Here is a 72089-nt window from a genome sequence, read left to right as displayed (position 1 = left end):
CCACATAGACTAGCTGTTATCGATCTGTGACTTTGCATGTGGATTTTTTTTCTTTTTTCTACCACTAATAAAATTTTGATCGACCAAGCATTTTCTGGTTGAATAACGATTAGTCAACTATTAGGGGCAGCCCCAATATTTACAGTATAATCAATTAAACAGTCTTAGCTATTAGCATTCAAACAATATAAAAATTGGACCTTCACTGAGATACACCAACCGAGGAGCCTCAGTTCCCATATTTGCCAGTTGCAGTGGTGGTGTGACAATCAAGTGACTGTACCGTTTGACATCCTCAAACATGTCTGAAAATGTTTTCTTCTGTTCAATCTGAAAGCTTTAAAAAGGCATTTTGTATTAAAATTTAATATTGTTTTATATATCCAATATGATATTTTTATTATTATATTAAAGTTTTAAGACTCTTAAACGTGACATACTTGCAACATTGTGGGGTGCTGTTATAAAAGATCCACAATGGAAACCTATCAAATGATGCCGGAAGACTAAGCGAAATTTTCTCGATATCTTTAGCTCTTTGAATCGATGACTCCAGCAGATTCACCTCATCACAGTTTGGAATTTTTACACCATCTAAAATAAAACCTCATATTATGGATGCGGTGATGAATTAAGATGATGGTATAACAAACATCTCAGTTCCAGCTTTTACCTGTGATTTTTTTCCAGTACGTATGACCTCAATACTTCTGGTGTCCCTGGTACTCTCACTGGCTCACACAGCCGCTGGCCAGTAGGATAAGCTTTCAAGGAAATTGTAGCAAAGGTCTCCAGATCAGTACTTTCATCCTGAATTGAAAAAAAAAGAAAGAAAAAAAAAAAGTTTTCAATCAGCAAATATTTAGTGACTGCTACAATCACTGCAAATCTAGTATCTGTGAACATAAAAGACCAAGACAGTATATTTTATTTATATTTTTATTTATTTGTATATATATATATATATATATATATATATATATATATTATATATATATATATATATATATATATATATATATATATATATTATACAATATTATTAAATATGAATTGTATTTACTTTTTCTTTAAAAGATGTCAAGTCTGGTAAATAACTTTTCTTCACAAAATTGTGAAATGTATAAAGTACATGTGGTCATTTAAGATGCACATTACAGTCTGGTTATTGGGGAAACAGGCTGCAGTACTTGTACTCCATGCTATTAGAATGAAAAATAATTTTGCATATTCAAAAACATTAAAAAAAAATAACACTGCAAACATACCTGTCCTTGAGCAATCAGGTAAGCCCAGCAAATATTTGCATATTCAAAAACATCACCATCTTCAATGACCTTTGGACCTGATGTTTCATTACGATCTGGTAACAACTCTCGGAAAAGAAAGTAAAGACCCTCAACAACAGCAATCTGAAATGAAAATAAAGGATTTATTTTACAATTTATGATTGAACTGAAATATTTAAAAGATAACATGTGACCCCGGACCACAAAACCAGTCTTAAGTGTAAATTTTTCAAAATTGAGATGGAAGCTGAATAAATAAGCTTTCCATTGATGTATGGTTTGTTAGGATAGGACCATATTTGGCTGAGATGCTGAAAACTATTTGAATATCTGGAATCTGAGGGTGCAAAAAAAAAAAAAAAAAAAAAATACTGAGAAAATCACCTTTGAAGTTGTCCAAATGAATTCTTAGCAATGCATATTATTAATCAAAAATTAAGTTGATATTTAAGGTAGGAAATTTACAAAATTTCATGGAACATGATCTTTACTTAATATCCTAATGATTTTATTAAAAGGCATAAAAGAAAAATCAATAATTTTGATCCATACAATGTTTTTTTGGCTATTGCTACAAATATACCCCAGCGACTTAAGACTGGTTTTGTGGTTCAGGGTCACATCTCTCAATGATAATTAACTTTATATCAGTGTAAAAAAAAAAAAGAAAAAAAAAAAAAAAAAAAAAAAAAACTCCATTCTGTGCATAATTTGCACTTTGTATTATACAATAACCTACCTTTTGGTTTCTAGTTACATGCAAGTTCCCACAGATCATTTGGAATAAACTTTGAGCCAAAGCATTGCATCCACTCAGTCTCCTAATATATGCAACCACTTTCTTAAATTCATCTCCACAGTGTTTTCGTTTCTAAAGAATAGGACAAAATACAAAAAAAATGTTACAAATAGTTGCACTGAAAGAAAAAAAAAAACAGGACGTTTTATCTGATGTTTGCAGCTGCTGGCCTCAAACCTGTTGTCAAGAAACAGTTACTGGTAATTACAAGTTGTGGATCATTTGGCTCCACTATTCTCATGGTTTGAGTACCGATGTGTCCATAGACACAGATGATCATCTTATCAGGGTGAATGTCTCTAACGACAAAAAAAAAAAAAAAAAAACACCAAGTAACTAAATAATGAAACAGCCTTGGGTGTGTGTGTTGCGATCTATTAGATCTGAACTGATTTTTTTTTCTGGACTGTGCTTTTGAACTTGTCTTGTTGTGATTTGGCTACTTTTTGAATAAACCTATGTGGATGAAGCTGTATTTTGAATTAGTCTGCCACTCATTCTAGGTGACCCAGGTTTTAGATCAGCAAGCATCAAACCTTGACAAAATAGAAATGAGTTTTTTTTTTTTGTTTTTTTTTACATACAATGGCATAGAGCGTTGACAGAAAAACACTTAGGCCTTTCTCTGTTTGCTTCACTGAGGGTCTGACATCTTTTTGGAACAAAAGACTTGGACTTGGTTTCTCATTATCAAATGATGACAGAGAGAACTGTAGAACTGAATCCTCTGTGACTCCAAGCTCACTTAGTTTGTCAACATGATTATACTCATCACCTCTGAAAAAAAAAAAAAAAAAGTGACAAGTTTAATCTTGGAAACACAATACTGAAAGATTTTTGATATTTTAAACAATATAGTAAATCAGAAGTAAAAAAAAATAATAATAATAATAATAATTAGCATGAACATATATAATTATGGTATCTCAATGATATGAGCATCAGTGACCTGATGTGAAGAACTGGTGCTGGTATACTACTTTCGAGAGAAAGCCGTAGTGTCACATCTCTCAGTGTATCACTTTCAAGGTTGACTTTGATTTCAAAGTCTCCCTATTGAACAAATATAAGAAAAACAAGATGACTGATTCGGATGTGTGACCCTGGCCCACAAAACCAGCCATAACAGTCAATTTCCTGAAATTGAGATTCATACATCATCTGAAAGCTGAATAAATAGACTTTCCATTGAAGTATGGTTTGTTAGGATTGGACAATATTTGGCCGAGGTACAACTATTTGAATATCTGGAATCTGAGGTTGCAAAAAAAAAAATAAAAAATTTAAATATTGAGAAAAACGCCTTTAAAGTTGTCCAAATGAAGTTCCTAGCAATGGATATTACCAATAAAAAATTAAGTTTGATATATTTATGGCAGGAAATTTACAAAATATCTTCATGGAACATGATCTTTACTTAATATCCTAATGATTTCTGGCATATAAGAAAAATCAATATTTTTGACCCATTCGATGTATTGTTGGCTATTGCTACAAATATACCTGTGAGACTTATGACTGGTTTTGTGCTCCAGGGTGACATATAGAGAAGATTTTGGATGGTTGTAACACAGGATGAGTAAGTTTAACTCATTTGAAAATCAGTCACAAGGATGAAATGACTTTCATGGATGAGCACCATCCTCCTAAGGTGATTGGAGAAGTGGTAAATATATTTGTACAAATACAAAGGATTAGACTTTTGGGTTAGAATTTGATTCGGTATCATGCAATATAATCTTCTGTTTACATTTGATGTATTACACTGTTAATAGAAAAAGCAAAAACAAAAAGTGTAACAACCATCCTGGGTCTTTTCTATACTTGACACTGACAACATTACATTCTGATTGTGAAATTTATGGGTTTGTTTTGGTGAATCAATAGATTTTCTATTTTTGATTAAGGTGATCATGCATCAGTAGCAGTACCTGTAACGCTATGTGACAGCGGATGACACTCGGTCCTTCAATTCTGATGTTGGCCTGTCTTTGCGTTGGTGGTAACTCTGTTAAATTTTCCCTTGGTGTAAATATGGCATACAGTTCACTCCCACTTGCAATATGTCTGTCATTCAAAGACCCTTTAATAATAAAGATATAATGCATGCAGGGAAATTAAATTAGTGAACAACATGCATAATTGATATTTGCAAGAAAGTCATAAAGTGTCAAGCAAAAGTTTTTGATCTGGATTTTTGTATTGATTATTATTTAAATGTTACCTGATCTTAAATTAATTCACAACTATAGACAATCTGACTAAATGGATAATAATTGTTTTTTCACATTTGTACTGAATACAATGAGTAATCATGACTTTTAACCAAGAAGATATCACATTTGGTGCTGGAAACAATTGTCTCTACATTTGAAATAAAACAATGTTTGAAAATGATCTTCAAAAATATTCGAACACCTACATGTGTTGAAAAAGGGGTCATCGGTCAAAGGCATACCATCAGCAGTGTAAAGGCATACAGACAAGTTTCGGTCAACCTTGTTTTCATGGCAGATTCGCAGCATCAGGTCCTCCACTGTATTTTGTGAGGGATCTATACCTGTACAATGGTAATGGGACAAAAAAATAATTGTAAAACTGATAGTTTAATTATAATTGGCTAGACTAGGTTTAAAGCTATAGTAAAATACTCTATAAAAACATACCCGTCATATTATAACAGTAAATTATGAAATTAACGTGATGAATGAACGTGAACTAAACACGCCAGTTCTATTGACAGACAGCAGTCTATGACATCATGAACAGAGCTTCTTTGTCTTCAGAAGCAGTAGCAAGAGTTTTCGGTTGTGTGTGCAGACATTTTATTACACCTGAGGACACACAAACTCTGCATGATGTGTCTTGGACTGGAGCACAAGTGTGCAGCTCTCAAGGGAGCAGGATGTGCACACTGTGATAAGTTCATGGCTCCATTCACATTTGTCAGCCCCTGGGAATGCAGAGGCAGAGTGCTGGCTACACTACAGGGTTCACAGGTTGGACTTGCTTAGGAGGTGGTGACCAGTTCCCGGTCTCCTTAAGCCAGTTCAAGCAATCCGCATAATCTGGAGGCATGCTCAGCAGGTTCCTCTGATCCAGCAGAAAGCATGTTACTGATGTCTTCCAGTTGTAAGGAGCTGGAAGCAGTTGAGGAAATGGATGACGCTTCGACTAAATTAACTCCCCATGTCAGCCCTGCATACAGGGAAATGCTTGATGTATTGGCCAGTGCCACGCACAGGTTGAACTTGACCTGTTCATGTGAGAAATCACTTGTGGTTGTTTGGACAAGTGCTTCATGGTGGAACATGAGCGTCAATCCCCTTTCAGCCTTCCATTTCTTCCTGACTGTCACTTATTAGTGTACATCACCAAATGGGAATTCGGCAGAAGCGAGCTGACCTTTCTATTGCATCTATTTTACCTAGATATCTTACCAAATTATTTACATTTTTTATTTTACAAAAAATATTTTGCTTCATTTCCCATCTCTCCCTGAATATATGAGTAAAGTGAAAGTGAAACTGATGCGGTGTAGCCAAGTATGGAGTCCCATATTTGGAAATTTAATTGTGCTCTGCATTTCACCCATCCAAGTGCACACACACAGCAGAGTATTGAACACACACCATGAATATGCACTCAGAGAAGCAGGCAGCCATCTTTACCTGCCCTGCAAGGGAGGGTGAAAGGTTGTAAAGGCCAGGGCTTCCCTTGCATTAGAGCATCAAATCTAAGATACCTTCTCTTGCAGTTAGAGAAATCGGGCTCTGGGAGCGGCTCCAATAAACAGTCAATGAGAGTCACATTTTAGCAGGCATTCTGAAGGCATTCCCTAAAGCATAACTCCAGATGCCACGTCTTCTCCCCTTCTCAGGAAACCACGGTTACAATCGTAACCTAGATGTTTCTGTTTATTTTATAATCCCTTGTAAGGTAACCATTTTATCAAAGCAGTAACATGAAAAGGTGGTTTACAGCAATTTTTTTTATCAGCTCTCTTTTTCATATTCCTTTTTACCCTTTGGTATTCGTACGTTTGTTCTAAAATGTACACAATTTCACTTACTCTTAAAAGTTGGCATTGTGATACTATGGAAATTATTGACTTTTAAATTATACATTTCTTGTGATGTTCCTCATTTTTAAGTTGCTTTTGATAAAAGTCTCTCTTAAATTGTGAACCATCTCAGAGCTCATGGTAGATCCCTTTTGATATTATTTGTAAAAAAAAAAAAACATAAAAGTTTTCTTCATTTTGAAGATGTTGAAGGAGACCATTACATTTGAAGACCTACTGTTCCTCAAGTTTTGAATCAAAACATTTTTGGACAGAGGTTGGATAGTAAGTAAAAGTCATAAAACCTAAATAAATCTAGATATATGTACTTAATATTAAGGATGATATGTGTACTTAAATTTAAGCACATGCATCTTGTTTTGACATCTCTCCGTGCCCTTATTACTGTAATTGTCTTTTAGAATAAGAAACAACATTAGTACAATTTATGAAGTGTGTATTATAAAGAGTTACCTGTGATTTCTTGTATCCCAGCACATTTTGGAAATCGGTAGGATATACGAAATGAATTAAGAGACTTCATTACATGCATTCCTTGCATCTCTGGAACTGGTGCATTGCCAATTCTTCGCAGATAAGCAACCATATTGTCATACCGGTTCCTCTCTGCTTGTGAAAAATCTTTTAACAAAACAAAAAGAAAATTACCTGTAATATTCAATATGGAGGTGATTAATTTCATGAAAACTTGTAGGGGAGAATGGGATAAGATGCCAGTCACTACTGTAAGTTGGACTTCCTCCCCTTTTGACCATTTAGAAACTGCCGATCATTAGGGGTGCGCAAAAAATCAAATGCGATTTCCATGCACATCACCTCAGTAAAGGCGCTCCTGTGATTAGTAGTATATCTCCAGCACGTGCGTTCAGATCAGGATTGCCAGGTTTTCAAAACAAAACCTGCCCAATTGCTTTTCCGGGCGATAAAAATACACGTTTTTGGCAGGGTTCCCCTGGTAATATTCACATTTTAGGGGCTAAATATCACGTTATTGGTATTGGGGTCGCTTCAACCCGCGAACATGAAAAACAACCACAGACTTGGAAACACTGGTTGGCATTTACTACACAGAGCCATAATTCACTGACAATCTACACAAAATCGATTTTTAAAAAAAGCAGGCGATTCTTTGTAGATTTTGAAAGCAATTTTGTGTAGCTTGTCGGTGGACTACGGCTCTGTGTAGTAAATGCTGCTCCACCTGAACCAGTGTTGCCAGGTCTGCGGTTGTTTTTCATGTCCGCGGGTTGAAGCGACCCCACTACCAATAACGTGATATTTCGCCCCTAAAATGCGAATTTTACCAAGGCAACCCTGCCAAAAAACATATTTTAACCCCGGGATGCAATTTGTATCGGGGAACCTCCTGGAAACGCGATTGGGCTAGTTTTGGACTAGTTTTGAGAAGCAACTGGGCAGGATTTGTTGTGAAAACCTGGCAACCCTGATCTTAACGCATGTGCTGGAGATATATGCTAATTACAGGAGATGCACATGAAAATCGCATTCGATTTTTTGCACAGCCCTACCGATCATCCTATCTGTGATTATCTTTGTGAGGAGACATGCATGTCCAATAATTTTAGATTTTCTTTTATTACAATCAAATATAGATGAAATATACATATATTTTTTACTTGACAAGGCATTTACCCAATATGGTTCAACACACTTTGACATGGTCCCAATATAGTGCACTATATTGCTAATAGAAAAAATGGTATTTGTTGAAACCACCTTGTATAATGTCATGCATTATGATGTATCAAAATAATAAATATTAACAGAACAGATTTAAATAAGCCAAACAACAACTAAGAATAGAACTCATACCCATGGTTTTTAAGGTCACATCATTGACGCTGTCAAAAAAATCCAGTTCTTCTTTAATCCCAAGATCAATGAATTTTTTGTAGTATTTATCCAGTCTGAACTTCTGAAGTAATATGAATATTTTATCCATCTGAAACACACATCAATAATATAAACACTACTTTTGTGCAAAGGTTAAAAAAGCAGTTTTCAGCATAGGGATGCACAATTTATTGAATTTCTCGATATATCTTAAGTTCCACAGAAGAAAGATATTCATACAGGTTTGGAATGACATGATGTTGAGTAAATGACGACAATTTAAATTTTTGGGTGAACTACCCCTTTAAGAACTTTAATATTTGTAAATAGTAAACAATTTATATAAGACAGACACTGATATTTATCTTTAATCAGGCTCTTATTGAATCAACATTTTACTTCAATTAAAATTAATCAGAACAAAACATTTAAAGAGAAAGAAGCTATGAAAGTTACGTTGCAGTTTGTTTAAATGCAGTTTACATTTTACCGTTAAATTTGTGCGGGCAAAAATTGGCTTGAGCAGGTGGACAAAATTTGGGCTGTTTGGGGTCAGATCGGCAGTTTTCAAACATTTAAAATAAACAGGCTAACAAACAAACAAAAAAGCCCAAATACTCAATCCAATCAAATCAGTCATCACAATGTTACTAAAAACACACGCACACTGCAGAGTTGCTGATGTGGTGCTGGAGGGATCAGCAGACAAATGTGATTCATGACTGAGGGTTTTTACCACGATAACGAATCTGTAAAAGTGATCATTATGTCTAATAAGTTACATGGTAAAGGGTCTTTTATCCTGTCTTTTATCTTCTAAATGTTCCAGATTGGTACAATCCTTGAAAGCTGCTGGACAAGTTTTGCCTGTGCAAAGTTCTGTAATGTTCTACAATATGAACTTCACGAAAGACTTCCTCTAGTTCTGTGTGAAAATATAGAGCAACATAACGGTAAACACATTAGTGTTGTTAATTTTTTATTGTCGGAATTTCATACATGCATCAGTGAATGACAAATTGGCTAGTGATTGACAGCGTTACCCCCACATGTGATTTGGCTTCATTTGTAGACGGTACGGATTCATTGCCAAGACTTTTGGGCAATTTGGGTCGGGATAATATATCATTTTTAAAGAGTAATTGATGTTAATATTTTCAAATTCAACACTAGTTTCAAACGCGCGGGTTTTGTCCTTAAACGTAACATTTTTTTACCTTGTCAGTAGACATCACAGTGCTGAGGTAAATGAAACCGTGTGGACTCTTTCCGAGGCAGAAGTTGTCATAGTTTGGTAAGCTTCTCTAGAGGGGTAGCCTACGTTCCTTTTGCTCAGCCACGAGGTAACGAACCATCCACCTTTTTCCCGGCGCCAAGAAGGATTCTAGCTTCCGTTAGGGTGCTCTTGTGTTCCGGTGTTTAGCGCGCATGCGGAGAAGCACTCGGCTGCAGCTGATTGGTTTGATCGTCTTTCATAGACATACATGATAGGAAATTTGAGTGTAGTTGGTGTAGGACAGAGTATGTTGATTAAAAAGCTAAAAATGCTGTGCAGTTTTATAAAGCCTTCATTATAATGCACAGAAGAAAAAAAAAAACATTAGTCTGTAACTCTTCATGTCTGTGAAATGATTTTATTAAATTAAGCTGACTTTTAGGCTAACAGACGAACAACCCACTACATTTAGTAAATTAATTGGGTTTATTATCCATAGTGGGAGGATCAGGCCTTTAGATAGAAAAATGAATTATGAATCAAATAATTTTTGAAAATTTTATTATTTCATATCATCAGAGTATGAGAAAGGAAATGAAAATGATGTATCAGTATTGTTTTAATTTATATAACATGACATATTGTTACATATAATAATCTGTAATGCAGTTGATAAATGACACTGCAATAATGTGTCTGTGTGCCATTTCAATTTTTATGAAACTTGAATTTTCTTTACTATATTGCAATTTTCCTCCCTTTTATTTCAGAAAATATGCTGCTCCTCATTATTTTAAAGTGAAGAAATCGAGAAACTTTTATTTCTACTTCATAAAGTATCATCTATTTATATTAAATTAATATATTAAACTGGTATCTTCTCCGATACCCATTTTACGACCATTATTGAGCAGATTCTTTTCAATCAGCTGGAATGATTTGGGACATTCTACAAACCCGATTCCAAAAAAGTTGGGACACTGTACAAATTGTGAATAAAAACAGAATGAAATGATGTGGAAGTTTCAAATTTCAATATTTTATTCAGAATACAACATAGATGACATTAAACGTTTAAACTGAGAAAGTGTATCATTTTAAGGGAAAAATAAGTTGATTTTAAATTTCATGGCATCAACACATCTCAAAAAAGTTGGGACAAGACCATGTTTACCATTGTGTGGCATCCCCTGTTCTTTTTATTACAGTCTGCAAATGTCTGGGGACTGAGGAGACAAGTTGCTCAAGTTTAGGAATAGGAATGTTCTCCCATTCATGTCTAATACAGGCTTCTAGCTGCTCGACTGTCTTAGGTCTTCTTTGTCGCATCTTCCTCTTTATGATGCGCTGAATGTTTTCTATGGGTGAAAGATCTGGACTGAAGGCTGGCCATTTCAGTACCCGGATCCTTCTTCTACGGAGCCATGATGTTGTAATTGATGCAGTGTGTGGTCTGGCATTGTCATGTTGGAAAATGCAAGGTCTTCCCTGAAAGAGACGACGTCCGGATGGGAGCATATGTTGTTCTAGAACTTGGATATACCTTTCAGCATTGATGGTGCCTTTCCAGATCTGTAAGCTGCCCATGCCACACGCACTCCTGCAACCCCACACCATCAGAGATGCAGGCTTCTGAACTGAGCGCTGATAACAACTTGGGTTGTCCTTGTCCTCTTTAGTCCGGATGACATGGCGTCCCAGTTTTCCAAAAAGAACTTCAAATTTTGATTCGTCAGACCACAGAACAGTTTTCCACTTTGCCACAGTCCATTTTAAATTGGACCAGAGAAAACGCCTGCGGTTCTGGATCATGTTTAGATATGGCTTCATTTTTGACCTATAGAGTTTTAGCCGGCGAGGGCGAATGGCACGGTGGATTGTGTTCACCGACAATGTTTTCTGGAAGTATTCCTGAGCCCATGTTGTGATTTCCATTACAGTAGCATTCCGGTATGTGATGCAGTGCCGCCTAAGGGCCCGAAGATCACAGGCATCCAGTATGATTTTCCGGCCTTGACCCTTACTCACAGAGATTGTTCCAGATTCTCTGAATCTTTGGATGATATTATGCACTGTAGATGATGATAACTTCAAGCTCTTTGCAATTTTTATCTGAGAAACTCCTTTCTGATATTGCTCCACTATTTTTCGCTGCAGCATTGGGGGAATTGGTGATTCTTTGCCCATCCTGACTTCTGAGAAACACTGCCACTCTGAGAGGCTCTTTTTATACCAAATCAAGTTGCCAATTGATCTAATAAGTTGCAAACTGGTCCTCCAGCTGTTCCTTATATGTACATTTAACTTTTCCAGCCTCTTATTGCTACCTGTCCCAACTTTTTTAGGAATGTGTAGCTCACATGAAATCCAAAATGAGCCAATATTTGGCTGGACATTTCAAAATGTCTCACTTTCAACATTTGATAAGTTATCTATATTCTATTGTGAATAAAATATAAGTTTATGAGATTTGTAAATTATTCCATTCCTTTTTTATTCACAATTCGTACAGTGTCCCAACTTTTTTGGAATCGGGTTTGTAAGTTTAACGTGGCATAATGCATTAAAACTGTGTTTTTAAAAGACTAAACTCAGTAAACACATTATTAATAAAGTATTATATTCACAGACAAGCAGATGAGTCCAGAATAAGAATGCAATGCGTTTAATCACGCGTTACGTGTTTTCCTCCCATAGAAAACCATTAGACTAAAAGGAAAATGCTTAAGGTGGCGTAATGCATTAAAACGTGTTTTAAAAAGCTGACCTAACTCAGTAAACATTTTTAACAAAGCATTCTATTTACAGACAAGCAGGTTATGGGAGGAAAATGCTTAACGCCTAATTAATCACGTTGCGTTCGTATTCTGGGCTCATATCTGCTTGTCTGTGAATATAATGCTTTGTTTACTGAGTTTGGTCTTTTTAAAACACCGTTTTAATGCATCAGTCCACGTACTTTCACGTTAAATGCTTTTGAAAGTCCCAATGATTAATTTGTGAATTTGACTGGTCCAGATTAAACTTGCAGTAAACATCTCTTGATTCAATTATAGTGAGTCAAATTAACAATAAACAACTGCATTATAGTAAAGGCTTTGTAAAACTGCACAGCATTTTTAGCTTTTTAATCAACATACTCTGTCCTACACCAACTACACACACATTTCCTATCATGTACAGGTCCTTCTCAAAAAATTAGCATATTGTGAAAAAGTTCATTATTTTCCATAATGTAATGATAAAAATTAAACTTTCATATATTTTAGATTCATTGCTCACCAACTGAAATATTTCAGGTCTTTTATTGTTTTAATACTGATGATTTTGGCATACAGCTCATGAAAACCCAAAATTCCTATCTCAAAAAATTAGCATATCATGAAAAGGTTCTCTAAACGAGCTATTAACCTAATCATCTGAATCAACTAATTAACTCTAAACACCTGCAAAAGATTCCTGAGGCTTTTAAAAACTCCCAGCCTGGTTCATTACTAAAAACCGCAATCATGGGTAAGACTGCCGACCTGACTGCTGTCCAGAAGGCCATCATTGACACCCTCAAGCGAGAGGGTAAGACACAGAAAGAAATTTCTGAACGAATAGGCTGTTCCCAGAGTGCTGTACCTCAGTGGGAAGTCTGTGGGAAGGAAAAAGTGTGGCAAAAAACGCTGCACAACGAGAAGAGGTGACCGGACCCTGAGGAAGATTGTGGAGAAGGACCGATTCCAGACCTTGGGGGACCTGCGGAAGCAGTGGACTGAGTCTGGAGTAGAAACATCCAGAGCCACCGTGCACAGGCGTGTGCTTTTGAACCAGAAACAGCGGCAGAAGCGCCTGACCTGGGCTACAGAGAAGCAGCACTGGACTGTTGCTCAGTGGTCCAAAGTACTTTTTTCGGATGAAAGCAAATTTTGCATGTCATTCGGAAATCAAGGTGCCAGAGTCTGGAGGAAGACTGGGGAGAAGGAAATGCCAAAATGCCTGAAGTCCAGTGTCAAGTACCCACAGTCAGTGATGGTCTGGGGTGCCATGTCAGCTGCTGGTGTTGGTCCACTGTGTTTTATCAAGGGCAGGGTCAATGCAGATAGCTATCAGGAGATTTTGGAGCACTTCATGCTTCCATCTGCTGAAAAGCTTTATGGAGATGAAGATTTCGTTTTTCAGCATGACCTGGCACCTGCTCACAGTGCCAAAACCACTGGTAAATGGTTTACTGACCATGGTATTACTGTGCTCAATTGGCCTGCCAACTCTCCTGACCTGAACCCCATAGAGAATCTGTGGGATATTGTGAAGAGAAAGTTGAGAGACGCAAGACCCAACACTCTGGATGAGCTTAAGGCCGCAATCGAAGCATCCTGGGCCTCCATAACACCTCAGCAGTGCCACGCCGCATTGATGCAGTCATTTCTGCAAAAGGATTCCCAACCAAGTATTGAGTGCATAACTGAACATAATTATTTGAAGGTTGACTTTTTTTTGTATTAAAAACACTTTTCTTTTATTGGTCGGATGAAATATGCTAATTTTTTGAGATAGGAATTTTGGGTTTTCATGAGCTGTATGCCAAAATCATCAGTATTAAAACAATAAAAGACCTGAAATATTTCAGTTGGTGTGCAATGAATCTAAAATATATGAAAGTTTAATTTTTATCATTACATTATGGAAAATAATGAACTTTTTCACAATATGCTAATTTTTTGAGAAGGACCTGTATGTCTATGAAAGACGATCAAACCAATCAGAGTAGGTATGGGGCGGTGCTGCACGTGCAACCCCGCCCCAGGTGCAGCCCTGCCTCGATCTGCAGGCTGCAGCTGGGTGTACTTGGGCATGCGCGCAGCAGCGCTCGTTTATTATTAAAGTGAAAGTGACATACAGCCAAGTGTGTTGACCCATACTCAGAATTCGTGCTCTGCATTTAACCCATACAAAGTGCACACACACAGCAGTGAACACACACACACCGTGAACACACCATAGACAGTAAAAGAAATGGACACAGCGACCCCGTTGGATTCAACGGAGACAAGTGAAGTCAATTAGAAGCACGCACTTCCTGGGAGTCGAGTGTATTGCTGATTGCAGTCTCAAACTCAGCTTGATGACATAAATGTCACGTGAGCAACCTGTCTGACAATTGTAAGTCTTCTAATCGCTGTGCCAAGAGAAATCTGAATCACCCACCAAATCTTGCAGACGTTGTTGAATAATTTTGTCCCGTGTCTTTTATGGACTCTCTATGGGCTTCTCCCTTGACTTCATGCCTCCACATCCCCCCGATAGCCTCATAGACAGTAAAAGATTGCCTGCGAGCTTCTCCTCCTGTCCAAACAGTAATTTCTCTACTGTGCGACAGAGAGTCGCAGGTTCCCTTTCATAGGTCACTTCGATGCTGCGGTGACGTCACCGTATGGGAACACCTTCGGTGTGACGAATGTCTGAAGCCCTATACCATCTCGCCAATCCTATTGGCCAAATAGCGCTTGGCACCGCCCTACGCATGCGTACGCATCGTATACCCGGGCGCCGCGCGCTATTTCGCTCAGATTTCATTTCCTTCAGGAAAGAGAATCATCTGTGCCCTGGAATCATCTCGCGTTCATAGCGGTTTTCTCGAGCAGTGTGTTAACTCCTCTTCGCGGACGCGATGAGCTTTCGAAAGTGCAAGGAACCGTGTACCAGGTTCATCACTAAGGGAGACACTCACGAAAGGTGCGTAGTCTGTTTGGGATTACATCACGCGCAGTCTGCGCTTAGTGGCCTTTCCTCTTGTCCCCACTGTGATGGCCTGCGACTTAAAGTACTGCGCTCGAGGGTAGAAGTGTTTTCCAAGGTCGCCCCCGCGTCTAACCCCCGCCATGTCGCTTCTGCGGCTGCCGAGGCACCGCACGAGGCGATGGCTTGGGGAGACATATGCGACCTCACTTACGACGACAGCGCGGCGCTGGAGTTTTTCTCCACATCGCTCGCTCTCCCCTACCCGAGTGCAGGATGCCACCTTCGTCGAACCCGTTGTGTTCTCGGACGGGGGTTTACAGCCCACCCCGGAGGCATACGATGCTATCTCCTTCGGTTGTGGGCAGTTCGACGACGACGTCTTATCCACCGCGGCCTCGGAGTCTGAGGACTTCGTGGCAGATACGGACAGCCCTCTCCCTCCTAGCGGACAGGAGAAGCGCGTTTCCCCCTCCTACAGCGAGCTGTTGGATGTGGTCTCTCGTGCGGTGGGTAAGCTGGGACTGGATTGGGAGGTTGAGAAGGCCGAGGCCCAACCTTCATCTAAGCTGGACTACCGTTTTTTAACTAGTCGTGCTCCTGCGCAGCCCCGTAGGCCCCTGCCTTTTTTCCCGGACCTCCACCAGGAGGTTTCGAGGTCCTGGAAGCAGCCCTACTCGGCGCGCATCACGAACGCTGCGGCTGCGGATTTCGCCACCATTTCAGATATGGCGAAACCGTGGCTATACAGCGATGCCTCCGGTTGAGGAGACTCTCGCCGAACATCTGGCGCCTAATTCGGCCACGGCATGGAAGTCTCGCCCCCTCCTTCCTTCGAAGGCGTGTCGAGTCACGTCTAGCCTCGTCGGGAAATCTTACATGGCTGCTGGCCAGGCGGCCGCATCGCTCCACTCTATGGCGGTCCTCCAGGCCCTACCAAGCGGAGCTTTTAAAGGATCTCGACGAGGGGGAGGGCATCACACCCGAGGCTGTGAAAGAGCTGCGTCGAGCAACGGATTTGGCGCTACGCGCTACCCAAACATACTGCTCGGGCAGTGGGCCGTTCCATGGCTAGTTTGATTACGGTCGAGCGCCACCTTTGGCTGAATCTCACCGATATCAAGGAAAAGGATAAATCTTTTCTCATGGACGCGCCCATTTCTAAGGACGGTTTGTTTGGAGAGGCAGTTACGTCGGTGGTGGATAAATTTAGGGCAGCGAAACAGCAATCAGCCGCTTTCCGCCAGCTGATTCCACGCAGACCCCAGAGAGACTGAACGGCGGCAGGCGCCCGCGCGGTCTCGTTCAACCTCTTCAAACCGCCAACGGGCTGCCTCACGGGGAAGAGCCTTCGCCTATGGCGCCCCCTCGTAAGGACTGGGGTCCTAAGGCTTTTCCACCAGCTCGCCAGCGACAGCGGAAAAGATTAGACCTGAGTTCTACGGCTAATGCCTCTCGCTCTCGGGCTCCTAATAGCAGCTCCTGATATTCTCGCTGCTTGCCAGGGACTGTGCCCTCCGCTAGAGAGCACTATTGGACCGTTTTCGCGCATCCAACCCTCTCACTGCAGTCCCCACGCTCTAACATTCACTGTCTCGCCGCAAAAGGCGCTTCAAGCAGCATTGGATCGAGCAACCATGTCAGGCGTTTCCTCAGACACTCTGCGCGATTCAGCCTTCAGAATCCGAGGAACGCTACAAGGGTCTGGCAAAGACGGCCCGTTTATGACGGCTCATACAGCCGCCGCTTTTTCGCTAGCGGCAGAGCCCGATGTTCATCTTGTTGGATTAATTCCTGCCGTGGACACGCTTCAGGATTATACACAACGAGATGCAACGGATTTGACGCACGCGCTTCCCTGGCTTACGGACGCCGCGAGCTTTCCGTATTCGGGCATGTTAACGCGTATGAAAACGCTGAAAAAGGCGGAAACCTTGAAACCACTGACGCTATTTCAGGCCGCGTGGGAAACGCTTGCCCGGCATTTCGCAATAGGTGTTACGCACGATTCGTCTCGGATACACCATTCAGTTTCAAAAAGGCCCGCCTCCTTTCCGCGGAATTCTTCCCACGGTGTGTGACACCAGAGGAAGTCGCGGTGCTGCGGCAAGAAATGACAGCTCTGCTGAAGAAAGGGGCTATAGAAGAAGTAACTCCCCTCTCAGATGGAGTCAGGTTTTTTTACAGCCGCTATTTTGTTGTACCAAAAAAAGGGGGCGGTTTGCGACCCATATTGGATCTACGCCGTTTGAATCTTGCACTCAGGACGAGCAAATTCAAGATGTTAACGGTAAAGTCCATTTGGTCTCAGATTCAACCAAACACTTGGTTTGTCACGATCGATCTGAAGGATGCATATTTTCATATTCAGATCATCAAGAGACACAGGAAGTTCCTCAGATTCGCTTTAGAGGGCAAAGCGTATCAATACCGTGTTCTTCCGTTCGGCTTAGCCCTGGCTCCCCGAACTTTTTCAAAATGCATGGACGCAGCTCTGGCCCCGTTGTGGCTCCAGGGCGTTCGTGTGTTGAATTACTTGGACGATTGGCTGGTGCTAGCTCAATCACAGACTCAAGCACTCTCTCACCGAGATTTAGTGCTGAATCATTTAAGCAGCCTGGGCTTATGCACGAATTTCCAGAAGAGTGTTTTTAATCCCCTCTCAACGGATAACCTTTCTGGGAATAGATTTGGACTCTCGCGCGATGACAGCCAGACTATCTCTCCCGCGCGTTCAGTCTCTCACGTCATGCGTGCGTCACTTCAAAGTAGGCCGCACAGTGACGGTGAGTTTGTGTCTCAGGCTGTTAGGTCTGATGGCAGCGGCATCCCCTGTAATTCGTCTGGGCTTACTTCACATGCGCCCTTTTCAGTGGTGGACGAAAAGTCAGAACATTTCACCCCATTGTTTTCCGCATCGTACGATTTCGGTGACACGGAGGTGTGTTATGTCAATAAAACAGTGGATGTCAACCGAGTTCCTTCTAGCCGGAGTTCGGCTGGGGATTTGTGCTTCCCGAGAGACTGTCACGACGGATGCGTCTTTGACCGGTTGGGGAGCTGTTTGTCAAGGGCGCCCAGCTCATGGAGTGTGGACAGCGACACAACGCGGTTGGCACATAAACAGGTTGGAACTACTGGCAGTTTTTCTAGCTCTCCAGTATTTCTCAAATCTGCTGATCGGCCGTCATGTACTACTCAGGTCAGACAACATGGCGGTTGTGTCATACCTGAATCATCAAGGAGGGTTACGCTCTCACCCCCTGTGCAGGCTGGCGAGGAGTATTCTTCTTTGGTCTCGGAACAGATTTCTATCGATCCGAGCAGTTCATGTCCCCTGTCCACGGACGTTTGAACGTCGGAGCGGATCTGCTATCCAGACAGACTCTGGAGCAGGGGCAATGGAGATTACACCCACAGACGGTGAGCCTTTTATGGCGAATATTCGGAGAGGCGAGAGTGGACTTATTCGCGTCTAGCACGACTACACATTGCCCGCTGTGGTTCTCCCTATGCCCTCCATCGCCCCTAGGCTTGGATGCGTTAGCTCACGATTGGCCCAGGACCAGCTTGTATGCTTTTCCTCCAATTCGTTTAATTCCAGCGGTGTTGTCCAGGATACGGCTGGACAGAGTGGAGCAGCTGCTGCTGGTGGCTCCATGGTGGCCCACACAGCCGTGGTTTGCGGAACTGGTCAGTCTAATAGTGGGGCTCTCCATGGGAGATTCCCCTCAGACAGGACTTACTATCGCAAGCACGAGGGATGATTTGGCACCCGAGGCCAGATCTGTGGAAACTGTGGGCGTGGCCTCTGAGCGGAGTGAGTTAATATGTCCCGGTCTTTCTGCGGAAACCTCCGAGACTATTATGAATTCCAGAGCAGCATCTACGAGACGCTTATATGCTTTCAAAATGGAAGCTGTTTACGACCTGGTGTGGTTTTCGTAGTATAGACCCAGTTTACTGCCCAGTGGCTTCAGTACTGGAGTTCCTTCAAGACCGTTTCTCTGGATGGAGTAACGCCAGCAACTTTGAAAGTTTATGTGGCAGCCATTTCAGCTAACCACGTATATATGGATGGTGCTTCAGTGGGCCGTCATCCGCTGGTCTCTCGCTTTTTACAAGGTGCGCGACGGCTGAGGCCTTTCCGCCCTGTGCGAGTTCCCTCATGGGATTTATCTATTGTACTGCAAGGTCTATCAGGACATCCGTTTGAGCCCTTGGAAACCGTACCGGATAAAATCCTGACCTTGAAGACAGTTCTTCTTATGGCTTTATCCTCCCTCAAGAGAGTTGGGGATTTACAGGCTCTTTCTGTTTCGCCGTCTTGCATGGATTTTGCACCGGGCTTTGTGAAGGTATTGCTGCGACCGAGGCCTAATTATGTCCCTAAAGTCGCTTCGAACCCCTTTCATTTTCAGCAGACGGTCCTGGAGGCTTTACCCCCTGCTGGGACAGGATCAGAAGATCTAAGTCTTTGCCCTGTCAGAGCGCTTAAGACTTATGTCGATCGATCAGCCTCATGGCGTGAGTCCGACCAGCTGTTTGTCTGTTTTGGACACAAGAATAGAGGCCATGCTGTCACAAAGCAACGCATGTCCCATTGGTTGGTGGAGGCAATATCTTTAGCCTATGAGGCGCGCGCGGTCTCGCTTCGCCTCTAGGAGTCAAAGCTCATTCCACTAGAGCAGTCGCTTCCTCTCAGGCGGCCCTCAGTGGATCTTCTATGGCTGATATCTGTGCTGCGGCAGGATGGTCCTCACCGAGCACTTTTATCAAGTTTTACAGTCTGGATGTGAGGACGGCTCCTGGCTCCCGGGTTCTCTCCGTTTGAGCAAATGCTTCCTTGGATCTCAGCTATCAGGTACGTCATGCGTTATGGTATAGGGTTCCCATACGGTGACGTCACCGCAACGCAGCATCGAAGTGACCTATGAAAGGGAACATCTCGGTTACGTATGTAACCACAGTTCCCTGAATAGGGAACGATGATGCTGTGGTCCCGGCCGTTCCATACCTGATAGCGTTCTTCTCTTCAGTTCATGAAATCTGAGCGAAAATAGCGCGCAGCGCCCGGGTATACGATGCGTACGCATGCGTAGGGGCGGTGCCAAGCGCTATTTGGCCAATAGGATTGGCGAGATGGTATAGGGCTTCAGACATTCGTCACACCGAAGGTGTTCCCATACGGTGACGTCACCGCAGCATCTCGTTCCCTATTCAGGGAACTGTGGTTACATACGTAACCGAGATGTTATGATGCAATCGTTAGCCTATTTTTACAAAAACTGCTTCTACGGGGCCATAACGTAAGATACAAGGTAATGGGGCCTTTTATACATTTTCGTGTTTCTTTAGAAATAATGAATGGACAAATGGAGCCTTTAAACGCCTCAGATGTAAAGTTATTCGCTGTCAAAATGACGCCAAAATGAATGAGAGTCAATGGAATGCTAACAGCAGGTAGGGGTCCGCTAGCCAATGGCGGCGCCCAGGGATGCTTCAATAAAATATGCACAACAATCATAGCACTGGGGAGGAACTCAACTACTTTATTTCCAGTTCAGCACTACAGGTCAAGTATGCATGGCAACGGTATTGTTTAGAACAACATATGACATCTCCCCAGCAAGTATTATTTGTCAACATTACTAACTTGCATATGCTTATTCGCAATTGCATTCTCACTGTACTTACAGTATTAACGCATAGTGCATACTATCCATCAAACCTGTTCAATAAACATAATAAACCAAAATATCTCTTAGCAAAATCCTAACCTCAGATCTTGCGTGAAGTCATAGTATCTTTCAGACAACAGTTAGGTATAAAGGTAGCTTAACTGGTCTAAAGTCCCTAACTTGAGTATTAATCACAGTGCTAAGACTTGAACATATAACTACTAACACATGTACAACATTTAAACTTTACTTGTACATAACGTAGTCATCAAATCTCTTTGGCAAACATCTTGCCCTGGCTGGGCGCTCACAAACTGACACTGGCGGCTGTGATGATGCCTTGGGGAACCCAATATTTGTAGGGGACTCTAGTGTCTCCTTCTGCTCTGTAGGTGTGCAGTCTGGGTCAGCAATGTCCGGTGTCACTTGAAATGCTGATTTGTCAGGATCCACAGACAAGTGATTCTGTTGCGACGGTGAGTGGCTCCATTTTCTGTCATGACTGTGAATGATCGAGGGGTGGTATGAGGTTGTACCACAACTGCTCGGTTCCATACGCAGCCTTGTCTAATACGACAGCTTTCACCAGGTTGGAGGGAAGGCAGTTCTCTTTTCCCCCGGTTATAGTAGCGTGCCATCTGTTGTTGTCGAGCCACCAACTCATCTCTGCACTGCACTGTAGGTTGAGGCATCAGTTTACGTGAGGTTACAGGCAAGATAGACTTGAGACGGCGACCCATAAGCAATTGTGCTGGAGTGACTTGGAGTCCGCTGATAGGGCTGTCTTGGAAATCAAGCAGGCACTTGTAAATGTCCTTGCCATCCTCTGCTGCTTTTCTCATCAGTTGTTTTATTGTTTGCACAAACCTCTCACTTTGTCCATTGGACTGCGGATATGTGGGACTAGACGTCACCAGGTTAAAGTTCCAATCTGCGGCAAACTGACGAAAAACATGACTGGCATACGGCATATTGTCACTCACCAGCGTGTTCGGCACTCCATGCCTGGCAAAAAGGGACTTCAGCTTGTTGATGATTTCTTGTGCTGTCTTGGTTTTCAGACTCACCACTTCAGGGTACTTAGAGAAGTAATCAACGACAAGTAGGTGATCTGTTCCATTAAAAGTAAATATGTCAGAGTCCAGCTTAGCCCATGGACGGTCTGATACGCTTGGCTTAAAGTATCCGCAATGTACATATGTTTTCCAGGGTGGTCCATTGGTACTTCACATCTATGTTGAATTTTAACAGACGTAACAACATTTGCTGGAGCCTTGGTGAAGCCTTGTGCAGTGGCTTTTTGGTGATCATCTCGAGTGGGCAGTGGTTGGACTGTACTGTCACAGGTCTGCCATACACGTACTGGTTGAACTTTTCAGTTGCGAAACAGATCGCCAGCAACTCCTTTTCAATTTGAGAGTAATTTTGTTCTGCTGTGGTCAGAGAATGAGATGCATATGCAATGGGATGATTATCCTGCAGCAAACAGGCTCCTAAATCGATCGATGACTCGTCACATTGTATCACATTGTCTTTGGTTATGTCAAAAAAACTTAAGCACTGGCTTCCTGCTGATAAGTGTCTTCAACATCTTGAGGGCTGCTGCATGCTGCGGTTCCCATGTCCATGCTGCGTCTTTTTTGAGTAGGCTCCGTAATGTCGTTGTCGTTGTTGACAGATTAGGTATGAACTGTGACAAGTAATTGATCATGCCCATGATCCTTAGAAGATCCTCTCTTGACGTTGGCTCTGGCATGTTAGTTATAGCTGTCACTTTTGACTAATCAGGCTTCAGACCTTCCTTGCTGATCACATGACCCATGTACACGAGTTCAGACCTCTTGAATTTGATCTTTTCTTTGTTGAACTTACAGCCCATGTATTTAGCTCGCTGCATCACCTCATGCAATGAGCATGGGGCACATCAGGTGAGGTTTTAGATTTCTGACTAACCGCTTGACTTTAGTTAAGTTGTACTCAGTTGCAGTAACTATGGGGGGCTAGTCAGAGCACTGGTCATAACCGCTGGTTATTGTCTCAGCTTTAATTAAGTTGTACGTAGTTAATCTTAACTATCGGGGCTAGACAAAGAGTACTAGCATAACCGCTGATTATTGTCTCCGCTTTAATTAAGTTGTACGTAGTTATATGACTGTCGGGGGGGGGGGGGGCTAGACAGATAGTGCTAGCATAACCGCTGATTATTGTGGTGAGCTTTAACTAAGTTGTACATGGGTAACTGAGTGGGACTAAACGAAAATACTATTTCAAATACGGTAAGTATGGGTAACCTATTAAATAGTATTAGTCATAACCTCTGACTACTGTTTAGACTGGCGAGTTTGTGAATGTGGGGCACACGTAGAAGAACGGCCGTCGTGGGGCACCCTGAGCAACATAGATTCCTAATGAACGAGTAAATATAAAGTAAAGAGTTAACTAGAATAATCCAATGTCAGAATAATAATAATAATAATTAGAGACAGACAATCAACCAATTTGCCTTTCAACCTAAATTCGAGGTCATATTAAAATGGAGTCAGATTAGAATTGGGTTTAAATTGAATAACTCTACGCGCTGAAAAGACCGAATGCGCAAGAAACCTTCAGCCAGCACCGGATACCTTCCTTGGACCGAGTGCCTGGACCTTACAGGTTAAATGCAGAGCATGAATTCTGAGTATGGGTCATCATACTTGGCTGTAAGTCACGTCACTTTCACTTTCAGAAGTACATGGCAAGTTCAACTTTCATGGTTAATCTAGTAGTATTTGTTGTGGTATCAAAGAAGTACTTCACTTTAAGTAATAAAAGCAAGTTAAATTGAAATATTTTTCTTTTCTTGCTGATCCGAAAAATGATCTTTGCAACCTTGGTTTCTCGAGTAAAGATTTTTTGTTTGGAAGACTCAAGTCTCCTGACTCTTCTGCTCTTGGGTTTCTATACCTGGAAGTTGGCTCAGTAGGAAACACATCACATCTTCTACACCAAAGACCCGGGTTCTAGTCCTGCTTAAGGCGATCTCCTAACAAATATTTAGTTGCAGATCCCTTGCAAGCAATCAGAGCAGTGAGTCTGCAACCCATAGACATAACCAGACTCTTGGTCTTATGCTTTGAAATGGTTTTCCCCAGCCTTTAATGCAGTCAGTTCCAACTGTTGCTTGTTTTGGGGAGTTAGTCTCCTCTTCAGCTGGTGAAATTAATGTTCAATCAGATTTGTATCTGGAGATTGATTTGAGCAATCTAAGACTTTACATTTCTTTGCCCTGATAAAGTCCTTGACTGAACTGGCAGCGTGTTTTGGGTCATTGTCCTGATCCAATATGAAGTGCTTTCTAATGAGTTTGGTGGCATTTTCTTGAATATTGGTAGCCAAGATGATTTTGTACCCTTCCAAATTCACTCCGCTACTGCCATCAGACATTAAGTCATCGTTAAAATGAAGAGGTCCTGTTTTAGAGACAGCCATGCATGCCTATGCCATGCAGTTCCCTTTTTTCCACACTTTTGCTTTCCAGTCACTTAGATAAAGGTTAATCTTTGTCTCATCGGTCCATCAACTCAGTTCCAAAACTCTACAAGCTCACATTTGTAAAGAATCTTGCTTTTCTATTTTTGGTGCTGATCAAAGGTTTGCATTTTGCTGTGTAGCTTCTGTAATTCTGTGTCAAATTCTCCTGCAGACTGTAGATTGACAGAGCATCACCCCAGCTTTCTGGAGGTTGTTGGTGATTTTACAGTCATGTATTTTAGGGTTAATTTTCACAGCTTTTATGATTTGTCTATCATCAACTGCTGTTGTTTTTCTCAGCAGATCAGGTCGTCGTTGGTTGGTGTTGTCGCCGTTAGTTTCCAAACTCTTGATTTCTCCATGCCCTTTGTTTTTACTATAGTTTTAATTGACTTCCTCTTTTCTTTTAGCATCCAAATTGCTTGCTTTCCTTTCAGAGTCTGCTTCCTCGTCTTAATCCTGGTTTGTGTGTGTCGTCATCGAATGCAAGACTTAGAATGCAGAAGCAATGGATATAACTGATATGACACATTCCCTGCTGTTAATATCTGAAGAATTAATGCAACAGGACGCAGCTGATCATTTAGAAAGACCTGTGAGGCAACTGTTCCAATACTTATGCTCACATCAGATAGGGAGATGAAACTCTAAAAGTGCTGATCTTCTTAGCTGGTAAAACATCTTTGTGTTGAATCACCCAATAATAAAATGTGACATTCTGTAGTTTTGTCTCATATACATCTTTTAATCATATTTACAGATTTCTTGACTCCACAGTAAACAGAACAATTTTGTGTTTACTGTTCTAATACTTATGGAGGGCACTTTATATTTGGACAAAGTGTAAATAGACACTCCGTATGTTTTATTCCAAAGTAAGTGCAATTCATATAATACATTTAAACCGAGCTATTTTACGACCATCTCAGAACTTTCTACCATGACTCTGCTGTTTTTCGGCTGGTTCTTTCTGTAAACGTCGATTCACAGATGTCTCGTCTAGTCAGTGGTGAGTAATCCCAAACCAATGGCGGTGTCTCAAACTATACCTACCTCTTCTGGTTTGTCTGATTTGTCGTTGTGTTTTCTGACTTATTTTGTTTTCGAATTTGTCATTGTGTTTTCTGACTTGTTTTCTGAATTGTTGTTGTGTTTTCTGAATTATTTAGTTTTTTAGATTTGCATGAGTTTGGAATTTGTTATTTTGTTTTCAGAATTGTTATCTGTTTTGCCCTTCACAGTCACCACAAACACACCTATTATCTTGACTCATTGAACCTGGATTAAATTAGTGAGATTGCGTAAACTTAAATTGTCATTTTTCAAATCATCCCGATTGATTTTCTTAGGTTATTTCAAGTCAGGTTTTGGACTTTAAAGCCCGCTTTTCTTGGCATTTTAAAGAAACAAACCTCTACAACTGTATCTGTCGCCTAATAAAATGTATAGTTATAAGCTAGCCCGGTATGAGTATCCCGTGTCAGTCATCATAATCTTGTTTTTTTTGTATATAGCCACTGTTTCTGTTAATTATATACACACATACATACAATTATTTTTAATGGGGAAAATAGCTTATATAAATTGTATAAATATTGCATAGTATCATAAAATTGCCTTGAACAAAAATATGTGACCATAAAACCAGTCATAAGGGTCAGTTTTTTTAATTGAGTTTTTCAATTAAATTTTCATTGATGTATGGTTTATTAGGATTGGACAATATTTGGCCCAGATACAACTATTTGAAAATCTGGATTCTGAGGGTGCAAAAAAATCAAAATACAGAGAAAATCGCCTTTAAAGTTGTCCAAATTAAGTTCTTAGCAATCCATATTACTAATCAAAATTTGTTTTGATATGTTTACAGTAATAAATTTACAAAATATCTAAATTAAACATGATCTTTACTTAATATCCTAATGTTTTTGGCATAAAAGAAAAATCAATAATTATGACCAATACAATGTATTTTTGGCTATTGCTAGAAATATACCATGAATTTTCTTTAAAAAAAAAAAAAAATCAAGGCTTCAGTCACTTTTGTTTTAGTGATGGAGGTTTTGCTGGCTGGCAGGCTGGATCTGGGCTACTTTCCATCTCCGGAAAGGAAATCATCATTTGGTGTCTGGAGATTCACGCCCCGGTTCGAAATACAGCCAGACCCAGAGCCTGAATCACTACCATCGACTGAGGAGTATTCGTGTGTGCCCAGCGTAGATGGAAAGCTACCCACTGCCGTGACGTGTCAGCCAGAGCCTGAGGGAAAAAGGACAGAGCTGACCCTCGCCCCGGAAGAAGAGCTTCAGCATGAGTCTGACCAGGGTGAGAGCCCGCAACATCTGCGGACGAGAGAAGTGTGACTTAGGAGAACAAGGACTGGCTGAAAAACTTGGACATGGACTTGTCGACTCCCACCTTATCCCACCCACTACCTTCATCACTGCTGTTATTGAACAGCTCAAATGACTTTATGAACTATGAACTCTTCATTTGTTCAATTTACATGGGCTGTGCTATACAGGTGCTGGTCATATAATTAGCATATCATCAAAAAGTTGATTTATTTCACTAATTCCATTCAAAAAGTTAAACTTGTATATTATATCCATTCATTACACACAGACTGATATAGTTCAAATGTTTCTTTCTTTAATTCGGATGATTATAACTGACAACTAAGGAAAATCCCAAATTTAGTATCTCAGAAAATTAGAATATTGTGAAAAGGTTAAATATTGAAGACACCTGGTGCCACACTCTAATCAGCTAATTAACTCAAAACACCTGCAAAGGCCTTTAAATGGTCTCTCAGTCTAATTCTGGAGGCTACACAATCATGAGGAAGACTGCTGACTTAACAGTTGTCCAAAAGACGACCATTGACACCTTGCACAAGGAGGGCAAGACACAAAAGGTCATTGCAAAAGAGGCTGGCTATTCACAGAGCTCTGTGTCCAAGCACATTAATAGAGAGGCGAAGGGAAGGAAAAGATGTGGTAGAAAAAAAGTGTACAAGCAATAGGGATAACCGCACCCTGGAGAGGATTGTAAAACAAAACCCATTCAAAAATGTGGGGGAGATTCACAAAGAGTGGACTGCAGCTGGAGTCAGTGCTTCAAGAACCACTACGCACAGACGTATGCAAGACATGGGTTTCAGCTGTCCCAATCCTTGTGTCAAGCCACTCTTGAACAACAGACAATGTCAGAAGCATCTCGCCTGGGCTAAAGACAAAAAGGACTGGACTGCTGCTGAGTGGTCCAAAGTTATGTTCTCTGATAAAATTAAATTTTGCATTTCCTTTGGAAATCAGGGTCCCAGAGTCTGGAGTAAGAGAAGAGAGGCACACAATCCACGTTGCTTGAGGTCCAGTGTAAAGTTTCTACAGTCAGTGATGGTTTGGGGGTCCATGTCATCTGCTGGTGTTGGTCCACTGTGTTTTCTGAGGTCCAAGGTCAACGCAGCCATATACCAGGAAGTTTTAGAGCACTTCATGCTTACTGCTGCTGACCAAAAAACCCCCCCTTTATTGGAGATGCAGATTTCATTTTCCAACAGGACTTGGCACCTGCACACAGTGCCAAAGCTTAAGGACCATGGTATCCCTGTTCTTAATTGGCCAGCAAACTCGCCTGACCGTATTTTGAAGAGGAAGATGTGATATGCCAGACCCAAGAATGCAGAAGAGCTGTAGGCCACTATCAGAGCAACCTGGGCTCTCATAACACCTGAGCAGTGCCACAGACTGATCGACTCCATGCCACATCGCATTGCTGCAGTAATTCAGGCAAAAGGAGCCCCAACTAAGTATTGAGTGCTGTACATGCTCATACTTTTCATGTTCATACTTTCAGTTAGACAAGATTTCTAAAAATCCTTTTGTTGTATTGGTCTTAAGTAATATTCTAATTTTCTGAGATACTGAATATGGGATTTTTCTTAGTTTTCAGTTATAATCATCAAAATTAAAAGAAATAAACATTTGAAATATATCAGTCTGTGTGTAATGAATGAATATAATATACAAGTTTCACTTTTTGAATAGAATTAGTGAAATAAATCAACTTTTTGATGATATTCTAATTATATGACCAGCACCTGTACTTACTGTTTTCCTGTCGTGTTGTATCGCACCACCAAGCTCAGCCAGTCCTCCCACCCCAACGCTGCTGGATGTCTGCAATGCTGTGCCATCTCTTGGGAAGCCCTATGACGTTGAGCAACCACCACCATCACCTGTGCGGACAGATCCTGCAGCTCTGCCTCCATCCTTGGATCCATATGTTCCATCTAGGCCCGTTGACCTGTTGGCTCCTTCTTGATTCCTCCCACCTTCAGTTCCACCAGAGACCCTCAGACTTTCATCTCAACCGAGTTCCCTCGTCCTACTGGCTCCTCCAGTCATCACACCACTTCTGCTATGGACTTACGGGCCATTCACTGCACTCCGGCCCTTCAAACGTATGGCAACAGTGGGTTCGTCTCCTCCTCATCACCCTGGCTCCATTTTGGAGTATCACATATGTAATGTATGTTGTTCTGTGTCAGCAGCACCGTATGCGGTGGTCTTGTGGCTCAGTGGTAGAGCATTGCATCAATTCCCAGGGAACACACATACTAGTAAAAAAAAATAAAAAATGTATAGCCTGAATGCACTGTAAGTCGGTTTGGATAAAAGCGTCTGCTAAATGCATAAAGACAAAAAGTATTCTCGTAGCTTCATAAAATTACGTTTGAACCACGGATGTCACATGGATTATATTAACGATGTCGTTACTACGTTTCTGGACCTCGATCGTGTTAGGATCTTTGCTGTCTATGGGAGGGTCAGATAGCTCTCGGAATCGGAATTCATCAAAAATATCTTAATTTGTGTTCCGAAGATAAAAGGAGGTCTTACAGGTTTAGAATGACATGAGGGGGAGTGATTAATCACTGAACTTTCATTTTTCTGGTGTTGGAACACTATTAATCGTCTTCCTCTTATCGCAACACCCCATGACCGTATCATTTTGTCTTGTGTTTCCAAAAAATGGAAAAATGGAATCTCAGAATACATATAAACAAGAGACAACCAGGCTGATATGGAATTTGCATATTTAATATACTTTAAACCCAAATAACACTGGTGAAATATAACAGCAAATCTTCCCCTATGTTAACAAACGAATGCTGATGAATTTATGAATTACAAATGAATGTATGTATGTATTATTATTACTATTCGTTAAACAAATGTAGGCATATACATTACTAAAAATCTGCTGATATATGATAAGGCTGATTATATTTGAACAAAGTTTTTAAAATGTAAAAAAATTATATAAAAATGTAAATTTGAATATAATTAACTGTTCTTACAATAAGTTTCTTTAATGGAAACATTGATGAACTTTCTGAACTTCTAATTTTCTGAATAAAGGAAATTGAAAATGTATTTTTCTTACAGTGAATTCAAGTATTCTTTCTTTAAAATACACAGAACCAACAATATGCAGCAGTTTCCACCACAGAATAAAAAATTATTTAAAAAAGTTCATTCTGAATTTTTATTTCACAATTCAGACTTTGTCGCAATTCTTATAATTGCAGGTTATAAACTCATTAACTCATTATAAACTCATTATAGCTGTATATAAACTTGCAATTCTGAGGAAAAAAAAACTTTATTTAACTCACTTCTACTTTTGTATCTCAAACAAACAGTTTTGAGTTATCTCACAATTTTCCCAGAATTGCAATAAGTCGTCTGAATTGTTTTTTTTTATCCCATGCTAGAAACAAGCTTCCATAATAACCTCTCTTGTATAAAATACATAAGATACACAAAATATGTCAGCTGAATAATATATAGTGGAATTTTGTAATTACTACACGATGTAAAAAGCTGTGCCCCATAATCAAAGAGAATGAATATGATAGATAAAGAGTATTGTGTGATTAATAATGCAGATGAATCACTGCCAAAACAGTGTCTACTTCATTTAGAGATCCGTTTCCTCTATCTGGGATGTACGATACTCCTCAACACTCCTTTTCATGTTCTTATCTTGAATAAGATCTTTGGAACTAAGTGCCATCCCTGTTACTGGATGCTGCTTGTGTCTGCAACAATAAAACAAGTTTCTGTTAGAACATCTTCCTACCACATATGCATACTGAAGGTAGAAGACAACAATAAAGCAAGGAATATAATTTGATGATCACCACAGGTAGATCAGACCCACTATCTGATCAAGCATGACAGCATCCTTTTTAATAGCACTTTATACCATATAATCAATGTGACAAGTGGATTATGAACATTATGGGCCCTTATACTCTATTCCATCATCATGCCCTGTTTGTCATCCTTTTGCAAATCTGAGAGAAGAGCATGTTGAGATACCATAACAATTCAAAGGTGAAACTCCACATGAACAGCAAAAAACACAAGAAACGATGCCTCTCTGACCATATATAAATCACAACTCTTTATGCACTAACACTTAAAAAAAAAACAGAAACCGCTCTAAAGATTAAATACCAGTGTAATACAAATGTACTTTTTCAAAGACATATCCACTGCTACTTACGTCTTAAGATATTCCTCAATGGCTCTTCGCTCATACACATATCCACCTTTGGCCTTGACGGGATCAATGAACATCTTCCCTGACAAGGGACATTTCAGATGAGGGGGCACTTGGACATTGCTTTCTCCTATATATAGCTGAAAAACAAGTTGAAACACAAAAATAATAGCAAAAAAAATCAATAGTGAAATGATCATAAATCAGGATCAAATTCTAAATAAAATATGTAAATATAAAAATTATTCACAAATTAATTTACTACAAGTGTACAGAGCTCAGACTTAATACATTTATAAAACACAATACAATAAAATATAATACAATTTTGACTTAAAAATGTTTACAAAATGGGCTGCAAGAACATTCTTATATTTTATTGAGCTATTTCATATACATACATACATTCATACATAAATAAATGCATTGTATTAATATATGATTAATAAAATACATGATATTCCAAAATCATAGTCTCAAAAAAAAAAAAAAAAACAGTTCTCAGGCCAAAGCCTTAGGGCTTCATATGTTAGTAATAATAAAGTACCTTTTCAATGAATTCCATGGACTGGCATGCATTTACTGCAGTGTCATCTTTAGCTGCTTGCTCATAGATTTCTTTGTTAGTATGGAATTCCTCTGCCAATACACTAAATACATGATTGAACAGAAATGACCAATTTTAAGTTCATTTATACAGTTCAATGCAAAATAAATAATAGTAAATAATAAAATAATGATCAAATAATGCAATAAATGTCTCTGCTTGTGGTATGTTTATATCAGATTTGTGAAAAAAAAAAATGGTAATGTGAAATCACCAGATGAAGAATAAGAAGCTACCTGTCTAGTGGATCATCAGCCTCTGGAAGTATCAGAAGTCCATATACAGCATCCAAGATCTCTCTCATAGTAACATGAGCTGAATAATGTCGATCAAATATGTGGTGGCAAATCCTTCCCACACTGTTGATGTTGCAATGGTAAATCTATACTGCAGTTAAGTACAAAATGCTAAATACTTTTTCTTGAGTGTTCTTTGCTATACTCTAGATGTATTAAAAAGAGAAATCAGTTTCTGAAAATTACCATGACACTACAAAAGCTAAAGGATACAGGAGTATAGAACCGGACAACAGGTGGTTTCACTGGATAGTCAAAGCCAAACTGACAATACAGCTCAAAGGTTCCATTCTCATAGGGAGTTTCAGGCGGTCCTTTCATGACAATCCTCCAAAAAGCTGAAATATATTTTAATGCGAGTAACCTAGTTCAGTGTAGCCCAATTGCTTATTGTTCAATATTATTTATTTATAGATCAAATTATTGACAATTATTGACAAATATTGATAAAAAGATTAGGAACTTTAAGATTAGGGTCTTATTTTGACCACTCATATAAAAGCAGATTTAATCATACTTACTGAAGTCAGTTTCTGAGGGATACACAGAACAAAATGGATGGGGATCACAGTGTAGACTTCTCAGTTCTTCTATGATCCGTTTCTCTTTCTCCATGAAGCGGCCTGACTTGCATTCTCGTATCTTCTTTTTAAGTACACTAATAAAGAAATTAATACTTAAAACATCAAAACACATTTACTAATTAATAATAAAAAAGAACCATATAAATGTTTAAGTGATAATCATCAGACCAGTCATTATGTATCAGATCAAATTTTTTTTTTATTATTATTATTTATTTATTTATTTTTGTCTTTTTATATTTTTTATTTATTGAAACTCTTTGGCTTGATAGATGGAACACTATTTGTGTGGGGTCAAGATCTTTGGAAGCCAGAGGAATCATCCCCGATGAGTGTCTAGCCAGCAGCAACAATCAACCATGGCCTATCTGGAAGACACTCAACAGGCTACGACTAGCCCATGGAACATGCCTACAAATGTTACATGCTTGGGGTCTCTCATCAACCAGCAAGTGTGAGTGCGGCAGCAAGCAAAACATGCAACACCTCATGCAGTGCAGCCTAGCACTGCAATGTTCAGATCTAGCAGAGCCCAGCTACCATGCCATCAGTTGTGCTACACACTGGAAAGATGTAATATAAGATCGTAGGACACGAAGAAGAAGAAGAAGATGATTTATTTTAGTGGTGGGCACAGTGAATTTTTTGATTGGGGAAATCTGACTTATTAAGACTTATTTCACTCAATGTTACTTGTAGGTTTTTTTTTAAATTTTTTACATTTCTGAAATTTCAAAAACTTTTGAGTAAAAATTGTTTCTGCAAATTTGTTTTCATACAAGATGATTTTTGAGACTTCACACTTGCAGGCATGCAATATGGATTTATATCAGCAAGGCCAACCTCAGCAAGGTTTGTCCCTGGACTTTTATTTTTAAGTGTTTCCTGTCCCATGTTTGTAGTCAGTTTGTAGTATTTCCTGTTGATTAGTCTGATTGTTCCCACATGTGTTTGTTTTGACTTTTGTCTGTGTTTGAATAAAACCTTATACAAATAGATCTACTTCTCATCTGCCATCTTTTCAGCTCCAGCCTTATTACATTTGCGTCCTTATGCCTATGGCCAGCTGTAAAGTCTGACATCAGACGTCACAATTTCCAGGTCCAAACCCTCTTAAATTTCTCACATGAAACAGTAAAGACTTGGACCCAGAAACAATATTCGATACATCATACTTCAGTTAACAGGTGGATAGAGCCATATTGCACTCCTGCTTGTATGATATTTAAAATAATTCAATAAAGTCCTATTTAGACTACAAATTAACTTTGAATTGTACACTCAATACCTCTCCGTCCTTGCCACTTTCTCAGTGATTTGAGCAGGAAGCCTCCTTTCTGGTTTTTCATCGTAGCCATGGGTGGCAAAATGTTTGGTCAAGTCTTCCTATTGAAAAAAAAAAGTTATTTGCAGAAAGTCTTGGTTATTTGTCAGATTTACATGTATACTGAGGCTATATAGGCTATACAGAAACTTTCATTTCAAAAGATATAGTAATATTTAATACCTGTAATTTTCTGTTAAAGCTAAGTAACAGGTAATGGCTTTTACTTCATACCTCTGTTTTTATTGAAGACACAGGTACCCTTGTTCTCTCTGCTCTCATCTCCATGGACAAGACAGTTTCCATCTCAAAAAGCTTAAGGGCAGCCTTTGCATTTTCAGGCTTAAAGCAATATCCACCTAAAACAAATTGAGAGAGCCACAGTGATCTTTCAAGCACTTTCAACTTCAGAATAATTTAATCAGTGAAGGTGATGTCTCCAACAAGTGCATATTCCTTAGAATAATTCAATTAGTTTAATATGAGGGCCGGATTATCGAGTTGAAAATTTGAAGGGGGCCAAGGAGGTTGGGGGGTCTATAAAATAATTAATTAAAATTAAATGCATATTCAGCAGTAAAATGAATGAATATTTTCCAACAGCAACGTCTATAAAAAGTTTACATTTGTGTTGTCTGTCAATCAAAAAAAAAAAAACAAAAAAAAAAAACTAATCACACATTTTCTGTAATTAATCATGACTAATTGATTATTAATATATATTGTCATCATTTCACACTGAACCTCCAAATGTATGTAGAAACAACATAAATATGGTATATTTTAAATATGTTTAATGACATCTCTTTACCAAGTCTCTTTATTACTAACACATTTTTGATAATACTGTTGCTGATGTCTCTATTAAATGCATCTTCCTCTCAATTTTAGACATTTATTATAGCCATTCAACATTACAGTATAATTGAAAAGTGTTATTTTTTAACCTTTATCTAGGCTCTGAAAAATATAACAACTTTTAATTTAAGTGAAACAATCTTCACATAAACTATAAATTGTATATGCATAAACCATATAGATAAATTTTTATTCAAGCTACAAAAGTTAATCAGCGACTAGAACAGTCGAGTGATTTCTCTTTTTCATTTCTGTGATTTCACAGACTTCAGCAAGTTTCACTTTAAAAGCAGCACTATCTTTTTAAAATCTGACATGCATGATGCATATCTGACACATATCAGGTTTTCTCCCAACTCTTTACGATTATTTTGGACTTTATAACTCATTTAAGGCCGTGTTTACAAAATCACTCGCCAAAACCGTGCATTTTGACATAATTGCGTGTGTTTTTGTCATTTTAAGTGCTACCGGCGTGCTTGTCCGAAGCGGCTAGCCAACATATATATGGAATTATATTTGCTTCAAAAAAAATGAACGTAACTTTATAAAACTGAACATAACTTTTTCAGAAACTATCAAAAATATGCCATTAAAAATAAGAAAAACAATGAAAATGAAAAAAATGAACTCAGTCGCACAAATTTAACAGGCTCTTCAAATATGCTTCATTATTTGTTAATGTTTTTCAAAGATTCGTTTTCGCTAATCGTGGATTCTGAATGCATTGCCACAGATTTCGCTTACGCTTCGCAGTTTTTCGTTTGGTGTTTTGACACAAACATCTCGTGGGGGCGGCCTTAACAGTGATCTACTCTGATTGGATAGTGAGCTTTTGATGGACAGGTGCTCTCTGACCTGGAAGTACAGACGTCACTCAGCGACGTGCATATTGGAAAGCTCTCGCGGTGAAAACACAATCAGGATTTATGCAGAAAAGGCACATTACTAATAATATACAGTTAGTTCTAGATGTGTTAGATTATTCAGATTTAATAGACAGTGATGGTTTCATTTTCTTTTTAGATTATTACAAAGCTTTCGACACATTGGAACATAAATTTTTATTTCAGGCTCTAACGTTACGAAAAATTGCCTTTGGCGATGCTTTTTGCAGGATGGTCCAAATGCTTTACATAAACGGAAACAGCTCTATCAAATTAAGTAATGGTACTTCACCTAGATTCTTTTTAAAAATGTGACCATTCGGCAAGGATGTCCAGTTTCCTCTTACCTGTTTCTAATTGCAACACATTTCCTTAGCACACATATAAACAATAGTCAATTAAAGGGTATCACAATTGGTAACACTAAAATAAAAATTAGTCAATTAGTGGATGATACAGCTTTATTCTTGAATGATTCATCACAAATTAAATTGGCTTTGGGTATTCTTTTCTTTAGTTCTATTTTATTCTTTATTTTATTTTATTTTTTTTTGTGGTTGATATAATTATATTTATACTTATACTTTATGTTTTTATTCTCTGCATTAAAAAAAAAAAAAAAAAAGCCTCTCACGGTGATTTGTATGCAATACGTCGTGCTTTGTATTACTAAATATGTAAATAATATTTGACCTCCGATCGTCCCAGTCTGTAAAGATGAGCTCTTGTCCTTCAAGGCAGCTTAAAGTAAGCTTGTGTTATTGAATGACAATAATAACCCGCAACAAACTGCTTCACACTGTAACATGAATAAAACTTGTATCGATGTTATTGGTTACTTCAGTAACACAAGCTTACTTCAACCTGCTTTGAAGGACAAGCAGAGGAGGAAGATGATGCCGCTCCGTGTCTCTCCTGAGAGCTCATCTTTACAGACTGAGACGATCAAAGGTCAAATATTATTTACATATTTAATTATAGGCTTGTTTGAGATGCGCCTTGCCTCGCCTGAAATGTAGGCGAGAATAGGCGGCTGCAGTAAGGGGAGGGGTCAAAAAAGACCTTTGAAGTCGGACACTTCCTGAATCTCGCTGTTTTGTCGCCTGCAAACGTCAGCAATGGAGGAGATCGCGTTCACATTTTTTATCGCAGACTAAGTGAATGTAATCGAAATACCACTGTTTTGTCATCATGTGCATCAATTCCTTTGTTCTGCTGAACACAAAGGAGGAAATTTTGAAGAATGTTTGCAAACAAGCAGGTTTCTGCCACCATTTCACGTCCATAGTATTTTTCCATATGCAAGTCAAAGCTGTTTTGTAGCAAACATTCTTCAGAATTTTTTTCCTTGTTTTAAGCCAGACCCTGACACTTCTCAGATGAAACCACACAAAGATGAGGCATAATGGCTAAACAGTCCATTCAGATATGTATGTGTGCATGTATATTTTTAATGGATTGATTTATTAATTCACACAAACATACAATAGAATAAAGTGAAAATTACAAGAAGGAAGAATTCTAATTAAGAGGAAAATTAAATAAAATAAACGCATGTCCTAATTCTTAACTTCACTAGGCGTGTTTTGTTTTTGTTTAGTTCGCATGTAATATACAGTATAAATGGGTAATCTAATTCTTAGAATAAAGAGAAAATGTATCAGTTGACATTCTCAGCCAATGAGCATTAAGCTGTGTCATCAGTCAGTCGTTTCCCATCATGCTTTAGAATAGCAGTTGGTGGAGAGCAACTGCGCTCGGCTGCTCAATCCGACAGAGCCGCCTCACTGTCGCGAGAGTTTTTTGGCACACGTCAGCATGACATCAGAGCAAGGCAGACGTAACCATAGACAGTAAAAGAAATGGACACAGCGACCCCATTGGAACTCAATTGAGACAAGTGAAGCCCATTTTTAGTGATTTTTAGCACTTCCGTTTCTGACGCGCAGACTCAAACTAAGCTTGATGACGTCACCAACCTGTCTGACAGATGTAAACCTTCTAGTAGCTGTGCGTGCAAACTGCCATCGTTAATCTTGCAGAGACGGCGAGCTTGAGCAGGGGAGTTCTTTGGCCTGAGTGAGCAGGAGTAAGTATTCTGATTAATTATTTTGTATAGTATTTTAAAATGTAACGCCAGTACGCCATATCTCTTGACGTCTCCCCGATTGCCTGCGAGCTTCTCCTCCTGTCTGTACGGTAATTTCTCTACTGTGCGACAGAGAGTCGAGTGGTTATGAGGCAATCGTTAGCCTATTTTTACAAAAACTGTTTCTACGGGGCCATAATGTAACATAGAAGGTAATGGAGCCCTTTATACATTGTCGTGTATCTTTAGAAATAAATAATGGACAAATGGAGTCTTTAAACGGCTCAGATGTAAAGTTATTCGCTGTCAAAGTGACGCCAAAATGAATGGGAGTCAATGGGATGCTAACGAAAGTGAAGTTCTGCTACAAGATGGCGGCACGCGGCCGACTTCAACTTCCGGTCGACTTCCTTCCCCCCGGGACGTAACTCGGACACTTTTCTAACCGACATGCATCTCGCGGTGATCATCGGTGATCGGTTCTGAGCAGATTTTGCTCATCTCAAACAAGCCTAATACAAAGCATGACGTATTGCATACAAATCACCGCAACAGCTTTCCAATATGCACGTCACTGAGTGACGTCTGTACTTCCAGGTCAGAGAGCACCTGTCCATCAAAAGCTCACTATCCAATCAGAGTAGATCACTGTTAAGGCCGCCCCCAGGAGAGGTTTGTGTCAAAACACCAAACGAAAAACTGCGAAGCGTAAGCGAAATCTGTGGCAATGCATTTCAGAATCCACGATTAGCGAAAACGAATCTTTGAAAAACATCAACAAAGTATGAAGCATATTTGAAGAGCCTGTTAAATTTGTGCGACTGAGTTAATTTTTTTTTTCATTTTCATTGTGTTTTCTTCTTTTGTAATTGCGTATATTTGATAGTTTGTGAAAAAGTTACGTTCAGTTTTATAAAGTTACGTTCATTTTTTTTTTTTTTTTGAAGCAAATATAATCCCATACATATACGTTCTGGTTCAGCCGAAAACGCAGACTTTCAAACTATACTGTATTTGATAATCACCTTCATCCAGTCTGCGCTATTTTTCGACAAACTTGACCGATAACACTCTCTTTATATTCGTTTAAACTAGAGTTAACTCCCATAACTCCCTCACACAAGCGCTTGTCAACGCTGCGGTAGATCGCATAGACCAGTGGTCTCCAACCCTGCTCCTGGAGAGCTACTCTCCTACAGACTTCAGCTCCAACCCCAATCAAACACACCTGAACCAGCTAATCAAGGTGTTCAGGGATACTTGATAATTACAGACAGGTGTGTTGGAGCAGGGTTGGAACTGAAGTCTGCAGAACGGTACGTCGTTGTTGTTCCGTCTCTTCAGGGTTGCCAGGTTTTCACATGAAAACCCGCCCAATCACTACTCAAAACAAGCCCAAAACTAGCTCAATTGCATTTCGAGGGGGTCCCCGGTAAAAAAATCGTTTTTTTCCTGTTTTTTTTTTTTTTTTTGGTGGGGTTCCCCTGCTTAAATTCGCATTCAAGGGGATAAATATCATGTTATTGGAGTCGCTTTTAAGAGTGTTAAATTAGCCCAATTCCGCGTCTCTTCTTTTACTTTTATAGACTGGCCCGGGCCAGTGTTGCCACCTCGTGGACACACTAACTTAATAAGTGCAAACACAATTCAAGGCATATGTGCGATCTGCACGTAATCTACTCGCGGGCCAGATATAGATGATTGGCGGGCCGCATTCCGCCAGTTGAATAGCCCTGCCTTAGAGTTTCTAACTACACCAGGTTAAACTGGCTGGACCTGGCTATAAAGAGGTCTAACAATAAAAAAAAAAATACTTGTTAGCATTCACATTTATCTTGAGGGCAGTTGCTTAACTGGATCCAGCATTGTAAACATTTCCTTATTGTTTGTGTATGTATTCATGTATTTATTTGAACCATTCATGTGAGCTGTAAATGCTATGAGACTAATGAAATCACATGACACACATCCTCACATACTGACAACTCTACAGGCTAAAGTTTTGACAGTCAAGCCCTTGACTGTCAAAAACAGTACTGAACATGAAAGCCCGTTTTTGTTTTTGTGTGTAACTCAGTTATAAATAATTGTAATTTTATACTGAGAACACTTTAAAGTAAAACATTTTGTTTGCATATATTTTATAGATGTCTTACACAAAATACTAATGCATTTTCCTTAATTTACAGATCTGCAGAGCAGATCTAGATGTGATTCTGTTCAACTTTATTTTATTGCACTCTACTGAACTTATGTAGGCTCTGTATTGTTACTCTTTCATGACATATGACTTTGTTTGTGTTGGTTTAGTAGATTCCAGACCATATTTGCAGTGCTGTCCTGAGCATTATATACTAATGCAGTCACATGATTCATTCAGACTTATTGTTAAACTGTTTTTATGTACCAGATACCAGGATCTTCAAAAATGCATAAACGAGTAACAACTGTTATCCACAGAAAATAACCAAACATTTAATTAAATTTTATGGTAACACTTTTTAACAACTTACCTTATAGATTTGATTTTATTAATTAGTAATGTGGCCAAACATATTTATAAAATATAAACATATAAAAAAACAAATCTCTATAATAGTTCATAAAAAAATAGTATACATTAATTTTGTGGCTTAAAATAATGAGTAGAAAAGAAAAAAAAAATTAAAACACAAGCCTGTTACATAGCTGATTCCATGTAGAACAGTGTTCTCTGCTCTGCCAACAAGAACAGCATCAACCACAATATTTTTGTTCATCAATTCTCTGACAACGGTGACAGGATTATTTGCGGATCTGCAGATTAGACAATAAAAGTTATCCATAATCATTTTAGTTGTGTAGTAACATTGTGAGAGTAAAATTTGATATTGAAGTCATCAATTCAAATGGTATAGGAATATATATATGACACACCTGAAATCATTGCCATCTGTCAAACACAAGATGCGACATCTGCAAGCTGGAAACCTTTTCTTAATATTGTCAAACTCTGAGATACCAAGAACAAGTGCATCATATAACCTAGTGCACCCTGATGCTTCAATAGCATGCACTTGCTCCTACATGTAAAAAATAACATGAAATACATTATTAATAAAAAAAAATGAGAATACAAATAGCATTTATCATTGCTATTAAATGCTTAGTTTCTTTAATTCTTATAATGGTGCAATAATCGGGACAAAAATACCTTGAAGGTTTCCAGATTTTCAGTGAATTCAAGAACAGTTTTCACTGTTTTGTTAAAGACCACAAGGCAGATTACATGTTCTAAATCATATGCCATACTTCGGTTTGAAAAGCTGTCAAAGATTTGCTTGACGGCATCAATGCGATTCATCTGACTGGCAGTGTCATAACATTCTCCCTTCATTGAAGAACTTGAATCAAAGAGCACCTGATAAGAGCATTAATGAATTTTGCATGAGCTTGTATGTAAATTATTGAAGTTATAGAGATGCTGTAAAATCACTTTATGCAACCAGGGTTTCTTAAAGGAAGTGAAATGACTCAACACTTCATCTTTGTAAGTGAACATACAGAATAATGATTTCATACAGGTTAAATAAGTCTATTTCTCAGAGTCTGGAAAAACAAAAAATTGTGAAGCACTGTGGCTTTCCTCTCAAATGTATTGTCAAAAGATTCATTACATTTCGTCACAATGTAGGTTGTGGTCATCTGGTGATCAAATAGAAAACCATACAGATCAAACTGCAGTACCAGATTACAGTTGGGGATTATAGCCATCCAAAAGTGTGTAAAACATTACATCAGAGTAAAATCTTCTCTAGTTCACAACACTTACCACAATTGCCTCTTTGGGGGTTTTACTGACTTTGAAGGTGTTGTCAGTTCTGGTATCATTGAGCCTGAATGGGTAAAAAAAAAAAAAAAAAAAAGAATTTATACAATTTGTACCCTAAACCAACCATACTAATACATAAAAGAGCTGCTCAGTAAAGACATCAATTGGTGAAAGCTTAATTCATCATGGGGTTCCTCTTGAAATTCCGATTGTTCTTTATATTGTTTCTTATTTAAATATATTTCATTTTTTTTAAGTATATGAAACCATGAACCACACACACAAAAATAGTTATTTTTAGCATTTTATTTTACATAATTTTTTCAAAGTAAAATAAAGTCTGTGTAATGTAACAATTTATATGGTCCCTGGTTTCTTCTTACTTGGTCTCCTCACAAAACAGATTGCTTTAAGTGCTAATCGGTTTATTCTCTGTGAAAAGCTGTTGCTACTTATAGAAAATGCATTTCAATTGATTGGATTCACTCTAGACCCCCATCACTCTCAAAATTTGTGACTTTTGTATCCAAATATTTGAACAATAATTATAAGATTTTTAAGTTAACATTGGATAATTATAAGACATTAGGTTACTGTTAGATTTGGGTTCAACATGCTTTATTGTTGCGTCCTAATCTCACCACATTGTAAATTTGAATTAGCAAGCAAAATATTTATCTGGGAAATAAATGTGTATCTGTAATATTAATAAAAATGACTTACATGTAAGTGGCATGGAAAAAACTCTTGAACAATTGAAATACTTACATTTCAGCCAGCTCATTCACATTTCTTGTGGTTTCTTTTCCAGATAGACAGTCATGAACTTTAATATGACATGCTTGTGCTTTGTCTTTGTTCATGTAAACGCCTAGATTATCTGTATGGATAAATAAAGTTAGATCAGAATTTCTACATTAAATTGCTAATACATTAATTTTTTTGCTAAAATAATAATAATAATAATAATAATTATAATAATAATAATAATCAGTTTTAAATCAATGGGGTATTTAGGCAACTTAAACCTAGTTGCAGATCTCATATTGATCATTTTTTGGTTTTCTATATTTACATTTTAATCAGTTCATTTAACAGCATATAAACCTCGGACCTTCACTGAGATACACCAGCAGAGGACCCTCAATTCCCATATTTGCCAGTTGCAGTGGTGGTGTGACAATCAAGTGACTGTACTGTTGGACGTCCTCATACATGTCTGAAAATGTTTTCTTCTGTTCAATCTGAAAACTATAAAATGTTTTTTTTTGTATGATTAAAAATAATAATAATTTACATATCCAATATCATAATATTATATATTTATTTATATTTAAATACATTATTTTATATAAAATAATTTTTATATTTATATTTAATGAACAATGTGTTTATCTAATTATATTTTTTCCAAAATTCCTAAATATGACTTACTTGCAACCTTGTGGGGTGCTGTTATGAGATATCCACAATGGAAACCTATCAAATGATGCCGGAAGACTAAGCGAAATTTTCTCGATATCTTTAGCTCTTTGAATCGATGACTCCAGCAGATTCACCTCATCACAGTTTGGAATTTTTACACCATCTAAAATAAAAGCTTATTCATAGTATTATGTATGAATTCATGAGGGATTAGCAAGCATCCCAGTTCTAGCTTTTACCTGTGATTTTTTCCAGGACGTATGACCTATCAAATACTTCTGGTGTCCCTGGTACTCTCACTGGCTCAGACAGCCGCTTGCCAGTAGGATAAGCTTTCAAGGAAATTGTAGCATAGTTCTCCAGATCGTTATTCTCATTCTGGTGAAAACAAACACACACACACATATACATACAGTAAGGTCTATATATATTTAGACACTGACAAAATTTTCATAATTTCGGCTCTGTATGCCACCAGAATATAATTAAAATGAAACAATATATTTGAAACAAAACAATGAAACAAAGTGCAGACTTTAAGCTAATATAACATAAAATGCTTAGGAATTACAACCATTTTTATACACAGCTGCCCCCCCCCCCATTTTCATGGCTCAAATGTAATTGGACAAATAAATAGAATCAAAAGCTCAGAGTGTGCACTTTAAGCCCATATCCATTATATAACTGTAACTTGTTTATATTTTTGTCAGCAGCTAAAATTATAAAAATTGTGCCTGTGTCCAAATGTATATGGACCGTACATGCATACATACATGCATACATACATAAATATATAAATAAATAAAGATAAAATGGAGTTTGGTAGAAATTTGTGTGTGTGTGTGTGTGTGTGTGTGTGTGTGTGTGTGTGTGTGTGTGTGACAGCTACCATTGCTGTAAATCTAGCAACAATAAACATAGCATAGACCAAGACTGTATATATTTTTAGTGATCAAAGCATTTTATACAATATTAACAATATGATTGATTTACATTTACACTTCAGAAACAGCTTAAAAACACTTTGATGTATGAAGAACGTATAAGTATCTTTTTGCTTTATTCAATATCATAAACATTGTCCCAAGTTGTGAATTGTATAATGTTCATGTGATCATTTAAAATACACATTACTGTCTGGTTACTAAGGAATGGGCTGCATTGCTTACAGTCTGTGCTGCTGGAAGGAAAAATATTTCCTGAACAGCTTCTGATCTGATTTATGATGTGCTGTGTCAGGTAAAGCGTTGCAAACATACCTGTCCTTGAGCAATCAAGTAAGCCCAGCAAATATTTGCATATTCAAAAACATCAGTATCTTCAATGATCTTTGGGCCTGATCTTTCACCGAGACCTGGTAACAACTCTCGGAAAAGAAAGTAAAGACCCTCAACAACAGCAATCTGAAATGAAAATAAAATTATAGAGAGTTATATTTATACTTAAAATGATTTGACTCAATTATTTAATAGATAATATTGAACTGAACATGTTATTTTATAACAATGTGTAAAAAGTAATAACAGAAATACCTTTAAAAACTCATTTATTATGAATATGAATATTTGCACACTTTATATTACCCAATATATATAGCCTACCTTTTGGTTTCTAGTTACATGCAAGTTCCCACAGATCATTTGGAATAAACTTTGAGCCAAAGCATTGCATCCACTCAGTCTCCTAATATATGCAACCACTTTCTTAAATTCTTCTCCACCGTGTCTAAGTTTCTAAGGAATAGGACAACATATGGAAAATCTTACTGATAGTTGCACTGAAAAATAAAGCAATAGGTTTTACTCAAAGTTGAAAGTTTGGCGCTGCTGGCCTAAAACTGCTATCACAAAACAGCTGAATACTATTGGATTGTTTTGGTAATAAAGTTCTAGACCAGCAGGCATCGCACCCTGACGAAATAGAAATTATAGTATTTTTACATACAATGGCATAGAGCGTTGACAGAAAAACACTTAGGCCTTTCTGGGTTTGATTCACTGAGGGTCTGACATCATTTTGGAAGAAAAGACTTGAACTTGGGTTCTCATTATTAAATGATGACAGAGAGAAATGCAGAACTGAATCCTCTGTGATTCCAAGCTCACTTAGTTTGTCAACATGATTATAATCTTCACTTCTGTGTAATGAAAAACATAATAGAAATTTATTTATGCTGTCTTGGAAAACACTGTACTTCAAAACAATACAGTAAATCAGTAGTAAAAACATAATTAGCATGAAGTACATTAATATATATACATACACACACACATACACAAACATATATATACATATCGACTGACAGCCCTAATATATATATATATATATATATATATATATATTAGGGCTGCCAGTCGATTAGAATTTTGAATCTAATTAATAACAGGGTGCTGTGATTAATCAATCTAATTAATTGCAAAGAAAATTTGGCTGTGAAAATGCCCACAAAAGATAATTTAAATATATTATTGATCATATTATTGTGTTAAATGTTTAGGCTCCAATGGCCTAACATGAAGTATGGAACATAAAAGAAGATCATTTGAGAAAATCTCAGTATTTTTGTTCATGCAATGAAAGTCACTACTAGTGACCAAAAAAGCTTAGTTACCAACAGTATTCAAAATTCCTTCTATGTTGTGCAAAAGAAGGTAAGTCATTTAGGTTTTGAAAAAAAAAAAGTGAGGGTGAGTAAATGATGACGGAATTTATTTACTTATTTTTGGTGAAACTATCCCTTTATTTATTTATTTTTAATAAATTAAATGATACTCTAAAGAAGAAACTAAAAACTACCAGCAGGTGGCGGTAAATATCTTTGAGTCGATTAGATGTGGCTTTTTAGGTAATATTTTTGTTGGTAAAATTTAACAAAAATACACAATATTTTTTTTTGAAAATATAGCACAGTATTTTATAAAAATCACATTTGCACTCGTGTTCTTCGTGACAACCCTGTTGGAAAAAAACAGCATATGCTGGTTAGGTATGTTTTGATGCTGGTTTATGCTGGTCCTTTGCTGGTTTGCGCTGGTCATGTGCTGGCAAAGGACCAGCATAAACCAACAAAAAGTTTCAAGACTTTCTTTTGTTGAACATAAAGGAAGGTATTTTGAAAACTGTTGGTAAAAAGGTGTTTTGGTTACCAAGGCAATGGCTTTCATTCTATGAACAAAAAAACTGAGATGTTTCTCAGTGTCACGAATCCGGTCTATGAACTTCCGTTCACGCACCACCTAAGGTCACCCGCTCACCATATGGACTCTAAGGCCCTGTCCCCATGAACACAGTTTATTTAAAAACACAGCTTTTTATACGCGGTTAGGCTGTTTATCCACACGCAAATGCAGCACCAGTTCACTGAAACCGAACATTTAAAAAAAAAAAGCCTGCCAGGGTGAAGTTGCAGTGTTATCGTGTAGACAGTGAAACCAGAGTTTTTGGCTTGTGACGTTGGCGTCTACCATAGACAGTAAAAGAAATGGACACCCCGTTGGATTCAACAGAGACAAGTGAAGTCAATTAGAAGCACGCACTTCCTGGGGGTCGAGTGTACTGCGCAGACTCAAACTCAGCTTGATGACGCAAATGTCACGTGAGCAACCTGTCTGACAACTGTAAGTCTTCTAATCGCGTGTGCCAAGAGAAATCTGAATCACCCACCAAATCTTGCAGACGTTGTTGAATAATTTTGTCCCATGTCTTTTATGGACTCTCTATGGTCTTCTCCCTTGACTTCATGCCTCCACGTCCCCCCGACTAGCCTCATAGACAGTAAAAGATTGCCTGCGAGCTTCTCCTCCTGTCCATACGGTAATTTCTCTACTGTGCGACAGAGAGTCACAGGTTATGACGCAATCGTTAGCCTATTTTTTAAAAAAACTGCTTCTACGGGGCCATAACTTAAGATACAAGATAATGGGGCCTTTTATACATTTTCGTGTTTCTTTAGAAATAATGAATGGACAAATGGAGTCTTTAAACGCCTCAGATATAAAGTTATTCGCTGTCAAAGTGACACCAAAATGAATGGGAGTCAATGGAATGCTAACAGCAGGTGGGGGTCCGCTAGCCAATGGCGGCGCCCAGAGATGCTTCAATAAAATATGAAACCCTGCCACCCTGGCGTCTACGCTGTTATCGCAACCTACAGGAAACTTTTTCAGGCTTCTGATTGGCCAACATGGCTTTACGGTTGAGATTAGATCGCCACCTGTTGGTTTGGCATACTCTTGACAGTGCGTCATATCATGTGTTTGCGTTTTCATGTGGACAGAGATTTTTTTAAAAACGGAAGAAGGAAAAACTCCATTGAGTTTATAAAAATACCCGTGTACGTGTGGACATGGCCTTACACTACACAGACTGGTACACTATACCCTGAACTACATTTCCCATCATCTATTGCACTGATTACACCCACAGCTGTAACGAATCAAACACCCTACGTAAGCCATGGACTTCCTCTCTCTCACTGCAAGTCACAATTGATCTTTCTGAGTTAAGTCTAGTCACAGCTGATCTTCATGAGTCAAGTCAAGTCACAATTGATCTTTTGAGTTAAGTCTAGTCACAGTTGATCGTCATGAGTCAAGTCACAATTGATCTTTCTGAGTTAAGTCTAGTCACAGCTGATCTTCATGAGTCAGTCAAGTCACAATTGATCTTTCTGAGTTAAGTCTAGTCACAGTGATCGTCATGAGTCAAGTCAAGTCACAATTGATCTTTCTGAGTTAAGTCTAGACACAGCTGATCTTCATGAGTCAAGTCGAGTCACAGCTTCCATCGCTGACTCAAGTCAAGTCTTAGCTGATCTGCCAGAGCCTCGTCACGGTCTCCCAAAGCCTCGTCATGTCTCAGCTATTTGTCCAGAGTCTCGTCACTTCTCAGCTGGTCTTCTAGAGTCACGTCACATCACAGCTGATCTTCCAGAGTCACGTCACATCACAGTTGATCCAATCACACACCCTACATAAGCCATGGACTTCCTCTCTCTCACTGCTGAGTACTGTTTGTGTATATCGCTCTCCTAGTGGTAGCACATTATGGAGCCAGTTTTCTGGCCTAGTTTCTAGTCCTTAGTTCAAAGTCATAGTCTTGTCTTGCCTGCTTTCCCGTGTTATCTGATTCTTGCCTTTATATCTTGGATTAAACCTTTGCCTTTTGTTTCGACTGTGTTTGCACCTCACCTGGACTATTGCTCGTTTTATTGGATGTCCCCTCTTGTCAAGCCCTCTGGATAACATTCGCTGTCGACTGACTCACGCCCGTTTTGGATTACTCTTTTGTCTTGCCTTCTATATACCTGTTTGCCATTGTCAGAACCTTGCCTGTTTTATGACCATGCCTTTAAATAAAAGCTTTGCAGATGGATCCACACGTCTCCCATCTCGTTCACTCTGTAACACTTATCTTCTTTTATGTTCCATAGTTTACATTAGGCCTTTGTAGCCTAAATGTTTATGTGTAATAAATTTTATGTTGAATCAAACAAAATATTTCTTTCTAAAACTACAATTTGTAATGTCTACTTTATACTTGCTCATTTACCATAATAAATAACTTTAAATAATTTGTTGTGGTTATTTTCACAGTCAAATTTATTTTGCAATTAATTAGATTAATTAATCGAGCCATCATTTAATTAATTAGATTAAAAATGTAAATCGACTGATAGCCCTAATGTGTGTGTGTGTGTGTGTGTGTGTGTATATATATATATATATATATATATATATATATATCTATATATATATATATATATATATATATATATATATATATATATAGAATGTACATTCATATATACCTATACATAATCATAAATTTGTTATGTATCAGTGACCTGATGTGAAGAACTGGTGCTGGTATACCACTTTCAACTGAAAGCCGTAGTGTCACATCTCTCAGTGTATCACTTTCGAGGTCAGCTTTGATTTCGAAGTCTCCCTATTGAACAATAAAAAGAAGACAAATGTTGATATAGAGGAGATTTGGGATGGTGGTAACACAGGATGATTTTTGATACTGTTAGATTGATACACTGTGAACTAATTTGAAAATGAGTCACAAGGATAAAATAACTTTCATGCACAAACCACAACATCCTTCTGAGGTGAAAGTTGTAAATCTATTTGTAATATAAAGGATTGTGAGATCAACATGTGACTTAGGCTGTAATTTCTATACAATGCTAGTTAAATGACAGAAATTGATTTTTCTGTTTAACCCTCTGCTTGCGTGGCGGTCAAAAATTAAATGGATATACTTTATTTTAAATATATTTTATTCCAAAATGTATTTTATAGATTATAATTATAAAATTTAATTTCAGTTGTTTCACTTCAATGACAAGTTAGAATTTTGTACACTTTTAAAATGAAAGATCAAAAGGATAAACCATGCAGATTTATTTTCACAGCTGACTTTGCTCATATTTACTAAGGGTGCCAATATTATCGGAGGGCACTGTATTTATGGAATAGTTATTATCAATTTATTAACTGTTAACCAATTTCTGAGCATAGACCTGGAAATTTAATTTCCAGTTTTATCTGGCGTAAATCTTAAATGCTTTGGAGCACTGGATTAAATTTGGTCTTTTTGTCTGAAAGAAGACACTTGGCAGATGAAACAAAAAAGGTTATATGAGTTTATGTTTATTTTTATGAAAAATGCACAAAACAGTTTTTTTTTTTTTAACAAACATTAGCAGTACCTGTAACATTATGTGACAGCGGACGACACCCGGTCCTTCATTTTTTATGAGGTTGGCCTGTCTTTGTGTCGGTGGTAACTCTGTTAAATTTTCACTTGGTGTAAATATGGCATACAGTTCACTCCCACTTGCAATATGCCTGTCATTCAAAGACCCTTTAATAATAAAGATATAAATCATGCAGATAAATTAAATTAGTGAAGACATACATGTAAGGCATAAAGTGGCAAAAATAAGTTTGTGAACAGTTGATCTGGTTTTCTGCACTGATTACTAATTAAATTCATGAAACACATGAATCTACAATTGTTTTGTAATATTTTGGTTCAGAGAGGTTAAGTTACTTCTTCTTGCCTGCCTTTTCAAAGATAACTTAATGTATTTAGCAAAATTTTGAAATGTACAATGTTTTGTGTATCATTATAGCCCCTTTCACACTGCACGTTGGTCCCGGAAAATTGCGGATCGGGACATTCTAAAACGCTTAACGTCAAAAACGCTTAACGTGGTTTATGCAACGTTTAAAAACACGTTAAGCCTTTTCCTCCGATAGAAAACCGTTATTAGAAAACGCTTAACGTGGCTTAATGTACTGATATTATCAGACCAAACGCACTAAACATCATACTAATAAAGTATATTATCTACAAAAAATCAGATGATCCTGGATATGAATGCAACGCGTTTAATAACACGTTAAGCCTTTTCCTTCCCTAGAAAGCCATCATAAGGCTTAACTTGTTGTTAAACGAGTTGCATTCATATTCAGGGCTCATTTGATTTTTTGTACATACTTTATTAGTATGATGTTTAGTGAGTTTGATTTTTTAAAATCGTTGTCTTAGTACATTAAGCCACGTTAAGCGTTTTCTTATAACGGTTTTCTATGGGAAAAAGCTAACGTGTTATTAAACGCGTTGCATTCATATTCAGGGCTCATCTGATTTTTTTTGTAGGTAGTATAATTTATTAGTTTGATGTTTAGTGATTTTGGTCTGTTAATATCACTATCTTAGTACATTAAGCCACGTTAAGCGTTTTAGAATATCCCGCTGGATGTCCTTCTGTGTGAATGCAAACACGTCCTGGGATTGATTCTCTGTGGTTTGGGGGCTACCTAGACAAGAGCCAATCATGATTTTGTCTGAGCTATGAATCAAATATAAAAATAATTATAAAATAAAAAAATATATAAATAATTAATATTTTCTCATTTTATTTGTATTATCTTGTTATTTTAGTGGATATAATAATCTGACATTTAAGCCCCATCACATCTAACCGCGATTGGACATTTAAGCCCCATCCTCGCGAGCCGCGACTGGTCATCATGATTCTTAACTCTTTTCATTATTTCCCCGCTTTATCAATTTAACTGAATAATGGAAATTCGTTGTATATTTTAATAAACCAGCGAATAAAAATGTGTAAGACTGAGTCACTGCTGGCTGAATTGGACAGGCGATTTCTACATGAAGCGCATTTCCCCCGCTTTCCCACAAAAAACAGCTTATAGCTACGTACTACTGTTTCAGCTATTATAATGGTTCAGTTTTGTATGTACCGGCAAAGGAATTATATTTGGTTCTTTTTTATTAAGTTAATTTAGAAATTACCCTAACATTTGGAGCATTTTATTCAGTCTAAATATAACGTTTTTTTTTTTTTTTTTCCAAAGTAAAGGACCCCCCCTACTCGACCCCCCGCCAGGACAGTGAAGCTAATCTTCATTAGCCTATGCTTGAACAGTTTAGCATTCTCAAATCATCACGACTTGCCTAAAATAAAATCTATAGCTATAAAACTTTTCAAGCATATAACAATGTTTAAACGTTACACCTAGACAAATGTACGCTGTATCGAATAGTTTGTGCAGTAAGTGCAAGCTAAATCCTTTTGCCGGAAAACGCGAGGCGCCAGAGCAACATCACTTGCATTTTTTCAGTGAGTTAACACCGTCATTTTTGCTAAATAAACGGTAGCAGAAAATACATCATTTGTAACAGTAAAGGGTCTCCTGTTTTGTGTTCACTCACTAATATCCAACCAAAACGGTGTGCTTTTATAAAGTAAAGAAAAACAAACTATAATGTGTTTTCTCGCTTGATCGTCCTTGTAACAGGACGGCTTCACACAAATAATGAAACCACAACTCAAGTATCTCCTTCCCTAATTCCCACCTGCACACATTTATGGTAATTAACTTTGCCTGATGCCTTGCGCGCAACGCCAATAGCCTTAGTGCGTGACATTTGAAACGCGACACTCAATTCAGCTGCGCTGCTGACGTTGGCGACAACTAAACACAGATGAGCAGCGCTATTTGACAGTTCGCGGTGGGGGGTAGCACGGTCTTGTGTTAGTTTGCACCCTAGCCAATTTTTTACTTACTACCATGGGGGATGTCTAAAAATATTAAAAAAGAAGGAGGGAAAGCGAGAGCCTATAAGACAGGCCGCGGCTCCAAGCGTTCTGACCTATGACGTAAAAATTGGACCGAAAGCCCGGACTCGGAGGCGAGGTGGCGCGACAAAAATGTCGGTGAGAGGGCGTAACCCTGAAATGCGCTAGACCCGCAGAGCATATCTGTCTCCGCAGAATAATGTCGCCGACACATGGAGTTGCTGATAAGCATACCTCGTCCCAACACTACGCGCACACCAGCAACATTGGCGCAAGCTATGAACACGTGTAAGTCAAGTTGTGGCACACGCTTCTGCCTGCCTGTAAAGTTGGGCATTTTTAATCATGGGGAGTTCTATGGGATTGACCTCCCTTTTGAAGCCAGCCCCTATAGCACGGCCCGCAGTTGACGGATGTACAATTAAAATGACACCGTCCTTGGTGGGCTTAACCGACCGATTCCATCTACGGCGGGGGTGGGACCCCATTCGGAGCGGCTCTCGAGGTTGCGCATTGGTGACACGCACGCAATTTAATACAGTCACAGGACTTCGTCCTTACCACTCCTAGACATTGAGCTGGGGACAAGTACCCCCCTATAATGTAAACCTGGGTCCCCGCAAACTGTCCACCCAAAAATATTTTATAATTATTGCATTTGGATTGCTGCAATCTCCGTTCAGCGGCGAGTCCTCTCTCTGTTTAGGATGACACAAACCTTGTTTAAAGTTTGTATAGTCTCCAAGCCTCACTCTGCCTCTGCTGGCTCTAACAGCGCCTGGGATGACGGTTTTTCCCACTTAACAAAGAACTCTCCGTACAGCCCTTAAGAAGTTTCGTAACAAACAGCAATCCGAGTTCTCAAGGACCTGATGTGAATGATTAACGGTTAGGTTCCACAGAAACAGCATCGTACATTTAAGTGTAGCACTGGAAGAATAATCGAATTGATCTTACGAGTGCTATGGAGTAATCGTTAAGCCATATAATGATCGTAACAAGACGACCCTATTATCAGCGTTCAACTGCAGGACAGTCCGGCAGATGTCCACCTGTAACTTGATTTTTCAGTGCAATGTGATTACAACTATACCTAGGATTTGACACGATTGTGCTTTAGTGCAACCCCACTTATGGACTCGTTTTCTTAAGTTTTTTTACCTAATTTATAAATGGAAATACTTTAACGGGGCAGAGAAAAAAAGAAAACACATCTAAATTAAAAGGGACTGAAGGAAAAAAAAACCGAAACAATTAAAAGGAACGTCATGTAGGAAATGCTTCAACGACGGGGCTCTCTCCTCTTCTATCCTCGTCTCTATCTTCTATAATGTATTATAAAAGTATCATATATATTATTATGTAACAGTATAATATTCTACACTATCAATAGTAATATTATCCTATGTATTGATATTATAGTTATTATATCCAAGTTGTCTGTCTGGAAAGCCAGAAATAGGTTAATCGTCACTATAAAACGCTCGTGTCCTACAATACGAACCACGGTATAACGGTGACATTTCAGCACTTGGACACACGGAAGTGTACGACGACTCTAAAGTAGTACTTAAAACCACAAGCTACGTGCAATTGCTTTACCGTGCCATTGTTGGGAAACGCCCAGTTAAAACAATAACGACGTAGACCCGGATCGATCGTAAAATCTACTTGTAGAAAGAAAAAGGCTCTTAAGTGCTAAGATCAATCGTTATCGGGAAACCCGGCCCTGGCCAATGTCACAATAACTGAGATGGCCAAAGTAGGCGGGTTTTACCATTCACAGAAGCAGAGCGCGATTTCCAATATGAAGCAGCAAAAAATGTTTCCAACATTGATTATAAATCAGCATATTAGATTGAATTCTGTAGGAAGACTGGAGTAATAATGCTTAAAATTCAGCTTTGTTTCACAGGAATAAATTATATTTTAAAGTATATAAAACTGTTATTTGAAATTGCAATAATATTTCACAAAATTATTTTTTTCTGTATTTTTTTGATGAAAGACACGTATTTAAAAAAACATTAAACAACATACTGATTCCAAACTTTTGAACGGCAGTGTGTGTATCGAACTTGTAATAATATAGTTGTAATATATATAGTTCTAGATATTTTCAAATTATTCTCAAACTTTTTCTTGCCACTATATTCTGAAATACCAGTTTAATTAAGAATGCCTAATAAAAATTCTGGATTCAATTAATAATGAGAAGAAACTACATCTGGTGCTGGAAACAAGTATTTCTGAATTTAAAAAAATGATATATGGTTTGAATATGGTAAAAAAAAAAAAAAAGGTTTGAATACCTACATTTGTTAAAAAAAGGATCATCTGTCAAAGGCATACCATCAGCAGTGTAAAGGCATACAGACACGTTTTTGTCAACATTGTTTTCATGGCAGATTCGCAGCATCAGATCCTCCAATGTATTTTGTGAGGGATCTATACCTGTACAATCATAATGGGACAAAAAATTATAAAAAAAAAACTTTCTAAACCATTCATAATATAACCAGCTGAAAAATGCACTATAAAAAATACAAAACATACAAAACAAATACATACCTGTCATACCATTACATAAATAAATTATTATATTATATTTTGTTGATATGTATTTATTTTATGAAAACGTATGAGATATATGTATTCTGGTAACCATTTTTATAAAAGCATTAACCCTTGTGAAGCCATGGTTTAGAGTTTCGATCAGCAAATGGAGCTGCAGTACAATGCAAACAACAGCTTCTTGGGGATTATATCTTTAGTTAACACACACATACATAAATACATTTTTATTTGTGTACAAGTTTATTAACCCAGGTGTCTCAGACTATTTTTGTAGTCAAATGAATGAATAACTTAATAACTTCATTAAGAATATTTAAGAAATTATTATTATTTAAAAAACACTACTGCACCACTCTGACTACAAAAAACTATTTTAATGAAAAAAAACAACATACATTTCTGCAAAAAATTAAGAGACCACTGCAAAATTTGATATATACATATATACATATACACATACATATACTGTACATACATATATAGACGATATATACATACCCACCCCGGCTTCTATACATATACACTCCCCTTGTAATATAACTGTAAGCTCGAATACATATATATATATATATATATCAGGTACTCTATATATACAATTATTTTTACTATTTATAGTTACTGTGTTTGAGTAAAATGAACATTTTGTTTTATTCTATAAACTACTGACAACATTTTTCCCAAATTCCAAATAAACATGTTGTCATTTAGAGCATTTATTTGCAGAAAATTACAACTGGTTAAAATAACAAAAAAGATGCAGTGTTTTCAGCCCTCAAAAAATTAAAAGAAAACAAGTTCATATTCCTTTTTTTAAACAACACAATACTAAAGTTATTAGTGTAACATCAGTTCCCAGAGATACAGAATGAGTACTGCACCTGTTTAAGGCGATTTGGGGGCAAACTCCTTTTTCTCCGATGACTGAAGCCTTTCAATAGCGCAGTGTAACTGCACGGCCATTGCTTTGTGCAGTGAATAAAAAAACGAAGCTGCACGAGCCTATGGTGGTAAAGCCCGCCAAAATGGGTGGGGTCATCTGGCTATATAAGCGGCACATCACCATAGGATCCTCAGGTTAACCACTACTGAACAGATAAATAACACGTCAAACTAAACAGCACTCCAAACCACACATCACTCGTTCCGTATCTCAGGGAACCGAGGTTACATTAGTAACTGAGTACATTCCCTATCTATCCTTCACTCGTACTGCATCTGTGTAAGATGCTTTGGGGAACCAGTACAATCCCGCCATCCTATGCCTAAGGAATGAGTGCCAAGAGCATACATGAAGGAGGCAAACGCCAAGCACTGGTTGTCATATGACAGAGTCCCCTGCTATGCAGAATGGACCCGTGCCTGTAAGGCTGGGATATTCAGACTATAGAATCTGGCAAATGTGGATGGTGAGGCCCAGATGGCTGCCTCACAAATTTCTGCAATGGACACACCATTTGAGTGGGCTCTTACTCCTATGGGGCATTGAAGTCCCAAAGAAAATTTGCACCTGCAAATCTCCCATATGCTTTACCGATGCCATTGCCGGTAGCAGAGCAGTCTTAGGCATCAAGGGACGAAGGTCAGCAGGGTCGTACGTCAACAGTCACAGCAGTCGTGTTCACAACAGACCCGGAAGAGAAGAAAATGCTTAATAAAGTCGTAGTTTTTGTTATTTTTGGAGCAAAATGTATTTTCGATGCTTCAATAAATTTAACGGGACCCCCTATGATGGTCACATGGACCACGTGACTTGATGATGTTTTTATTACCGCTTTTGGAGTGGACAGTATACTGTACATACATTTTCATCCCTTGGAGGGGACAGAAAGCTCTTCGGACGTAACTCTAAACAATATCTTAAACTGTGTTCCGAAGATGAACGGAGGTCTTACGGATTGGAACGGACATGAGGGTGAGTCATTAATGACATAATTTTCATTTTTGGCTGAACTAACCCTTTAAGGGTGTAGAGGCGTCTTGTAGATGGTGCTCTAGCCTGAGAGATTGTGTTTAGCACATTCTCGGGGAGGTTCGCGAGCTCCCATTGAGAGGCCAAAGGTGCAGAGCCCACAGCTCGGGCTGGGGGTGCCATATCATCCTGTTTGCCTGAGAGAGGAGGCCCCGTCTCATACCCGTCTCACTCTGGGGAATGGGCCACGGGGCTGCCGAGAGCACCCAGCACAGCTATGCAAACCAGTGCTTGTTCCTCCAGAGTGGGCACAAAAAGAAAACCTCACATCTCCTCCCCCATACACACCTAACAACCTTTGAAAATTAGAGCGATCTCGGGAAAAGCATAAAGGAGGAGGTTGGTTCAGTCATGGCCCAAAAGTAACTCAAAAGTGACTGCGGGTGGGCTCCTCTGGTGGAGACCACTCCTAACCCAGCTCCTCCACAGCTTAAGACGTACGAGCCCGATAACTCTTTTGCATCTGAAGCCTCCAACGACATGCTGTAGTTCATGCCGTCACACTTGCTTCTTTCAAATGAGACGAGATCGAGTTCCTCTGTCCCACTGCTTTTTCCCCACATGCTCCTGGGAGGAAGAAAGCGTGAAGGTGTGAGGGGTGGAGTCCCCTCCTATCTGAAAAGAAAGCTTTCTGTGAGTGCAGAGAGGTGAGTTCTCATATCCTCACAATGAGGAAATTCCATCTCAAAGAGTGCTTCTTCAGCCCTTATGGGCGGATACGCCCAAAGCATGAAACACACTCACTCGCGTGGAACCGTCAGCGGCCCTAGTAAAGTTAGCAGCAGGGATTGAAACAATGCTGAAAATTTGCTTTTGAAATTTGCTCTTTTATATCGCCGGATAGCAGCAGGGAACCGGAGACCGTTGCTGCTGCAGGCGTGTGGCAGCATGAAGTGGCGAGAATGGCCAAGCAAGAAGGGGTCTCTCGATCCTCTGCGGCGCTTGGATACACAAAGCGAAAGCGGCATTCCATTGTATCTCGTAGAACGAAGATCAGTAAGTCGTAGCTGAAGAGGAGAAATTAATCTGAGGATCCTATGGCGACGTTGCCACTTATATAGACAGTGACCCCACCAATTCTGACAGGCTTTTTTTTTTATTCACTGCACAACCAATGGCAATGCAGTTACACTGCATTATTGAAAGGCTTCCAATCATTGGAGAAAATTAGTTTCCCCAAAGTGTCTTAAACAGATGCAGTAAAGAGTGCTGATAGGGAACCGTGATTTTCAGTCACAGCTTTCACATGTAATTTGCTCTCCACAGTCTTTCACATTTGCTGTTGGGAGACTTTCCATGCCACTTCTGGTGAAAACCTTCAAACAGTTTGGCTTTCTCTTGATCACATTCCAAGGGTTTTCAATGGGGTTTCAGGTCTGGAGAGATTTGGCGTGCAGGTGCCCCCAGAGAGGCTTGAGTATACCATGGAACAATGAGGCTTCAATTGTTTTTATATTACTTACAATGTGAAGAACAAGAGGGAGGAGGGCAGCAAGGCCCACTCCTGTTGTTCAAGAGTTAGGACTCCAGATGTGTTAGTGAGGCCGGCAGGGGGTGCTCACCCTGTGGTCTGTGTGGCCGTCATAATTGCCCCCAGTTCATTTCGGATGAGACGTTTAAACCGAGGGGGGGGTCCTGACTCTCTGTGGTCATTAAAAAATCCCATGGCACTTCTTGTATTAAAAGGGGTGGAACCCAGTGTTCTGGCAAATTGCACCCCTGGCCTTTGTCAATCATGGCCTCCTAATAATCCCCAACCACTTGATTGGCTCTATGATTCTCTCTCCTCTCCATCTGTAGGTGGTGTGTGGGGAGCGCACTGGCGCCGTTGTCCTGTGGCTGCCGTCGCAAGTGGACAAGGCGAGGTCCTGCACCACTGGTGGTGGTTGAGGAGAGACACCCCCCCCCCACCCACAAACGGGAGGCCCTTAGAGTCCACTACGGTCACCTGTAAAGCCCTCACAAGAACCCGCACAGCCTCCTCAGCCCCTAGAGCCCACAAAGTTCCACTAAATCTGCTCTTGAGCCTGCTCCAGCCTTTGAGTCTGCTCCAGAGTAAGCAGAGTCCAGAGTTCACTCCAGCTGACTTGAGAGCTCTGCTTCTGAAAAGCCCCTGCATCAAGTCTATGAGTTCAACTACTTCAGAGCGCTTCGCGCTCCCAGTCCCCCCCAAGTGCATTTGAGAGTTCACTTCCACTGAAATCTACAAGTGCATTTGAGAGTTCACTTCCATCTACAAGTCTGCTACAGAGCCCATTCTATTCTCAGCTCCATCAGCTTCACCTTGCTGGTCATCTGCTCCACCATGGGGATCTTCAGGTCTGTCTGATTTGCTGTGGTGATCTTCAGCTCCACCCTGGTGCTCTTTGGCTCTACCTGCTCCACCCTGGTGCTCTTTGGCTCTGCCCCTGCCTCCTGCTCTGCCAGCTCCGCTCCGCCCCGACCCGACCCCCTGCTCTGCTGGATCCACCTTGGCTTCTTGACCTGCTGGCTGCACCCTGCATTTCTTGGTTTACCTCTGGCTCCAGGCCCTGTTCCACCACATGGCCCTGGCTGACCATCCCTCCCCGCCTCCATTCAACCTCCCTCCCAGACTTCTTTGACCTTTCTTGGTGCGTCTGGAATCCACTCCTTAAATGGGGAGTTATGTCGCAACCATCTGCTGGAGTGCCCACAACAGCTACCATAGGGGGCTACTTTCGGATCATTGCCTAATGATTGTGGACATTTCCCGTCACCCTTTGCTCAGTTTATCAGGTCTCATTGTTTCCAGCTGTGTGTCATTATCCTTAGTTCCCTTATTTATACCCTGTTCACCTAGCATTGGGTACTGTAGTATTGCACTGTGTTTCTGTGAGGGTTTTTCTGACTTGTATTGTATTATTATTATTATTTTGTACCCTGTGCCTTCTGCTTTCAGCCTTTTGCCTCACGTGGATTACTGTTTTTGGACTCTTCAATAAAAGCTGCTTTTGGATCTTTTACAAAGTCCCAGAGTATTCTGTGATGCATGCACCTTTTACAAAGACAAATGTGCCCAATTCCAGCCTTGCTGAAGCACCCCCAAATCATCACCAAATGGGTACGAGACACTGTTTTGAACCGTCCTCGCTGTGCACTTCACAGCAACTGCCTTTTGCCATTCTTTTTGTAGGTCACTTGATGTTGTCCTATGGCTCTTGAGTTACATTAGAATGAGTTGGAAGTCATCCCGGTCAGTGAAGAGTTGTTTTTACCCTCTGCTGGTCTGTAGCTTTGTTGTTGCCAATGTCTGCAGCTTGACCTTGTTCTTATAATCCGATGTTTTATGGATGGAAGCAATCCAACGCTCATTCTATTCCTCTGACAGTAAAGCCAAAATTTAACCCTTCTTTTCCTCACTCAACTTTTCTTTTCAACTCTTTTGGCATAGTCAATAGTTATTTGATTCCAGTTACTAGCACTGATTTTGCCATCAAGCTGGTCCTATTACAAGAGGATAGTGATGACCAAAGCAGTGGTTTTTATTCTTTTCCTCCTGAAATAAGATTTGGTTTAGGTGATCACCTAATTAGTACTTCATTAAGCAGAATGAGTTTTTGCCTATGTTTGGAATTCAATTCAACAGACACTGGAATGAATTGTCTGCCATACATGTAAAGATACTGATGTAGAAAAAATTGGAGTGGGTCTCTTAATTTTTTCCAAAGCTGTAGTTGCATCTTGCACTGACACCTCTCAGTGCCCTTATTATTGTGGTTGCATAAGTATGTTAGCATGAAAACAGTTGTACTGTTTATGAAGTATGTACAATAAAGATTTACCTGTGATTTCTTGTATCCCAGGACATTTTGGAAATCGGTAGCATAATTAGGATATAAGAAATGAATTAAGTGACTTTGTTACAGTCATTCCTTGTGTTTCTGGATTGACAATCCTTTTTTAAGTAGGCAACCATTTTGTCATACGGATCATCTCTGTTTGTGAAAAAATCTTTTTACAAAAATAGAAAGAACATTACAGTAATATCGCTACTGTAAGTTTGCACCTCCCCATTTGACCATTTAGAAACTGCCCATCATCCTTTCAGTGATTCTCTTTGACATAAGTATGTAAAGTTGCACAGTGTTGCAAGAAAGATTCACATTGCTCACTTTCTGGAGAAAAAAAAAGGAATGTAATAGTGCATTCTTAAATAATTGATTTAACCCTTTATTTGTAAATATTCAATTATAATTCTCAATTTGTTATATTTAGTTTATATTCTACCCACCAGCTTACATAATAACCCCTTGACATGCCTGCAGTATACACCTACTTTGCCACTGGTGCTCCTTATTATTATAGATAAAATGGTCCTTGTATCCTCTTGTATATGTTCATGCATTATGTCCAAATAATAGATATTAACAGAATAGATTTAAATAAGACAAACAAAAACTTGAGAATAAAACTCATACCCATGTCTTTTAAGGTTTTTTCATTGACACTGTCAAAAAAATCCAGTTCTTCTTTAATCCCAAGATCAATGAATTTTTTGTAGTATTTATTCAGTCTGAACTTCTAAGTACATTGAATATTTTATCCATCTGAAACACACAAAACATAAATCTGTAGAATGCTTCCTGTTAAAAATATATCAAAAACAACTTTTTGTGAAAAGGTAAAATAAGCTGTTTTTCATAGGAAGTATTGAGTAATGATCTTTACCACTCATGTTTAGGTTTATTAGAGAAGCTGTTATTTTCATGGCTGGAAAACAACCCTGCCCCAAACATTTCGGCAGACTAACACTAGTTGTTTAAGAAGTGACACCTATTTGCAACTTTATGTATTAAAAACAACAACAACAACAACAACAACAACAACAAAAATTTGTGGCTCCAGAGTTTGAATAAAGTAACTTATGTTGAACAAAAACTGTTTCTTCAAAGAAGTGTAAATGAAGCCTAACATGGCCATGAACCCAGTGCAGCTGAAATCAGTTCTCACTCCTCTATACTGATTTTTTTTTTTTTTTGCATTTAATTTTTCTTTACCTCACTAGGAGCCAGTTGTTCAAAAAAGCTTAATCTAGATCAAAATTATCTGGATTTGGAAATTCCATGTTTGCTGTCCAGGATCAGGTAATCCATTTTACTTTTCTGCTGTTTTTTTCAAAGCAAAACTGGATTGGATCACAATGATTGAGATACAGACTTTTTCAGACTACCAAATCTGGATTAATAGTGCTTACGAAGCCCCTAAAGGGACATGGTGATGGGAAAAAAAAAACCCCATGATACATATGGAATACATATACAGTGCCCTCCACTAATATTGGCACCCTTGATAAATATGAACAAAGGTGGCTGTGAAAATAAATCTGCATTGTTTATCCTTTTGATCTTTCATTAAAAAAAATCACTATATTCTAACTTATTAAGGAAAACAATTGAAAATTGTGAAATAAATGCTTTCTCTAGTTCATGTTGGCCACAATTATTGGCACCCTATTTATTTGCCCAGGTGTTTTTTATCTTTGTTTTCTGCAACAGATTTGGGGCCACAAGCTTTAACACGAGCAACATGCATTAACTGTCCTTATTCTTTCTCCTTTTTACTCCCATGTCTTTCTTTACACTGCGCCACCAACAGTATACATATTTTTCCTATGTTTTTTATATTATCCCCTTTATATTAAATCTACAACAAACAAATAAATGAAACCAATTAAATAATTAAATGAGGTTAATTACATATGTGTGTATATATATATATATATACACTCACCTAAAGGATTATTAGGAACATCTGTTCAGTTTCTCATTAATGCAATTATCTAATCAACCAATCACATGCAGTTGCTTCAATGCATTTAGGGGCGTGGTCCTGGTCAAGACAATCTCCTGAACTCCAAACTGAATGTCAGAATGGGAAAGAAAGGTGATTTTAAGCAATTTTGAGCGTGGCATGGTTGTTGGTGCCAGACTGGGCCGGTCTGAGTATTTCACAATCTCCTCAGTTACTGGGATTTTCACGCACAACCATTTCTAGGGTTTACAAAGAATGGTGTGAAAAGGGAAAAAAACATCCAGTATGCGGCAGTCCTGTGGGCGCGAAAATGCCTTGTGATGCTAGAGGCAGAGGAGAATGGGCCGACTGATTCAAGCTGATAGAAGAGCAACTTTGACTGAAATAACCACTCATTACAAACCCGAGGTATGCAGCAAAGCATTTGTGAAGCCACAACACGCACAACCTTGAGGCAGATGGGCTACAACAGGAGAAGACCGCACCGGGTACCACTCATCTCCACTACAAACAGGAAAAAGAGGCTTCAATTTGCACGAGCTCACCAAAATTGGACAGTTGAAAACTGGAAAAATGTTGCCTGATCTGATGAGTCTCGATTCTTTTGAGACATTCAGATGGTAGGAGTCAGAATTTGGCGTAAACAGAATGAGAACATGGATCCATCATGCCTTGTTACCACTGTGCAGGCTGGTGGTGGTGGTGTAATGGTGGGGGGATGTTTTCTTGGCACACTTTAGGCCCCTTAGTGCCAATTGGGCATCGTTTAAATGCCACGGCCCTACCTGAGCATTGTTTCTGACCATGTCCATCCCTTTATGACCACCATGTACCCATCCATGGCTTGAATCATTTCAAATTGGTTTCTTGAACATGACAATGAGTTCACTGTACTAAAATGGCCCCCACAGTCACCAGATCTCAACCCAATAGAGCATCTTTGGGATGTGGTGGAACGGGAGCTTCGTGCCCTGGATGTGCATCCCACAAATCTCCAACAACTGCAAGATGCTATCCTATCAATATGGGCCAACATTTCTAAAGAATGCTTTCAGCACCTTGTTGAATCAATGCCACGTAGAATTAAGGCAGTTTTGAAGGTGAAAGGGGGTCAAACACAATATTAGTATGGTGTTCCTAATAATCCTTTAGGTGAGTGTATATATAGAGAGTGTATGTATATCCTAGAACTGCCTCCCACCCACACTGGACCCACACTAATTTGCCTACCGTAGCAATAGGACCACAGAGGATGCAGTATGCACAGTGCTGCACTACACTTGGACAATAACAACACATATGTACGGATGTTGTTTGTTGACTTCAGCTTAGCATTTAACACCGTCATTCCTTCCAAGTTGCCCACCAAACTTGGAGAACTGGGCATTAACACCTCCCTCTGCAACTGCATTATGGACTTTCTGACCAACAGACCTCAGCATGTTTGGTCAGGGCACACCTGTTCTAACACCAATCACACTCAACAGTTGTATCACAGTCTGGTATGGGAACTGCTCAGTTGCTGACTGCAAGGCACTGCAGAGGGTGGTGAAAACCGCCCAGCTCATCACTGGGACACCACTTCCTGCTATTGAGGACCTCCAGAGAAAACGCTGTCTATGCCGAGCTCGCAGCATTCTTAAGGATACCTTTCACCCTGATCATAGACTGTTTAACACTCCTGCGTTTCAGGAGCCTCCAGACAAGGACCAGCAGACTCAGGAACTGCTTTTTCCCTACAGCTGTCTTCTTACTGAATTCTGCCCGCTGACCCCCCCCCCAACACACACCACTACACACTTCTCACCCCTTCCCATCACTACATCTTGTTTAAAAAATAAAACTAAAAACCTGTTACACTTGTTATTACTTGCATTACTGTCTGTACATCCAGAATACTGAAGGATCCATTTGCACACTGGAATTTTTTAAATGTCCATTGAACTAGTGTTTTATACAGCTTAATGTATGGCTTACATATTCATTTGTAAATGATGTTCATATGTTCATAGTTTCTGATTATAGTGTACATACACTTATTACATAATCCATCTGTATAGAATGTTCATAGTACACTTATCTGTATATCATGCTGATAGTATTTAAAAATCTGTAAATTATGTCCATAGTACTGCCTTATCTGTATATTTATTGTACATTTGTAACATATTGTAGACACTGTATATTCTGTACTTTCTGCTTATTGCACTTCTGGTTAGATGCTAACTGCATTTTGTTGCCTTGTACCTTACATATGCAATGACAATAAAATTGAATCTAATCTTATCTAATATATGTGTGTGTGTGTGTGTGTGTGTGTGTGTGTGTGTGTGTGTGTGTGTGTGTTGTGTGTCTGTGTGTGTGTGTGTGTGTGTGTGTGTGTGTGTATATATATGTGTATGTGTGTGTGTGTGCGTCATTGGTTTTGTTTTGGATTCTCTCTGAAAAGTTTAGCAATTGCATTCACACAAGAACTTTTTGTTGATATTGACAGCTGTTTGGGGATTATTTTATGGCACCAATTTCTCTTTTTTACTTTTACTTTAGGCAACTGAAAGAGTTAAGAGGTAGCCTAATGTCTACCCGTCTCTCTCTTTTATTTTATTTTATTACTTTTTTTTTTGAAATCTCCAAAGGCATCAGTATAATCTGATTTTTGGATCAAAGGTATGCCAATTTTACCCATAAGTCTTACTATTGTGTTACCATCAAAACACAAACTGATGATTTGATTCAGATCAAAACCATCATTGGAATCTAATCCGACTTAAGAATCCTTTTTTTTTTCTTTTTGAACAAAACATTTTAAAGATTTGATCCAATCTGATAGCTGAAATCTAAACAGATTACTTTTGAACAACTAGCCCTATATGGTGCAAAACCAAATTTGAATTGGAACAGTAGGCCTACTTGGGCTCTGCGTCTGATGACTTTTCACAAGAACACAAAGACAAGACAAGTCCGAGTTATTTGGAACTTTGTTAGAATAATTGCACTTACACTTGTTTGGTTAAATGTCCCATTTACCATCTAATAAATTGATCATGGGTGTCCACTGTAGAGATCAGTGGTGTCCACCATACAGATATTAATAAATATTTGTAATGAATGAGAATATCATAAGCCTATTTATTGTTACTACTGTGAAACCATAGAAAACCATAGTCACCATGGGATCTCCTTATATGAAGCTTTCAGAATCTTTATTTTAAGTAGCCTATGTGTTTCTGCATTTTTAAAAACATAATTTAAGTAATTTAAAGAAAGAAACACCCGTAACTGGACAAAAAGCACAGTGCTATAAATTCTTATGTAGACTATTTCACAAACAATATAAGTAGGCTAATAATTATAAATATAAGTAATTAATTTTCCTTCTTGCGTGGATAAAACAGACAGGTTTCAAGGCCAGGAACGCAAAGTTTAACACTGGCATAAAGTTGGCTTGCGTCTCATTTTCAATTTTGCTTTTTGTTAGACCAAACCCACAAGTAATTTAGCTATTTACTGTATACAGCGAGAAAATAAATAAATAAATAAATAAAAATTATAAAAAAAAAAAAAAAAAAAAAAAAAAAACCGTGTAAAACATTACAACAAACGATTAGCTTTACCTTAATACGTTAAGTCTAAACACAATTTACATAGACTACAGGCTACATTTCATATACTGTATTAATAGACTTATAGGCTACATTTAAAGGACTTAAAGGTGCCGGCAAAAAACAAATTCTAACAAGCTCAATTATATAGCAAATATATAGGTAACATTTAGACACACTGTAGTATGATTTTTTAAATTGTTATTATTATTATTATTATTTTTTTTTACCTTGTCAAGCAGATATCCCACGGTGTCGAGGTAAGTGAAACTGTGCAGGTGAGGAGAATTTATATACTCGGACCTCATTTAAGTTTCAGTTTCTCAAAAAGGGAAGTTTCAGTTTCTCAAAAAGGGTGGAGCTATTGATTTCAAAATCAGGTAGCTATAGAAAAAAAAGGGTAGCCTACGCGATACACAAATTATATAGGCTATTAACTAATTATTAAGGTTCGCTACCTGATGCACCTATAAAATTACTGGATTAATTACTTTTATACAGGAATAAAATTAATTACAGGATTGCTGCGATTAGTTATTACAACTGATGTTGAACATTTTTTTTTTAAATGCGTATGCTGTTTTTTTTTTATTTATTTATGCATGTAATTATTATTTATTATTATTATTATTATTTTTACCTTGTCAAGCAGATATCCCACGGTGTCGAGGTAAGTGAAACTGTACAGGTGTGGAGAATTTATATACTCGAACCTCATTTAAGTTTCAGTTTCCCAAAAAGGGTGGCGCTATGGATTCCAAAATCAGGTAGCTATAGAAAAAAAGGGTAGCCTACTACGCGACACACAAATTATATAGGCTATTAACTAATTATTAAGGTTCGCTAGCTGATGCACCTATAAAATTACTGGATTAATTACTTTTATACAGGAATAAAATGAATTACAGGATTGCTGCGATTAGTTAGCTATTACAACTGATGTTTAACATCTTTTATTTTTAAATGCGTAGGCTGTTTATTTTTGTATTTATTTATGCATGTAATTATTATTATTATTTTTTCTTTTTTTTCTTTTTTTACCTTGTCAAGCAGATATCCCACGGTGTCGAGGTAAGTGAAACTGTGCAGGTGTGGAGAATTTATATACTCATTTAGCTAAGTTTCAGTTTCTCAAAAAGGGAAAATCCCAAATTCAGTATCTCAGAAAATTAGAATATTACTGAAGACCAATACAAAGAAAGGATTTTTAGAAATCATGGCCAACTGAAAAGTATGAACATGAAAAGTATGAGCATGTACAGCCACTCAATACTTAGTTGGGGCTCCTTTTGCCTGAATTACTGCAGCAATGTGGCGTGGCATGGAGTCGATCAGTCTGTGGCACTGCTCAGGTGTTATGAGAGCCCAGGTTGCTCAGATAGTGGCCTTCAGCTCTTCTTCATTCTTGGGTCTGGCATATCGCATCTTCCTCTTCAAAATACGGTCAAGCGAGTTTGCTGGCCAATTAAGAACAGGGATACCATGGTCCTTAAGCTTTGGCACTGTGTGCAGGTGCCAAGTCCTGTTGGAAAATGAAATCTGCATCTCCATAAAGTTGGTCAGCAGCAGTAAGGAATGCGAAGTGCTCTAAAACTTCCTGGTATACGGCTGCGTTGACCTTGGACCTAAGAAAACACAGTGGACCAACACAGCAGATGACATGGCACCCCAAACCATCACTGACTGTGGAAACTTTACACTGGACCTCAAGCAACATGGATTGTGTGCCTCTATTCTCTTCCTCCAGACGCTAGGACCCTGATTTCGAAAGGAAATGCAAAATTTACTTTCATCAGAGAAATAACTTTGGACCACTCAGCAGCAGTCCAGTCCTTTTTGTCTTTAGCCCAGGCGAGGCGCTCTTCTGAGTGTTCAAGGACCCGCCCCCTTGTCTCGTTGTTCTTGGTCAAGAGTGGCTTGACACAAGAAATGCAACAGCTGAAACCCATGTCTTGCATATGTCTGTGCGTAGTGGTTCTTGAAGCACTGACTCCAGCTGCAGTCCACTCTTTGTGAATCTTTGAATGGGTGAATCTTTGAAAACCATTTTTGAATGGGTTTTGTTTCACAATCATCTCCAGGGTGCGGTTATCCCTATTGCTTGTACACTTTTTTCTACCACATCTTTTCCTTCCCTTCGCCTCTCTATTAATGTGCTTGGACACAGAGCTCTGTGAACAGCCAGCCTCTTTTGCAATGACCTTTTGTGTCTTGCCCTCCTTGTGCAAGGTGTCAACTTTTTGATGATATTCTAATTATATGACCAGCACCTGTACAAGAACTTGCACTTCTGTTTCTGATGCAGTGACTGCTTGTTACAACGACCAGAACGCCCCACCTCCCTGCAACTGTGTCATTCTCAGAAAACAGTGACATTTTGCTCTATTAGTACGGTGGCCAGGAAGTGCAAAACAGATTACAATTCTGAAAACAAAATAACTAATTACAAACGCAAATGCAAATCTAAAAAACAAAATAACAAGTCAGAAAACACAATGACAAATCAGACAAACTGGAAGAGGTAGATTGAGACAGCGCTATTGGTTTGGGATTACTCACTGCTGACTGGACGAGACATCTGTCAATCAACGTATACAGAAAGAACCAGCTGGAATAAAATATACGGAGTGTCTATTTACACTTTGTGCAAATAACCTGCTTTATTGGTTGTAACCTTGCAAGTACTTTAATAGCAGCTGGGATTAATCAGCTCCAGTGGTGTAGGTGGTTAGGTGTGTAGCCTTGGCTTTTTGACATGATCAACCTGGGTTCGATCCCACCTGTGTTGCCAACTTTTTTTCCCCCTTTTTCAAATCTCGTATCACATCGTAAAGACATTTATTTTCAATAAAAATTAAGGAAATGATCAAAAAGGTTCAAATACAGTATAGGGTAGGGTTAGGGTAAGTGTAGCTTTATTGCACCAATAAGGTGGCATCCATTTAATAATTTGAATTAAAATAATATTTTACACTCAATACGTTATTATTGCATACTGTTTTATAATGTATACAATGCTGTAGTGCAGATAACTGCCACTATTTGCAACAAGTAGTATACAGGTACATAGTAGAAAATCCTGCCATTTTAACAGTGTAAATAGGTATATAGCATATTGCTAAAAATACTGCTTTTTTTCGAACCCTGGTCGATCGCGTCAAAAAGCCAAGGCCACACACTTAACCATCTGGGCCACTGGATCTGATTAATCACAGCCGCTATTAAAGTCTTGACACGCGTTAGAGAGCGGAGTTCCTGCCAATAAGGCAGGTTATTTGCACAAAGTGTAAATAGACACTTCTTGTTTTATTCCATAGTAAGCGCAATTCATACAATACATTTAAACTGAGCCGAACTTTCTACCACAAGTTGTTCTTCAGTTGGTTCTTTCTGTATACATTGATTGACAGAAGATGTCTCATCCAGTCAGTGGTGAGTAATCCCAAACCAATGGCGCTGTCTCAAACTATACCTACCTGGGGGGCTCAAGATGGCAATGTTAACAGTCATGTTTTTATGAGCTGAGACAGAAAATATAGGGTCCACGTAATTTAAGAAGTTTTAAATTGTATGGTTGCTTAGAATCGCTAGAGATTCGTTTGTGAAGGAACTTCATCATTTAACAAACAATTTTTTTTGTCTAACAACATATCACCTTGACGGACAGTGTGAAATGACTCTGTTGAGATGGAGACGGAATCTGCATCTGCGAAAGATAAAAGGTGCATTGATGATCTACATTCTTATGCTTGCAAAGTGGTTGATGGAGGTACTTGTAACACCAATTCCAATAATCCAATTAAATGTCCACCAAAGGAAATCTAAGAATGACGGAGGCTAGTGGAGCTATCTTTGACTGAGATGCAAGAGAACATCATTCGTATTCTACTCGATAAAAATTTGAAATCAAAGAGCTGACCAAATTGACATGGCAGTCAAACAGAACACTCTACAAATCGAGGGACTTAAAAAGTCACTGGATAACTTTTATCAAGACATTGCTGATTTAAAAAGGAGAAGGTATGTCTAAAAACACAGTTCTCAAAAGAAACTTCAAGAATCAGAGCAGAAGATGCTTATCGGTACAACAGGCGATGGAATTTGAGTCTTTACGGAGTTCCAGAGAGATCTGAAGAAGATGTCAAAGCGGTTGTGAAAGAAATATGTAAAGAGATCCTTCCAGAGGCTGAGCGTTTACTTCGGTCACAGACATTGACGTAGTACACAGGGTTGGTAAACTTGAGTGATCACCAGGTTTCTTTCTCGGACGACAAGAGACTTGGTGTGGAGAAATGCGAAAATGAATAAATATCTGGAAAAGAAACATCTATGTGTCACCGGTGGACTCTGTACTTTTGTTTTTTTAAATCTTTTTAATTAGCAGAGACATTAGGGCCTTAATGTGTGGTGGTATTTACTGTGTGCATGAACATTTGCACTCTGAATTGTAGTTGGTCTATTCACCCGTGTGTTGTATCAAATTTGTAGTGGGGTTTGTTGTTGCTATTTATTTTATCTGCCCTATCTTGACTCTTTTTAGACACACCGCTCATGGACAAACCTGGCAACCTGCTTCCCTTTTTTATTACTATGCCCATATTTGGGACTGTGCTTCCTCCCCCTGCTAATGTGATTTTAATCTGTTTTATTAGAACTCGTCACCATGCACCACCTTTTCTGCCCATATTTTGGGCGATACTTCCCTGTCGTTGAGTTACTTTATTAATTGGCCTCTGCATCTTGCTGCTGATTGATTTGAAATAGTGAACTAATTTTTTTTAACTGCTGGCCATGCTTGGTTAAGGAGATAAAAACTGGTTCTCTTTCTTTAGAAGAGGCAGGACGTGGCCTGGTGGTGGTTTGATCTGCTGCCAATTCGTTTTCAAAAGGACTCTCACAGTCGGCAAATGAATTCCCAGGTTCCTAGGCTTCTCTGTGGTTGAACACCGGTTGTACGGCAGTGGGATTTCTTCAACACTCTCTAATGGTGCCTGAGAGGGCTATAATATTTTATTACGACAATGGGAATGTGTGTCCTTCTGTTATCTATGGTGTCGGTGTTCATTGTGGTTGCTTGCTTCTAGTCTTGGCAATATCCATCGTGTGGTTCCAGTGTCTGGTGCTGTCCTGAAGATTGTGGCTATCCTCGAACCATTCGCAATGCTCGGCTAATGTTGCCTGAAGGGACGGTAACTTATATTTATTGCATTGCAGTGTGTGTGTGTGACCTCTGCTATCTGTGATGTTGGTGGTCATTTTTGGTGCTTCTTTTCTAGCCTCGTGGCTGATCATTTTGGGGTGCGGGGCCCAGTGCTGCTGTGAAGACTGCCTTGGTTATGCTGCAATCTCCGTCAACCCTTGCTGTTTGCTGCCTGGAGTACTGTAGCGTTCTCCTGTGGGTGTGATGACTGCTGTGATCCTTTGGACGTGTCCATTCAACTGCTGAGGGAGGACAGCTGTCGCAAACTACCTAGAAGCCTCCAGTCACTGAACCTTGAACTCTTTAAAGGGTTTTAGAGACTTTATCTTAGAGGACTTCTTTACATATTAGTATTTATTAGTTTGTGCTTGTTGGCCCATTAATAGTGTATTTTGTATTTCAACCTTTGGACTGTCTGTTGGGTTTGCTGGTGGCTGGGACCTGTGAGTCAATTATTTGATGTTGGTCACTAGGGTGACATGTTTTTCAAAAGAGGATTGACACTGCCGATAAAGAAGCATGCACCAAGTTATGGCCTCTTGTTGAAAAGGCATGCAAAGGAAAGCAAGCATACTTTGTGGGTAACAAGGCATACATCGATAAGAAAAAGGTGCGAGTTACTGTTACATTAATTAAATCTTCATTTAGAAAAAACCTTATCCTTTGAATAAACAGAAAAAAAAAAAAAATAAAAAAAAAGAAAAAAAAACTTATGTTAGAATTACAAGGTGCTGTACTTGGGGGGGAAAAAAAGTGTTATACTAATATTCAGATTCAAGTGAAAGAAAAACTGTTTACAGGTTGTTACATTGTTTATACACTGCAGAACGTTAAGTATAAGATATGCAACTAGCAATACTCAAAGACCCTTGTCTAATAATTTAGTTTAAAAGAGGACAAGTGTAAAATGTCTATTTCAGTTTTCTCAATGCCAGAGATTTACGTAATGTTTTGAAAAGGAAATCTTTATTTTGATTTTGTAAAGGAAAAGGAGGTGTTGCATTTTTATTTTGTGCAAGAAAACGCATATGCCTGTGAAGAAGTCAAGGGGAAAGGACCATATGGATTTTTTAACATTGCACTAAATCTGCAGGGGTCTCTATATTTTAAAGGAAAACTTCAAAGGTCATGTCCCTATGAAATTTGATAATTGGGGTTAAAAAAATGATAAATGTACATGTTAACACTGAATCACAACTTATTCACTCTTGTGAATTCATATGCCACC

General features: G+C 38.7%; 2 protein-coding genes across 2 annotated transcripts in view; both read right to left on the bottom strand.

Annotated features, from left to right (window-relative positions):
* LOC109111021 (ubiquitin-conjugating enzyme E2 E1-like) overlaps positions 1-9417 on the bottom strand; it is a 164009-nt gene extending 154592 nt beyond the window's left edge. Inside the window, exons 1-12 of the transcript XR_006155614.1 lie at positions 9244-9417; positions 8006-8135; positions 6626-6793; positions 4511-4648; positions 4020-4171; positions 3038-3141; positions 2673-2865; positions 2029-2160; positions 1269-1412; positions 674-810; positions 441-594; positions 201-337 (exon numbers count right to left, since the gene is read on the bottom strand). The gene's annotated coding sequence lies outside the window, so the exon portion shown is untranslated. The remainder of the gene's footprint in view (positions 1-200; positions 338-440; positions 595-673; positions 811-1268; positions 1413-2028; positions 2161-2672; positions 2866-3037; positions 3142-4019; positions 4172-4510; positions 4649-6625; positions 6794-8005; positions 8136-9243) is intronic.
* Positions 9418-29249: 19832 nt separating this feature from the next.
* LOC109055439 lies at positions 29250-60129 on the bottom strand. The gene is made up of 23 exons (XM_042731242.1): positions 60091-60129; positions 54058-54195; positions 49339-49493; positions 48466-48569; positions 44565-44757; positions 44222-44353; positions 43880-44023; positions 42857-42995; positions 42627-42780; positions 42307-42443; positions 41961-42072; positions 41193-41256; positions 40575-40781; positions 40298-40443; positions 40059-40177; positions 33782-33906; positions 33512-33609; positions 32161-32297; positions 31853-31977; positions 31580-31725; positions 31284-31386; positions 30740-30876; positions 29250-30269 (listed from the first exon to the last, which is right to left on the bottom strand). The coding sequence occupies exons 2-23, from the start codon at positions 54158-54160 to the stop codon at positions 30149-30151; spliced, it is 2901 nt and encodes a 966-aa protein (XP_042587176.1). The 5' UTR covers positions 54161-54195; positions 60091-60129; the 3' UTR covers positions 29250-30148.
* Positions 60130-72089: the final 11960 nt, after the last annotated feature.

This window comes from Cyprinus carpio, chromosome B9 (genome assembly GCF_018340385.1).
Source record: "Cyprinus carpio isolate SPL01 chromosome B9, ASM1834038v1, whole genome shotgun sequence".
NCBI classification, from domain to species: Eukaryota; Metazoa; Chordata; class Actinopteri; order Cypriniformes; family Cyprinidae; genus Cyprinus; species Cyprinus carpio.
Note: the sequence above shows the minus strand (reverse complement) of the source record. Positions and strands in the feature narration are given on the sequence as shown.

Excerpts from the sequence above, each read along its gene's own strand:
- LOC109055439 (XM_042731242.1), bottom strand. The coding sequence starts at position 54,160 with ATGCTGCGAATCTGCCATGAAAACAATGTTGACAAAAACGTGTCTGTA. Across the intron at positions 44,354-44,564 it reads TGTCAACGCTCTATGCCATT|AAACTTAGACACGGTGGAGA; the intron begins GTATGTAAAAAT and ends CCTATTCCTTAG. Across the intron at positions 31,726-31,852 it reads TTGTCCGGTTCTATACTCCT|ATTTACCATTGCAACATCAA; the intron begins GTATCCTTTAGC and ends ACTGCAGTATAG.